At 44.9% G+C, this 72,089-nt stretch overlaps 1 long non-coding RNA gene and 1 other non-coding gene across 2 annotated transcripts; one reads left to right on the top strand and one right to left on the bottom strand.

Annotated features, from left to right (window-relative positions):
* Positions 1–5,911: 5,911 nt before the first annotated feature.
* LOC116285636 (small nucleolar RNA SNORA70) lies at positions 5,912–6,044 on the top strand. The gene has a single exon (XR_004195328.2). It is a non-coding gene; the product is annotated as a small nucleolar RNA SNORA70 (small nucleolar RNA).
* Positions 6,045–32,573: 26,529 nt separating this feature from the next.
* On the bottom strand, positions 32,574–63,636 carry LOC140689100 (uncharacterized). Its single transcript, XR_012063975.1, has 3 exons — positions 63,450–63,636; positions 34,870–34,974; positions 32,574–32,928 (listed from the first exon to the last, which is right to left on the bottom strand). It is a non-coding gene; the product is annotated as an uncharacterized lncRNA (long non-coding RNA).
* Positions 63,637–72,089: the final 8,453 nt, after the last annotated feature.

Genomic DNA, 72,089 nt, shown 5'->3' with positions numbered 1-72,089 from the left:
GTATGGTCATTTCTGCACCATGCACTTCAGCAGAGTGGGCAGAGATTACCAAAACATCCCATGAAGCCGTTCAGATCCCTTTCACAAAAGTCACGGATGGAGGGAGGGAAACGCCAGGTCTCGGTGTGAGCCTGTCAGGATGCTGCTGGCCAGGGTCCCCCGGGAAGGTAGCGGGTTCATGAACACCTGAGAGCAGGCATTTGAGTTGGTGTTTAAGCAGTTCCAACATAGCATCAAGGACTTCAGCCAAGTTAATGAGAACCAGAGCTCTAGACTAAAATGCTTATTTTGAAAATACCTATTTTTCAAAAAGATTTTGCATTTCAAATTAAACCATATGAGTAATAGTATCCTAGCTTCATGGTCCGTTCTGGAAAAGAAAATTCTTATTCTCTAACTTGGGAAAGAACATCATGATTCTGCGCAAGGAAAGTAGGCTAGTGGGGAGCAGGTTAGAGAGTAGAGCCCTGGGGTATCCACGGCCAAGCACAAGCTACAGCCGCTGTCGGGTGACCTTGACCAACAGCGGGCAAAGGCCTCTGGGAAGAGTTTCCAGATCCCTACCTTTCCCTCCCCCAGAAACCCAAATTCACCTTGCAGGCTGATTCTGCCTCTACCTCGCTTCTATGGAAGGTGAGAACTGGTCATAAACCACTAGTGAATTCAAGGCATTTGAAATTCATGGAGTGAAAAGAATTGTGTAAACACCAGGCATTGTTTGATGGCCTTTAAGTGGGATGAGTTTGCTCGGTTGGAGATATTTGTTCTTTCTATTTTTTCCCTTTTTTAATTTTGTTCTCTTTATTTGTGTTGTTTTGTCCTAGAAGTTGTCTGACCTTCCTGGGTTTGGTTTTGTTTTGTTTTGTTAACTTCCAGGAGTTGTGTGTTGCTCTAAGCAGCTATTTTCGGAAAAACTGGAGAGGTTTAACTGATGATAGACCTTCAGACTACAAGTTCCTAATTAGGTCCTAACAGACCTAATTCTATTGTTCCTTCTTCTTGGACTTGGTGACGTTGTACCCAAAACTATTTCGTTCTGGAATAAATGATTTGTCTTCAGAATCAATTAAAGAGCCATCAAAAAAACTTGCTATTTCTGCAAGAGTCATTCATCCCCCCATTTAACCGGCAAGTAAGGTGATGATGGGAGGACAAAGAGTCCTGAGGAAATGGATGAAAAGAGGGGTCTAATGGCGTCAAGCAGAGACTTGCAAGTTCCTATCCTCCTTCTGCCTGTGTATAGCCATCTGTCAGCCTTGTGAGTAGAAATTAATCTGTACAGAGCTTCATTGTGTACCTCTTCCTATGCAAATCTCATTTAATCTTGATACATTAAGGAGCCAATCCATTTTCATGATAAGGAAACCAAGACACAAAGAGGCTTAATTTGACTTGACCAATGCCTCAGAACTAGGAAGTGGCAGAACCAGGACTCAAACCGAGTTCTGTCAAACTCCAAAGCCCCTTCTTTTAGGACTCAGATTTGCAAAGTGAGAATTGTGACAAACGAGGCCCCAGGAACTTAGTATTCATTCACTGATTTGCACCCAGTTGTGACAGGATAGAAAGAGCAGGGCATCTGCTTCTAAACTCATACTCTTCCCCTACTAGTGCTATGACCTTGAACTCGCCATTTGACCTGAGTTTCAGTTCTCTTAATTGAAAAATGAAACTAATAATTACACTGATCTCTTAGTCTTGTTGTCAAAGTGATGCGAGAAAATGAATGCGGAAGCATCTTTCATAGTAGATGCTCAGTAGATGTTGATTGGTTAAGTAAGTTTCTCAAAAAGAAATACAGCATCGTGTCTAAGTGCTTGGCCTCGGGGCTCATCCTGAGATTCAAATCCCAGCTCCACCACTTTGGGCAAATTACTCTAGTTCTTAGAAGAGTGGGGAAAATAATGGAGCTGTTATGGTAACCCGTGCAAGGTCTTAGAACAGTACCCGGCATAAACACATGAATGCTTGTTACTAGAATTATTATGAATATGAGTGAAAGTGGTTGATTTCTTGAGCATGCTAAGTAGATTTACTACCATGTTTGGAGGAAATGGAAGAACAGGGTTGCTACAGAAAAAAAAAACATATATACATACATATATTATTAATGGTGGGCATTATTATTTTTAAGGAGCGCCTTTCATGTTTCTCCTTTAATTTTATTTGGTTTTGATTAACTGCTCTTTATCACATCATACCATTTTTTCCCCACGTACTGAGTCATCTCATCTCTCTCTGCCAATTTAACTCCTACCCAATCTACAAAGATCATCTGAAACCCCATTACTCTCATGGCATGTGTGTATACAAAAGTACATGCAAATAAACACCCAGCTAATCTTGATGGACTTCCACATACAAAACAGATTCTCATTTGATGCTCTTGACAGACAGTGGGATAGACAGTGTTAGGACTTTCGTTTTACATATAAGAAAATTCTGTCTTTGTCCAGCTGAGCAACTAGCCCACGGACATACAGTTAAATCAACTAGTTTTACATTTTAAGGAAAAGGTGTTTTTTTTTCCTTTCACTTTTTGACCTTCTTCACCCATTTCTCCCACCCTATTCCCTCCCTCCGCCACCACCCTCTGGCAGCCAACAATCTGTTCTCTGTGTCTATGAGCTTGGTTTTTATTTTTCAGTTAGTTTGTTTGTTTAGATTCTACATATAAGAGAGAACGTATGGTATTTGTCTTTGTCTGGCTTATTTCTCTTAGCATAATACCCTCTAGGTCCATCCATATAGTCGCAAATACCAAGATTCCACTTTTTCATGGCCAGTAATATTCCACTGTGTAAGTGTATGTGTATGTGTGTGTGTTATCCATTCGTCCACTGATGGACACTTAGGTTGCTTCCATATACACTTTTTTAATATTAGTCCCTTATCAGATACGATTTGCAAGTCTTTTCTCCCATTCAGTAGACTGCCTTTTCATCTTGTTGATGGCTTCTGCTACTGTGCAAAAGCTTTGTAGTTTGATGTAGACCCGCTTATTTTACTTTTGCACTTGTTCCTTTCATTTTTGGTGTCAAATTCAAAAAATTCATTGCCAAGACCTATGCAGAGGAAACATTTAAATTAAAAAAAATTAAAATTAAAAAAATTAAACAAAAAATAAACAATTAAAGTTAATAGTTAAAATTAATTAAATTAAAATTTTTTAAAGACCTTTGCAAAGGAGATTCTTGCCTGTATTTTCTTCTAGGGGTTTTCTGGTTTCCAGTCTTATGCTCAAGTCTTTAATCCATTTTGAATTAATTTTTGTGTACGGTGTAAGACAGGAGTCCAATTTCAATCTTTTGCATGTGGTTGCCCAGTTTTCCCAGCATCATTTATTAAAGAGACTGCCCTTTCCCTATTGTATATTCTTGGTTCCTCTGTTGTAAATTAATTGATCACATATGCATGTGTTTACTTCTGAGCTTTCTATTCTGTTCCGTCGATCTATGTGTCTGTTTTTATGCCAATATATACTATTTTAATTATTATAGTTTTATAATATAGTTTGAAATCAGGGAGTGTGATACTTCCAGTTTTGTTCTTCTTTCTCAAGATTGTTTCGGCTTTTTCGGGTCTTTTGTGGTTCCATACAAATTTTAGGATTATTTGTTCTATTTCTGTGAATAATGCCATTGGAATTTTGAAAGGGATTTCATAGAATCTGTAGATTGGTTTGTGTAGTATTGACATTTTAATAATATTGATTCTTCCAATCCATGAGTACAGAGTATCTTTACATTTATATGTACCATATTCACTTTCTTTCATTAATATCTTGTAGTGTTCAATATACAGATCTTTCACCTCCTTGGTTAAATTTATTCCTAGTTTTTTTATTTTTCTTGATTCAATTGTAAGTGGGATTGTTTTCTTAATTTCTCTTTCTGATAGTTCATTAGTAGTGTCTAGAAACATTATTAAATTTTTGTGTATTGATTTTGTATCCTGTAACTTCACTGAATTTGTCTATTAGTTCTAACAGTTTTTGATGGAATCTTTTGGTTTTTCTAAATATATAATATCATATCTGAGGATAGCGACAGTTTTACTTCCTCCTTTCCAACTTGGACGGCTTTTATTTCTTTTTCTTGCCTAATTTCCCTGGCTACAATTGCCAATAATATGTTGAGTATAAGAGGTAAGAATGGGCTTCTTTGTCTTTTTCCTGGTCTTAAAGGAAAGCGTTCAGCTTTTCGCCACAGAGTGTGATGTCAGTTGCGGGGTTGTCATATGTGGCCTCTATTATGTGAGACATGTATCCTCTGTATCCACATTTGTTGAGAGTTTTTTATCATAAATGGATGTTGACTTGTCAAGTGCTTTCTCTGCATCTATCAATATGATCATATGATTTTTATCCTTCATTTTGCTAATGTGGTGTGTCATAGTAACTGATTTGCAGATGTCGAACTATCCTTGCATCCCTGAAATAAATTCCACTTGATCGTGGTGTATGATCTTTTCAATGTACTGTTAAATTCAGTTTGCAAATATTTTGTTGTGGATTTTTGCATCTATGTCCATCAGGGATATTAGCCTGTAATTTTCTTTTCTTGTGGGGTCGTTGTTTGGTTTTGGTATCAAGATAATGCTGGCCTCATAAAATGAGTTTGGAAGCATCCTTCCTCTTCAATTTTTTGAAAGAGTTTGAGAAGGATTAATTCTTTGAATATTTAGTAGAATTCACCAGTGAGGACATCTGGTATTGGACTTTTGCTTTTTATGTGGTGGGGGAGGGGGGTTGATTATGCTTCAATATCCTTCTGACAATTGGTCTGTTCAGATTTTCTATTTCATTATGATTCAGTCTTGATAGGTTGTACGATTCTAGGAATGTATCCATTTCTTCTAGGTTGTCCAACTTATCAGCATATATTGTTCATTTTAACCTATAGTTTGTACTAAATGGTGCAAGTCAAAAACTTAATGCATGGTAAAGGAGACATAATCTGTACAGTTATGATTCAGTGAGTAATAACAGTGGATCATTTATGAAGCAAATCAAAGACATCAATCTGATTTTTTTTTCTGCACCATTTATTGGACACATATTTTGTTCCTAGCACCATACTTGGACTTAAAGTGCAAAGATGAATGAGGAAGGGTTCCTAATTGTGAGAAACTTATCATCTATGGGAGAAACAGACATGAAAACAAATAAATCTAACATGGGTACTAAAACCTACATGGAAGTTGAGAATAAAATGCTAAGGAGACATAACATTAAATGGTTTTATATCACTTAGTGATATAATCATCCATGCAAATTATCACTTTCTTGCTATAAGACACAAAGCAAGACTATCCTAGATTATTACCAGTGAGTGAGACACAAACTTCTGTGTAACTTATTTCCCAAATATCAAATATCCAAACAAATTACATTCCAATTGGTTGGGGGGGTGTTAACTAATTTAAAGCCCACACTAAATACACAAAGTTCCCCTAAATACCCATATGAAGGTTTGATTGGCCAGGCGTCCAGGAGTTTCAAGCTGTGATGACAAAGGCATAGACTCAGGGAAGGTAAGGAAAGAACCCCAATTAAGGAAAGAGAGTTTCTTGCATGGCTAATGAAAGAGATGATTACAGCAGCCAGATTGTAGGGATTTGCCAGGTTGGTAAAATTATGGTGGTAGTGTGGTGGTGACCAATGTTTAAGAAATTAAAGACGCTTCTAATTTCAAATATTTTAAATCATTTCCCCCAGAAGTATACGAATATGTGCCAAACCTACATATTCTGATTTGGAGTTCGCAAAATATAGAAAAAAGATGGCATTTCAATGTAGAATATGATGCTCAAGGGGAGGTAATGGTCAAGGCTCAACTGGGCTTGTGGCTGGGAGAAAGTAGCCACGGAATGCCAGGTTCAGGCCGAGATTAGAAAAGGCAGCACCTATTTGCAGCCAATTAAGCTGACCATGCTCTTTTCCCCACAGGGCCTGATGTGTAATGGCGGCAAACAGCAGCCTCCTCAGGAGTGTATGAAATCTGTTGCCTCTATGGTTGCCCTAGGGGACCTTGGAGACAACCCTTTCCAAAGGACATTCGTGGGGGGCATGCTGTCCCCACTCTAGGCTCCAGGCAGGTATGCGTGGTGTCTTTGGAGAGTCCCAGTACACAGTGGCCAGGGTCCACAATGGCCGAGTCATAATGTCCGTCCACACCAAGCTGCAGAACAAGGAGCATGTAATTGATGCCCTATGCAGGGCAAAGTTCAAGTTCCCTGGCCACCAGTAGATCCACATCTCCAAGAAGTGAGGATTTACTAAGTTCAATGCAGGTGAATTTGAAAACATGGTGGCAGAAAAGCAGTATCAGCCTGCATGTCTGTGGTGTCAGATATATCCCTAATTATGGCCCCCTGGACAAATGGTGGGCCCTGCGCTCGGAGCCTTGGCACTGTCCCCTCCTTACTTATGTCTACCAATAATCCAACTTTTCTATCCAAAAAAAGAAAGCAAAGGTGATACCTAGTTGAGGCAGCAACAGATGATCCTCCCAAGTTTCCAACAAACCAGCCAAGGAAAGCCAGAGCCCAAAGGGTGTCTGTCTTCAGGCACCTGGTACGGGACAGTCTAGGATACTTCTTTTGAGAAGTGTGCTTGCCAGTGACCTCTATGTTAATTGGTCATGCTGCATATGGTGGGAATTTTCTAAGAGAAATTTCCCAGGGGCACAGTCCCCAAACCCCTAAATACAAGATCAAAATGAATAATCCAAGACGACTGCAAGGGCTACTCAATTTAAGAGAGAATTTAGGACTGGGGGGCCAGCATGGGCAAGATCAGCAGGGAAGGAGCTGTGGATAGCACAGCGTATAAGTCTCCTGGGCCATTCTTCGTGGTCCCTGAGAGCTCCCCTTGACCTTTGCTTAGCACGTATGGCTTCCCACCCTTGAAAGTCATCTCGTGTACACCTTACTCCCCCAACCAGACTGTAAGCAGGAACGATGTCATTTTCCTTCTCGGATTGCTTAGCATAGAAAGGTACCATGGTAGAGATGAAAGAAGGGTGTGGAATTCAGCTCTGGAAATACCACTTTTTAGGTATGCAGAATGGCACAGTGGTTGAGACTACAGTTTATGAAGCCAGCCCGCCTGGGTTCAAATCCTGCATCCTCTTAGCTCTCTGAGCTTGGGCAAGGTGTTAGTCATCTTGCACCTAAATTCTCACATTGTCAACTGAGTGTAACGATCATGCCTCCTCCCAAAGCTCTGGGAATTAAAGGAACATAAATACTTGCACGTACATGCTTTGGTAGGTCGTACTATTATTTTCCAAAGCCTAATGGACAGTGCATGTTCATCTGCTTTGCTCAGCTTCAGTTTTCTCATCTGAAAAATGAAGGCATAACATCCAGTCTCACGGGATTGGAGATGAATCAGCTAATGGAAGTCAAAAAGCATGTTGAATGGAAAATGCGATCCAAATGCTCGTGTTTGCTGTTATCATCGTGCTCAGTGGGCACTGGAATCAATGACTGCCAAACAAAGCAGCACAGGGAGGGCAGGCCAGACCCCCTCAAGACTCACCATCCCAAGCTCTTACACAGGAAAGTTATTTGTAAACATGAACGCCAGACAAGTGTTCCTTGTTAGCTATACGTAGGGCCTGGAGACCAGCACTGCCACGTGGTGAGATGAAGTGAAGTGACGGGCTCTGCCAAGTGAGGCTCTGAGGCCATCCCTCACATGTGCCTGAGGAATTACTCCCCCAGAGTAATTTCTGTGCTGTGCTGTGCACGGGCCCCATCTTGGCCACCTCCCCAAAGACCCCCAGCCCCATTTCAACAGTCCTCCGGGCTGTGCCCGGTCCCCGTTGGTGTGGAAGTGCAGAGCTCAGCACATCATGCATTTCATCCCCCTGGTTTCACCCCAATGCACTGGTTCTGCCTGACTGTCCCACACAGCATCTCTCGGAGAGTCAGAGAGGAATGTACTGAACTCACCAGCGCCCGGGGCAGGACCAAAGCCAGCATGGCCTGTCATCCAAAGGAATTTAGTGCTCCCGTCGTCACCATGATACAGACACAGAGCAGGCCCCGGGAAGAGCCCGCATTTCCCCGGAGCCAGGGAGCTGACCAGAAAACCACGTGGGCAAATGGCTTCTCCTGCAAAAGCAGGGCCACAAAACCTGAGCCCTGGGAAACTCCTTCCAAACGGACACCTGACAGGTGAGAGGGAAGAGGGTGAGTATCTGCCCCTGAAGCTCTTGGCTCTATCTGGGTTTTGTATAAATAGTGCAGAAAAGGAGCCTGGCATGTGGAAAGCTTGGTTATTAATAAGCCCACAAGTTTCACCCAGTTCACAGTAAAACTTGATTCCTTTTCCTAAGATGTGAGGCTACGTCATCCAATTATCCCCCAGACTCTAGGCAGACTGAGGCCGTGAGTCTACCAGTGTGCTCACTGCACACCCCGGGGCCAGCATTCCCAAAGCCCTCCTGCTGGTGCCTGGATCACCGTAGCCAAATGCTACAGGTGCCCTCAGACACTAAGTCTGTTGAGATGAACAGCGTTCACAGCGCTGCAGTCTCACAATCATTTAAAAACACTGATTCACTCACTTCCAACATGGCGTGTTGTAATCGTTTTTATTTTATTTTAATAATTGTTTGTTTGTTTTCGTTTTCTTGGGGGAGGGTAACTAGGTTTATTTATTCATTTATTTTTAATGGCAGCACTGGGGATTGAACCCAGGACCTCATGCGTACTAAGCATGCACTCTACCACTGAGCTACAGCCTCCCCCTAGCCTTTCTTAACTTTTCATAAGCAAGCTGTGGTCCTTAATTCACATCATTCATAGTCATTCATCCACTCACTCAGTCAACAAGCATGTACGGAGTGCCTACTGTGTGCCAGGCATTATGCTTGGAACAGGAGCTAGAGTAGTGATCAAAACCAGAGATGACTCCTGTCCTTGTGGTCCAGTACATTCATTCTCAACAGAGGTGATATTGCCCCCAGGGAGGGAAACTGGTTCCTGAGTAGTGAAGAAAACCTTAATCATTTCATGTATAAATCATAGACATGCATATAGTGCATGAAATATACACAGTTGTATGTATGCATGCGTGTATATATATACATACATACACATACAGTTGTATTAGCTTCCTATTGCTGCTGTAACAAATTTCCATATTACCGTTTTACCAAATTACCAAAAAGCTTAAGATAACACAGTCTGTTATCTTCCACTCCTGGGAGTCAGAAGTCTTAAATGGGTCTCACTGGGCTGAGATCAAGGTGTCGGCAGGGCTGCATTCATTCCGCAGGATCCAGAGGAGAATCTGTTTTCTTGCATTTTCCAGTTTCAAGAGCCACATTCCTTGGCTCGTTGCCCCTTCCATCTTCAAAGCCAGCAGTGGCGCTCAGGTCTTCCTTAACCACATCTCCCTCACGCTGACTGTCTGCCTCACTCTTTCACTTAGAAAAATCCTTGTGATTACATTGGGCCCACCAGGATAACCCAGAATAATCTACCCAACTCAAGGTCATCTGATCATTAACCTTAATTTCTTCAGCAGCTGCAATTCCCCCTTCCCACGCGATATGATTTATTCACCAGTTCCAGGTTATAGGATGTGGATGTCTTGGGGGAGAGGCACTCTTCTGCCCACCACAACAGTACATCTGTAGCATTAAAATTTCATGGGGGTAGGGTAAGCAGATCACAGCCAAAGGGCTCTTTAAAAGGGCAATAATGAAACTAAGGTTGAGAAATCTTTGTCTAGTAAGAAGGAATGTAGTGTCTTGATTAAATCTTGATATCTTGGGGCAAGAATGCATGGGTTTAAATTCCATCTCTGTGCTAACTAGCTGTGTGGCTGTAAGCAAGTTACTTAAGCCCTCAGGAAAGGACACAATTCTTCGGTTTCTGTGAGGATTAAATATGTTAATGCATGGACAGGACTTAGAAATTGCCAATTATACAGTAAGTGCTTGACAAGTGTTTCTGTTAGTGTTAGGAGAGATACCAAGATTATTGAAATAATCACAGAAATCAGTGTATAAGTTCAAATGATGATAAACGCTGAAAAGGAAAAGAATGTTCTTGCCATGTTTTAAGAGGATAAACAAGGGGTTCTCACTGTGGGTAGAAGGGTAGGGAAGTTTCCTGAGGAAGTGACCTCTGAACAGAAATTGGAACAATGGGTAGGCATTAAATAGGCAAAGATCATGGGGTGGGGGGAGGGCGGACATTGGGAAGATGTTTCCAAGCAGAGAGAACAGCCTAAGGATGTCCTTGGGGCAGGAGGGACATGGTACAAGCTCATGAGACTGACAGCTCAGTATGGCCGCCCCACAGAAAGCGAGGCTACGCGGACGGATGCCAGACCAGGCTGGAGAGCCAGATGGCACCAGATTTAAGGGCTTGGACCGCATTAAGGATTTTTACCATTATCCTAAGAGCAATAAGAGGTCACAGATGTTTATGAAGGAGAGAGGGCAGTGCAAGTGAAACTTTCAGGAGTGATTGGGTAGGGGCAAGAGTGGATGCAAAGCGACTAAACAGGAGATGCAGAAATGGGACCAGGACAGGGGAGGAGATGGAGAAAAAGGAGATACTTCAAAGGTAAAGTCAACAGGACTCATGGAGCGCAGCAGGAAGGAGTGAGCTATAGATGCGTATACCTCGTGTCCAGTACCCATGTGCATCCATCAAGCCTGTGGGCATTCTGTCCAGAGAAAAAGCCTGCCGAAACGTCTGATCGGTTCTGCCCAGATGTGCGGTGACTTCTGTAGCACTCTGCACACCATTCCGTACGCTGGGTATAAAATAAACTTTAAATTGGATGCAGCTTTAACAAAAAGTGGTGCTGGCAACAGCTCTTCTTTTAAGACCTCTGTTTATGTAGACTGTTTTAAGCATGACGTTTTAATTTCAAATTTTTTTAAATATGTATTTTGTGAGAAATAAACAGAGATGACTAAACTGGAAATTGAACCAGGGTCTCCTGGCCCTTGGCCCACATTTCTACCCAGGGACCAACTGTCTGATGAAGGATAAATCCATCTCCCCAAGCTGCTATATGACCAGCGTGAGCTGTGTTTATGTTCCTCTTAAAATGCATGCACTTCTTGGCCAGAGAGCCCACGGGCCAAAGCACTGATCTTTTAGAACTTCTGCTCCAAGGAAGCCTAATTCAATTCAAGGTATAGATAGTCAAGGCCAAATTGTGGCTGCACAGATTTTCCCCAGAGTTCTCTGTATTTGCCTTCTCCATATCCAGGACAGGGCCACAGTTTACAAATCAACAGATCTTAAACTATTTGCCATGACAATGGCTGGGAAAGGAATCCACTGGGAATGATGAAGACTGGCAGAATCTACACCACGGGGAAAAATCAAGAAGGATTAGAGTGGAGGGGGTGCGGTGGACGGATCGGATGCACCTACTTCTGTTATTTTGGAAACACTGAAGTCAAGAGCCTTGAGTTTTACTCCCACCTCTGCTGCTAATTACTTATGTAATCTTGGGCATTTCTGTTTCATTCAGATCAACAAACAGTGAGCAAATGAACGAGTGGCTTCATCAGGCATGTCCATGAGCCAAATACTGTGGTTGGCACTGGGTATCCAAAGATACCTAAGGCACAGTACCTACCTTCGGGGAGAGGTGGACACAAATACCTACATAGGAACATAATAAAATGTCACAAGTAATAAGGCATAAATAGACCCAAAAGGCTGAGTGAGAAACAAATGCCAACCGGGGTGCAAGGAAGACTTCCTTAAGCAAAGACACCTGTGCTTATGGTAAAACAGGAGCAAGAATTAGCTAGATGAATAAAGGTGGGACAGTTTGTGAAAGTAAACCAGCCACAGACACTAGGCAGCTCAGAGAGGCTGAAGAATCAATCACACTGGACAGCTGTCCCTCCCTGGGCTGTGCAGCACCTGAACTTCCTTTGGAGAATTTCCCTGCTTTTGAAGCTTTGTGGGCTTCCCAGCAGAGACAGGGAACATTTCTGATACTTTCTTTCCACTTTGCTGTGCATTTAGGGACAGGCATGTGACTTGGGCTTGTACGAGCAGATACACGTGACAGAAGCATTAAATTGGGAGCTGGTGACACAAGAAACACAGACCACAAAAAAGTCACTTCTGGCACTATATGCAGTCATACCAAGGTCTGGCTCACACAGACAGTGGTGCCAAAGGAGCCAGGGCTGCCCCCGGGGCAGGGTGCAGGAGGGCGGGCTGCAACGTGGGGCCATGGCAGTGCAACCTCAGGAGACCTGGGGTGTGATCTGAGCTATGGGTTCAGCTGGGCAGCCTCTGACCTAGTTCTTCAGCCTTTGTGGTAGGCCTGTGAGCCACCCAATGTCCTTTTAACAAATTTCTTTTCTGCCTAAATTAACCAGTATTGGTTTCATTTACTTGCAACCAAAACTTCAGACTGATAAAAGAATAACACAGGTGCCGCCTCACAGGCGAGGGACAGTTTGGTGATGCAGACGCAGGCTCGGGGCACAGCGGGCAGCTCAACATTAAGACAGTGTGCAGGGTAAGGCAAAAAGAATGGGAGCAAGGCCGAGAGGCAGGCAGGGGTCGCACCACAGAGAGCCTGGTGCTCCGGGCTCAGAGACTTAGAATTCATCCTAAAGATAACGGGTACCCCAGCACAGTCAGGGCGTTAGCCACATTCATATTTGAGACTGATTCACCTAACTCTGGTAGGAAAAGCCAGTGTAACGTGGGCAGGGGAAGACCGGGAAAGGCCAGACAGGAGGCTGCTGCAACAGAGCCCAAAGAAAAGGTGAGGGAGGCTGAACCGAGCAGTGGCTGTGAGGAGAAAGGGGTGGTAACAGCCTTGAAAAATATTTAGGCAACAAAGTAGGTGATGCTTATTTTCACATTGAGATGAGAGAAGTCCCTTTATCATTCTAGGCTCAATTTCTTCGACGATAAATTAAGAATGACATCTAGGCTTCCTCCAAGACATGCAACATCCATGGTTCTAATTACTGGAGATGCACATACACTGGCCTTGAAGACAATGGAAACTGTCACTGAGAAGGGAGAGAAAGTCCCTTACGGGACCAGTGAAAACAGGTGAGAAAGATGGATGCGGAGCAGAGGGAAGGTCGAATTCTGTAAAGTCGTGAAAGGCACAGTGTGTGGTAAAGGTGAGCTTCTTTACTAGACTCACAATTCTATGACAGAAAGCTCGAAGGGGGACGGTGTTATTCTATACAAGGAAGCATTGCTTTATGCAACAGGTGCACCGCCAGGGTGCAGTCACATTTGAGATTCTGATGTCCTGTTAAACACAATCTCTTTTAGAAACTGGGTTTTTTTTGAGCCCTTTACCCAGATGTTTTCCCATTACATAGACAAGAATTCACCAGTGGATTTTGAGTTCTTGAACATTTACAGCGAAATGTTTCTTTCACGAGACTAAAACTATGTAGTGTCATTGAAGCAAAACAAATATCTGAAGGTTTGAGCATCAAAACACACAGACTAGGATCCCCCTTTTACGTAGATGTGTAGCTAAAACTGAGTAAGAAAGGCAACCAACCCTAGAAGCATGAAAAATGGACATTTTCACAGAATCTCAGAGTTTCAGCATGCCAGGGTGAACACACCCTTCTGGCCCAAGCTGAGTTTTCCTTTGCAATGCAGAAGTTCTTTCTCAGCTACAAATGATGAAAGAAACGAAGAAAGAAAAGAAAGGAAGAAAGGAAGGAGGAAAGAAAGAAAGAAAGAAAGAAAGAAAGAAAGAAAGAAAGAAAGAAAGAAAGAAAGAAAGAAAGAAAGAAAGAAAGAAAGAAAGAAAAGGAAAGAAAGAAAGAAAGAAAAGGAAAGAAAGAAAGAGGGAGGGAGGAAGGAAGGAAAGAAAAAAGAAAAAAATTGAATGGTGATTATAGTTTTGTTTAAAGCTTTTAAGTGATAAGGAGTTCCTGTTAAAACGCCTTCTTTGAAGACTAGAGAATAAAAATCTGCCTTGTATTCTTTTCCAGTTCTGGATTTTCTACATTCCCCCCAGTGTATTCAAAGCAAATAAATGACACATCTTTGTCTCTTATGCAATCAAATTCTTAACCACCTCGCCAAGCAGGGCTACTAAGTTTCTGAAGAAAGACCGGGGATGCAATTTCAGTTTCTCTGAACAAGCATCTCTATGTGAAGAGCCTGACTTAGCTCACGCGCTGCTGTGGGAAAGAACAACCCCTCATCCCAGCCCCTCCTGAACCCAGGTTCCCTCCCCACAAGCACAGGCAGAGGGAGATGACTTTGGGGGGACTTGCTCCTAAAAGTTCCTTCATTGTCATGATTATTTGGCCCACAACAAAGTATAAATTAAAATAATTCTTATAATTATTGTCGATTCCGGTTTTTTTTTTTTCCTGTCTTTCAAACTGAGGTGTATTGGGCAAATTTCTGACAGGTAATGAATGTACCTGATAAAACCCCCTCTGTTCTCTGAACACACACGAATACACACCACCACCACCACCCCATACACAAGCATCCAAATTAGCGCACAGGAGAAAAATCAAGTAACATCCTGAAACGGCAAGGAAGAGCACTGGCCTCTTTTATTGCACTTTTAGGTACCCTTTCTCATTTTGCTTTTTGATCCCTTTTTGAGAATCAGCTTGATTTCGTGAAGAACAGATTCATTTCTAAAAATCTGTTTTAAAACAGCTAAGCACTCTTTCCCAAGCACAGCTGAGTTTTTCAGAGCTAAAACATGACCATCACCCCACCCTCCACAACAACAACAAAAAGTGTGCTTGTTTTTAAATCTGTGTTCCTGAAATCTCTAGGCTGGTTCCCCCAAGGCCCCGCAACTTTTAAGGGGCCCAACAGCAGAAGGGGTGCCGTCCACCCTGGCTGGGGTGGTTCTTTTCCTCTCACATTTTTAACAGCTTCCCCGAAACCCTGACCTTCAGTAAAGTCTGCTAGGTGGACAAATGCGAATACCTCGGACCATTTTGCCCAAGGAGGAAAAGCTGGTGACAGCCGCGGGTGGACAAGGTGAGTGGCCCACAGGTGTGCTGCTGGCGGGAGCAGCTGCCGCTGAGGAGCAACTCCTAAGAGGGCTCTCCAGCTAAAAATACAGGAAGATGGTTTCACGCTGTTAACCAGCTCACCTTTGCCATGAATAATCAATTATTCCCAGGAAGAGAAAGTTACTTTAAAACACTTTTTTTTTAACATCAGTTTACTTAGTATAATTTTCTTGCACTTTCTCTCTCTCTTTTTTTTTTCTTTTAAGAAACATACCCTCATTGGCTGACGGACAAATTTCCCCCTTCCCATCATAAATCCACCTCACCACCCACTGTCGCATCCCTCTGCAGCTCCCAAATTGGATTCCATGATAAATAAATATTGCTGCTGCCTCTGTTGACTTTATCTCAAACCAGAAAATGAACACGCTTTCCAAAACCTGTTTTCTAAACTCCCAGTGACTGAGACAGGAAGGGGTGGGGGGGAGGACGGCGGCCTGTTTGTACGCCCACTGGCACTGCCTCTTCCTCACCAGCGACGCTTTCCATGGAAATTCTGGCCACATTAGCCTTGGCTAAGTTTGGGACTATTTTTGGAAGCCTAAAAACCTCAGGGGAGTGACTTTTACTTTTATTCATGTACAGGGTCCTTACTTTTATTTATTAAAGAAACAAAAACATGTCTCCTGCTTAACTTCAACCAGCTTTCATGTCAAGTAAAACAAAACTTGTTGGCTGGTCCAATCGGCCATCGGCCAGCGTGGAGGGGGAGCCCCTTCCAGAACGTGTCTGAAGCATATGTGACCGGGGTATTAATCACCCCTCAGAAAGGGAGGAGCCGTGGACTTTTGAGACTCTGGCCCCAAAGGAACAAGTTTAGGAGAGAGTTTGAGTCCAGCTGGGAGAGAAAAGGTATCTGGGCAAAATTCCAACCAATTTGAACCGTCACTTTTAAAAGCATTTCAGGTGGGGACGAAATGAGAGGGAAGGCTCGGCACTGCCCCCGTCCCAGCACTGTGACACTGACATCCCAGAACCTAAAAGAGTCCACAGAAAGGATCACGGGGTGAGAATCACCCCACAGATTTAGCTGCACACCCCCCCCCAGAGTTTAAGTGTTCATTTTAACAAGTTGTGAAGGGCAGGCAGCCAACCCCTTGGCCTCCAGGAGACAAATTGATTCAAGGTTTTCTCCCTGAGTCTGCAGCCAGGATGCCTGTAACAATAGCAGCTGGAGAGGTGCTATTGTATCTCAGCAGCCATCTGGGACTCCCTCACCCAGGACTAGCAGCCCGCCAGGCATCTACAAATGGGAACAAGAAACAGCAAGAAAACTGGAGCAGACTGGAAGTTCAAGTTCGTGTTGGCGCTACACAAAGCTGCTGTGAGAGTCCCGGGGGAACTTGCTAATTGTCACCCCTGTGCCCGTGTCAGGGCCAGCCCTGTATTTCCTCAGCTCTCCCTTCTTTTCCTTCCATGCCCTCTTCACTGCCCCCAGTTATGATTCCAGCCGGGATTCATGTTATATCCCAACATGCTGGACAATGGCTACAAATATCTGAGCCACTTTGGGCAAATCACTTCAGCTTCCCTGGACCTCAGTTTCATCCTGTGAAATGGGTATGTGGCAGAGACTACCAGCTGTTCACCATAAATCTGTCTCATCTTCTTCCTAGGCACACAGCTGGAGCGTACATCCTCGTTTTCCCTTGTGGTTGGACGTGACCATGTGACTGTCATTCCTGGCCAACAGTGAGCAGAAGTGGCGTGTGCCATTTTCAGGCCAAGAAGTTGACATGCTCCCTTTTTCTCTTCCCACCAATTGCATCTGGTTAATGGTGGAGGCCCAGATAGCCACATATGGAAGATGGCAAAGCCAGACAATAACATCCCAGAATGAGTGTGAAAGAAAGCTGCCCTGTAACCAAAATAGCTTCCATGGGCTGTTTCACGAGCAAGGAATAAGTACTTATCAGGTTAAGCCACTATGGTTTTAGGGGACCTATCTGTCACTGCAGTCTACCTTACCCTAACTAATACAGGGTGTTAATAACACCCGACCGGCCTACATCAAAGTACAGTGGGAAGAATTAAATGAGATATTTTGTGTGAAAACATTTTGAAATTATGTCACATCCTCAAGTATAGAGCAGAAATAACAGCACCTGTAGATGGGGACATGCTCATAAATTAAGTTTATTGAGTCTAGGAATCCTGCTATTTAAATGTTTTATAAGGATTGTTTGATTTGACATACAAGACAACGTTATGAAACAAATGCTATTGCCATTAACCAGATAAGGAAACCAGGGTTTGCAACAGCCAACAACTCACCCCATGCTCAACCTGAGTTAATAAACCTGAGCTTAAGACAGGAAGTTTGATACCAGAACCAAGGGTCTTAACCATGAACCTAGAAAGAAAAGGCAGCTTCAAATAAATGAATAATTGGGACTTTAAATTAAAGAAGAGAAATTTTAAAGCACTTTGCTTCAATTCCCCTTTTCAAAAGAAAGCCATCTTCGGCCTACTATTTGTCATCATGTTGACCCAGGTTTTCCGCTTCATTTTCCACATACACACACAGCTCTCATCCACGGCAGCTGGTGTTCTTCCAAACTCAGGAGGATGCAGACCACCACCTAGATTCCTGCCACAGGCGGGGGTGCAGGATTTGGCATTTATTAGGTACACTTTTAAATCTCTGTCCGGTACATTTTTATTCCCTCTAGAACTTCTTTTGTCCTCTTAAATGCATTTCATACAAGCTAAGAGACAAAGAAGTGCTGTTTCATGGGTGAAAAGGGGCAAGGGCCTGTCCCAGGTATTAATTCATTTAAGAAATCTTAAAGTCGTGTTATCTCGGGCTTCCACCATTAGACAGAGTCCCCGCGTACAGGCACTGAAGCCCAGTAAAAAGCCCACCAAAGCTAAGCCCGGCCATTAAACAAATTGAAGAGCTGTTGCATGCTGTGAGCTTTCTCAGTCGGTCAGCTCAGTCATTCAGCACATGTTTTCTCCATCCTTGCAAATGCAGAGGGAAAATTCACAGCATTCGACGTCTCTCAAAACCACATTTCCACCTGTGTGGGGCAGTGGACTTAATAAGCGTATAGATCACAAATTTGGATCCCACTCATCTGGAATTCATATTTCAGCTACGCATATGTGGGCCTGTCCAGACAGAAAGGTTGGCAGGGGCGGAGGTCACTGCACAAAGCTAGAGTGAGATGAGGGCCGGCAGGGCCAAGGGAAGGGAGAAGCTGGGCTGTGGAGCTCAGAGACTATCAATGAGAATTGTATATATAAAGTCACTAATTGTGTCCTGAGAGTGGGCTTACCCTTTGGCGTTCACGAGGGTTTGGGAAATAAATTTAAAACGCTTAAATGAAGTTGCAGGAAGAATATTTAATCTGCTTGCTGATGGAGGCAAATAAAATATTTTCTTGCACTTTTTGGAAATACATTCACAAAAGCTAGTGGCGCAGTTGTCTATTCAGTAAAGGATGCAAGCATCGCAAGCTTTAGAGTCTTCCTGACATAAAAATAATAAAATACTGGCGCATTATATACAGTTCAAATCTGAGACTTCCCGCAGCTCTAATAAGCCTCCTACAGTCCCTGACCATTCCCGCACACACGCCACCTGTTGCTGAGCCTGTGAGGTGTGGTTCCTCTGCAGACAGAAAGGAGACAGATTCCAGCTCAAACTTGACTCTGGACCCACCAAGCTAAGGCCATGCTTTCTGTGCTTGCGTCTGTTGTTTAAACAATAGATAATATCAAACTAGACTTCTAAACACACTAGGTTAACCATCCTGGGAGTCAGTCTCCTGTATTTTAGCCTCAGTGCCTCTTCAGATCATCTCTAAAAATATGACCATAAGGCAATCTTGTTACCGCTGGGGTCAGTTTCCATTTTGATGATGTTAGAAAAGATAAAAAGTGCAAACAGCCCTGCAGAGACCAAAAAAGCCTGCTCTACCACCTCCGTGAGGACCTCAAAATACATCATTCTCTCCTAAGGAAAATAAAGCATCAGATAGCAAATATTTTATAATAACTATAAATGGAGCATAACCTTTAAAAATTGTAAACCACTATATTGTACACCTGTAATTTATATAACTTTGTATATCAACCATACTTCAATTTAAAAAAATTAATTTAAAAAAAGACAGAGCTGAACATGGAAGACTAAATCAACATATATTTAATGAGGACCGATTATCTGCCAGGCAATTGTGAGCAATCAGCACTAGATAAGTTTAATTAGTTGGTTATCAGTGGATGAGTATCTCAGCTGTATTTGAAATTAATCTCTAAGTGTTTAAACGCTGTAACAGCCTGAAGAGAATAAAATGCCTTGAAAGTGAAAAGTTATGATCCATATTTTATGGTTCCACTTGTACATATTTTTTAAAATATTATAGTTAATAAAGTTACTACATTAAAAGCCAGCAATATGGCCTTTCCTGGTCATCGCAAACTGAAATGAACTACTCTCTTTTCTGAACACCCCAATCCTTCTTACAGAATTTTTGTCACATTATACCCAGCATGGTAGTTGTTTATTTACTATTTTTCCCTCTTACAAGATAAATATTCTTTGAGGATGAGGACCATGGTCAAATGGAAGAAGAGATAAAAACTGCAGACCTTCAAAATCACTAGAAATTCAGTTTATATTCCTTCTAGATGTCTTGTTTTCTTCCACATGAATTGGAGAAAAAAAAAACCAGTGGAGCATAGATTTGAGCGATCTTTACAAGTTCTTGTCATATTTCAAATAAATGTTTTCGCCCCACTGGAAAGAAAAATCACCCTTGTGGAGCTGGAAGACTAATCTTGGCTTAATGAGTTTATAATCCATTTCAAACTGTTCTAGCTAAACAGAAATTTTGTAAATGCAAGTTAGATTGGAAAATGATTGGGCAAAGTTGTGAAATACTGAGCATATCAGAAATTTCACAGATGCAATTTGATGCTTCAATAAAAATGTATATACTATCCAAAAAAAAATCAGTATGGTATGACAAATACCTTCTTATAGCAGGGCTATACACCAGGCAGAACAAAAATGAAAAGGAACTCAAACTCTATTTAACTGTTTATTGAATCCTCTTCTTTTTCATTCATACCAGAAAGGAGGTCATCATCTTAGGTGTCCAGGGCTGTCTCGGGACCTTTGCATATTTCTCTGTCTCCCCTCTTCCAGTCATTTTGCAGCTATTGATCGGAGGGAAAACAGATAACCTAAACTGTACGCCTAAGAAGAAATGCTGTCTTTTATTTCGATTACTCCCTTTATTAAGCATTCAGAAAATAGACAAATATAAGGAAGAAAATAAAAATCACCAATAATCCTGCAGTCCAGAGATTGCATTTTAGTATATATCCTTTTATTTTTTCTATACCTAGACACACATACATAATCTAAAAATCTTTACTGAAACAGTGTGACTTCATCCATACTGCTTTATAGTCTGTCTTATTTTTTCCTACTTAAAGAACATATGGTGGCCACATATCCTGATCAATAAAGATCAACATTATCGTGGTGAATGTACACCATAATTTATTTAACCAATCCTTGATTGATCTACGTTTAGATATTTTTCAATTTTTCTCCATTACAAATAATGCTGTGATAATAGCCAAGACACAGAAGCAACCTAAATGTCTATCAGCAGATGACTGGATACAGAAGATGTGAGAAATATACACACAAACACACACACACACACACACATATACATATACACATACACACACACACAGTGGAATACTACTCAGCCATAAAAAAGAATGAAATAATGCTTTTTGCAGCAACATGGTTGGACCTAGAGATTATTATACTAAGTGAAGTAAGTCAGAGAAGAGCAAATATCATATGATGTCAGTTATATGTGGAATCTAAAAAAATGATACAAATGAACTTATTTACAAAACAGAAGGAAACTCACAGACATAGAAAACAAACTTACAGTTACCAAAAAGGAAAGGAGGGGGAGGGATAAATTAGGAGTTTGGAATTAGTACATACAAACTGATGTATATAAAATAGATGAATAACAAGGTCTTTCTGTAGAACACAGAAACTACGTTCAACACCTTGTAAAAACCTATAATGAAAAACAATATGAAAAAGAATATATATACATGTGTAAAACTAAACCACTCTGCTGTACACCAGAAAATACCACAACATTGTAAATCAACTATATTTCAATTTAAAAAAAATTTAATAATTCTGTGATAAACATTCTTTGTGTATACCAGACTGAAAAAGCAGTGGGTGTATATTTCCTAAAGATTTCAATATTCATTGTCAAATTATACTCCAGAATGCTCTGGACACCCAAGGTCACTATCCTAACAGCAAAGCAGACAAATGCTCACCCCTCCCACCCTCCTGGACAACTCTAAGTATTAACAGATTTTTCACTTTTTCCCATTCTGATTGCTGTTCAGTTTCTGGTAAAGCAAGACAAGGGTTCTTGGCCATTTACATTTCTTCCTTTATGATTTATCTATCCACTTCACACATATTTTCTAATGATATGCTCTTCTTTTTTAAAAATTTTTTGGGGGTAGTAGGGAGTTTAGGTTTATTTATTTTTAGAGGAGGTACTGGGGATTGAACCCAGGGCCTCGTGCATGCTAAGCATACACTCTACCCCTTGAGCTATACCCTCCCCTGATATGCTCCTCTTTTTCTGAATAATTTTCTTAACTCTGACCAAAGAGCCTGGTACCCTCAAGTACTCTGAATTTGCTCCAAAGCTGTACTTTTCTTCTGCTACAGATCTGTTAGTCTCAAACCACTTCTGTCATCTCTTTTGTAAATCAATGCCCCTCTCTCCTAGCAGTTTTCTGCTTTAGCTTTGGACTCTCTGTGTTTCTAACTTTATTAAAAGTGAGGTGGGAGGAGTCAGCAAATTAGAACTAGAGGTGATGCGGTGAGGACCTCTGCTAGAGCCTAAGCTTTTATTTTGTCTGCTGAGCCCCAGACATGGGCACTGGGATGGAGTCTGAAATCTTTACACAAAGATTTTCTTTGGAGCTGCCAGGACATATTCACTGCCCCAGGCACAATTAGAGCAGAGATGCAAAGAGAAGAACTTTTTAATGTTAGGCTCCTGAACGTCTACATAGATGGTTATAATTCATAACAGAAGCAAGAATGCAGAAAGCCATACATTTTTGTGTTGTAGCAATCAGCCTTTTTGAGAGAAAAAAAGATTTTTGAAAATCAAAAGCCAAACTCTGAAGGAGGTAAAGCTTAGACTTTACACCTATAAACCAGGAGCCGGGATCTGTGAGAAGGGAGCACGTCCCTCTCAGGCTAGGTGGAGGTGGGAAGGGGGGCAAGCTGGAAGTGTTGGTGGGGTTATTATTTAATTATCACAAGGCCAATAGTATTCTCATTGAGGAACTGCACAAATCAATGGACTGAGGGAAAAATACAATGAAGAGCCAGAGTGTGTATAGAGACCAGAGGAGAGCTGCCCAGACTAGGAGGGGGGAAGTTCGAGCTGGACAGAGCCCTGCAAATCTCTGTTGCAGAGGCCAGACCTGGAGGGACCACCCAAAGGGAGCTGGGTCAGCTTTGAGAGGTGGTCCAGGCTCTTGCCCAACTGAGGCCAGTCACCGGCGCCGAGGATCCACGTGGTTTTTTCTGAACCCAGGGCGGCGGACTCTCAGTCACCATTCCTGTGAACTCCTTTATCACCTGTGCAGAGCATTATCTCAGGGGTCCCTGTTTCCATCTGTGAGCACCTCCTCCAACAGCTGCATGTCACCCAAGAATCTGCCTTGCCCATCCCAACTGACCCATGTGAACAAAACCTATTCAATAGCTCATTAGTTTTATAAATCTCCTGGAACCAAGTGTGGGAGTCCTGACATTGAGCAAGGCAGAGGTTAGAGTGGAAAGGCAAGCCCCAAGCATGTGATCTTTGAAGGGAGTGAAAAAAGGCTCGGAGACTCCCTCCTCCCTCTCTGCCTGCCACCTCCTCCCTTCGGGACAGCTGTGAAATGCAGCCCCACTACACCTGCCTGACCTCACCTGGCAGAAGAGTGGGACAGACCTGCCAAGAGCCCACTTGTTGAGAGTCTGCAGAGTCTTATGCGGAAAACACCTAAAGATGAAAGAAGCAGACACACGAAGCCTGTTCAGTACGTACCTCTACATTTCTGAGAGTGCCAGCTGTATCTGCACGTCAGTATTTATCCCAAGTATCTGGCCCAATGGTTGACCTGTAGGAGGCTCAGTGAACAGTTTCGGGGATGAATAAATGGATGAATGGAGCACAGCAAGAGGTCTCTAACTTGGATTTATCTGAATTACAGGGAGATTGGGAGATGTTAGTCAAGACCATACAGCTGTGTTTACTCTGAACTCTCAGGGAGAAATTAAGAGACAACGCAGAACTATTTTAGTGCCCTTAACGCACAGAGGTGCAGAAAAGAGGACACAGCCATGCTTTTGCTCCTGCCCTGAACACAGTGTGACTGGCACATGGAGGGTTCCAGGGAGCACAGAGCAGCTTGGGGACTTCAGGTCAGCAGCCCCCAGATAATGGTGACCACAAGATGGTGACTGTGCCCATATTCACCGTAGGAAGCCACCAAGCGGCTGCATCACTGGGAGGTGACCTGGAGATGCTTCGTGAAAGGCGGGGTCTCGAGGTGACCCTTTAATTTTATAACTTAGGTGTTTACTGAATATCTAGTTAGCTCCACACGGCTATGTGCCAACCTCAGAAAACTGAGAAGGTTCTGGATGAACACAGAGAAGTGGAGGGGGCTCCAAATGGAGAGAATGGGGTAAATAAAGATATGAAAGTAAGAAAAGGAATAACTTAGTTGGAAACAGGCCAACAATTGACAAAGTAATTTACATGTTAGCATCTCATTTAGAAGGAGACAATAGCGAGCAGGGCTAGAGTCAATACTGTGGAAATAATGAGCCCCAGTTGGGAGGTAACTGCTAAAGGCAGTGAGTGGAAAACAGGGAAGTGATACATTCACTTTCCCAACAGCTTTCTGGATGGAAGAAGACAGCTAGACATGACTTAAAATTTCCATACAATTGTACTTCCCTTAGACCAGCGCAGCAGAGGCTAGAACTCACCTGCCTCGGACAAGTTTCCAGGACTGTTTCCTTAAGGCACATGTACTCCACGCCACAGCACATTTTTAAATAACAAACTCAGGCGAGGCTTTCAAACATAAAATGTTTAAGTGGTTTCATGACAGTTTCAAAAACTGGACTGACTCAATGAATTTATTCTTCAGAGGATGCGGGCAGTTAGAATTCCAGGTTGCTATTTACAAGATCAAGAGTTAATTCCCGGCTTGTGTCTTACGGAGTTGCCACTGCCATATGCCCATGGAGAAAACACTGAATGCTGCTTTCATGGGGGAACGGACCAAACATTTTGAAATCAATGGTAATCTGTGTTTTAATCCCCACCTCAAACTTCAGAAGGTGGCAAGGGCTGACACCTTTCCACATCCAGAGGCAGATAACATGGAAAATAATGCCTCGTTTCCCTTTCCTCTTAGTCCATCCCCAAACTTATGCCCCAAACTCTTTAGCTAACACACTTCTTGAATTAGCGCGTAGAGAGTTTCCCAAGATCAACACTGACATCTTTCATCAAAGCCTTAATTCAAGGCTAACTGGCATTTTAAGGTAACAGAACCAGCTGTGCACACAACATGTTTGCCTGAGACACCTCAGCAAGATCCAGGCTCCTTAATGTAATCATTCAAGCATGAATAAGCCCCGCAGCTCCTTGGAATCTCTGACCAGATAAAGGTGGGCAGGCGGCACTGCCCCTGTGAGCTTTGCATTCCACGTTGAGTCCAGCTGCCTTGACCCCCTGGGAATTTCTTTCTCTGTAATTCCAAGTATTTGGACCGAGCAGCTCAGTCTCCAGCAATCTGACAGTTCAATTAATATTGTCATACCTAGATAAATGGGACTATAAACCATCCGTGTGTCATCACAATATGGTCTATTTTTAGGAGCCACCCAAACTAGGACAGGGTCTTGCAGGTCACTGAGCCCTTTGGATTTACGAATTCCTGGTCAGAGGAAGAGGCCCTCCTGCTCTCAGATGCCCTCCCTTCTCAGTTCGTTCCAGCAGATGATCAATTGCCAGTGTCACGGGTCAAAAAGGCTGTTTATCTACTGCACATCCCCCAGAACGTGGTACCTGACACTACAGCTCCCCAAATGCTTCAGAGCAACAAACTAATGCCTCTAACAAAACTTCTTTCCTCTGGGGACTGGGAAGTGAGGGTGGACAGATGGCCCTTGGCTTCTACCACGGTTGCCCCTCTTGTCTAAAAAGAGGCTCTTCTACAGAGCAAAGGGAATAAAACCAGAATACCGGGAGAGAATTCTGACATAAGACTGCCTGATTCCAGGGACTGTACATCTTGAGGAAACTGACTCTTCTGAGAGGCAGAAAACCTGCACTGGGTAAGAAACGCAAAAGAAGAGTTTCTAGCCTCTGGAGGCACCAAGCAGGTTTTGTTTGAGAGAAGCGAAAAGTCTGACATGAATTAGTTTTCAAATAAAGTAAAATAACCTCATGTATCTACCACATTATTAGGCTCTGAAATAACTGGAGAAATGAAATTGACTCCCATGAAACCAGAAGTCTGCTGTCTCAGGATGAGCAGGTGATCCTACTGCTGTCATAATCCTTTTATGTTTAAAATATGGTTTTAATTGGATGCTGCCTATTTGTTTCTGCTAGTTTACTCCTCAGAAATGTTAAAGTTGCTTGTTTTGATCCAATTTCATAGGGTGGATTTGGAGTTTCAAGATTAAGCTTAGATTAAGTTTGTTGGGTCTAAAAACTTAGAATGGGCAAAATAAATTCTCCAAAAGGTATATATTTTGTGACATTCCGTGGGGTTCAACTTAACTCTGCAAAAACATAGCAGGAAGGATTTATTTTCCCACACCCCCTTTCTGGGATTGGGAGCAAAATCATCTCCTTTCAGGGAATCTGGCCACAGAGGTAGAAGAGGGTCTTTGAAACGCAGGGAAAAGAGGCTGAGATACTTAACAAAATAACATACCAGACTTATGCTCTCAGAATATCTGAAAACAGCCAGTTCTTCATGCCCTCCCCTCCCTCTGCAGGACCCGAGGCACTCAGAGCATCACCACCTCCACTAGCACCCAGCTCCACTGAGCGGAACAAACAGAAGCTGGGCGGAGGCAGAGGGGACGTTGGAGCATGGAGAGAGGACCCTGAGGGACAGGAAGAAGGGAGGAGATGAGCAGGGAAGAGAGACTTCCTGGGCCCACCTCAGGGCACTCAGTATGGACTGGAAGCATCCAGAACAGAAGAGAACTGATTTGCACCACCTTCTGAACTCCCAATGTGGTTGATCCCCCAATGGGAAAACTTTGACCCTCCAGGAGTAACACTTTGATCCTCCAATGATAAGACCTCCAAAAACTGAGAATAGTAAGTGAAGGAGTGCACATTCCTGCCTTCCAGAAGTCAAGGGCATGACTAAGAGGTTCCATGCAGCCAAAAGTTGTAGGGAAGTCCCATTACACTAAGTACAGTCCACGGTTCACAGAATCATACATTTAAAAAATAAGAATAAGATTCCAGGCAAGTTCGCTCCGTAACTTGCTGATTTGGCTCCCTTCTCTTCCAAACAATAGATGAAATCATAAGACACAACTAGGCTCAAAATGTCTTTAAAAATACAAAGTCAGAGCTGAGACTATGGGTCTGCTGGGTTCTAGAGTCAGAAGCAGTGGCAGCCAGGAGCCGCCAGAAGTAAGGCAGGGTCGTAAGAACTAAAGGAACCCCATTTGCAACCAGGTGTGGAGCCAGGTTCTCTGTGTGGGTCTGGGGTTCTTGACTGTGGAAGGAGCAGGAATACAAAAGGGTATCAATCTAGCACGAGGGCTATAGCTTCATATTAAAGCGTGAGCCGAGGAAGACGGGAGCAGAAAGACAAATCTTTAAGACAAGGAATTAAGTTTATCATCAAAGCGGAACGTTAAGGCCTGGCAGCCTAGAGATAAAGGCAAAAATGAAACAATAACAACAAAAAAGAATTGAGGAAGAGAAAAAACAAAGCAACAACAAAATCTCCCACTTAAAATAAATCTTCAAACCAAAATTCTAAAATGCAAGAAATCTAATTCCAAGAAAGTTAGCCAAGAAACTTGAATATAAACTCACTCCAAATGAAATAAACTGTATGAAAGAATTTCACACACACACAAAAAATAAAGTAAACATGCTTAGGATGCCCAGAGAAATAAGTGAAAGATGACATTTAACATGAACAAAAATTTATAAAACTAAACACAAAAAGGAAAAAAGGAAAAAAAATAACTGATATACATGATTTTTGCAACTTATTTAAAACCTTGAAAATGAAAAATACGGTCACTGAAATATTTTTAAAGACTCAAAAGATGTGATGAACTCCAGACTAGAAACAAAGAGAGAGTGAAATGAAAAATAAGGCAGATAAAAACTAACACAACATTGTAATCAACTGTACTTCAATAAAATAAAAATTTTTTAGAAAGAAGATCAAGCACGATAAGAAGAGTGTCCAGGCAGGCAGGGGGGCAACCTGGCCTAAGGAGTCAGAAACCAAGCAGGCTGCATGGCGCAGCCTGTATGTACACACACACTTACACACGCACACACACCTACATCTGTTATTTACGCATAGGTGTAAACACACGTACATCTCTCCGTTCTGCACACTGAGAAGGCCTGGAGGCAGGGACACCACAAGAACAAACAGCACACACCTAATGCCTGGATCTTGGCTTCTACACACCCTTTTCCACTGCAACATCAGAGTTCCCAGAAAAACAGATGATTCCAGGACTCGGGTGGGGCAAGTAGAGATGAGCCTAGAACATCCTGTCAGGCTGGGAAGCAAGAAAATGCTCAAAGAACGGTAAGAACATGTCAAAGGTTCACAGAAGCCAGCACGGATGGGCTCCGGCTCACCCTGGTGGTGTTAAGCTGAATCTCACGAGACAGCAGCAGCACAGTCTCCTGGCTACGACACGGCTCCAGCCCCACGTGGCAGAACAGGATGTCGGATGGCCCTCAAGGATCGGTCCTAACTGGTTTTGTTGTTCTCTTACACCTCCTGAAGGCTCAGTGCTGGGAAGCAACCGTGTGAAAATCAGTTGGTTGCAGAACATCCCTCCTACTGTCTTCCTGCTGAATGCCAGAGTCTGAAAATTTAAAATCCCAGGTGTGAACATGAACTTGAATTCTGATCTTTGTGACCAGGCCAGCACTGAAATGTCCTCCTTTTTAGGGTGTCTATAACTAACGTTTTCATTTCACAGAATCATAGAAATTAGCAATGGAAAACATTTATTAAATCATCCTGAACTTGCCCCCTGCAGGTCAGACATTGTTCCCCCAGGTCTGTGGGCTCCGACCGCATCCAGGCGTATCGGCGAAACTTCCAGCAGTGAAGCTGCCACCCTGGGCAACGACTTCACATCCTCACAGTTCTTTCACTCAGAAAGACTTTCCCCTGGGATTCAGTCTCACCAACCCTTCTATAATTTTTTCTTTTTTAACCTCATGTTGCAGTTACAGCTTTTTTTACCACTCCCCCATAGAATGGGAAAATTGCCTTCGGGTTCTATAACCCTTAAAGGGGCCCAAACCTAAAACACTTAGTGAGAATGAAGTTTTCATTTAACTCCAGAAGCATTTCCAATGATTGCCCAGTGGCCCTGGTGAAAATAAACAGGAGTGGGAGGAACACGCAGTGAGTTACAGGAACCCCAGAATACACAGAACTTTGTGTCATTCAGAAGATACGCACTGTGTGATACACATTTCTTCCATCAGATTATCAAAGAGTGGCCTCAAAATATTTAAGAACTGCTGCCTGGGAATAAGGTCACAGAGGAGAAACAGAATGAGCCCTTGAGATGGGAGCAACCAGGTATATGTTCTTAAATCTGCGGCCACCTAACTCTGTGATTTGAACAAGTCTCTAACCTCTGAAAAAAGAAGGCAGAGGGGAAAAGACGACAAGGGAGATGGCGAGGACGAGTTAGATTAGTCTGAGGTCCCTTGCAACTCACTGAGTCCTACTTCATGATGAGCATCACCAATCCTTAAATTCTAGCTCTGAAAGCTTCACCCATGGGCTGACAGCCTCTAGTTCATTCCGACTGGTCACTCTCTTCCAGCTGAGGACCTTTGACGCGGACAGTCTAGGTACAAGCAGCATCCGCAGACTCCAGCACAGAAAAGCATGGGCCCCTTCGCCGGCCACACCCAACACCGCAGCCTCCCAGCTTCTGAGTAAAACTTCCTCAGTCGCACTCTCCTCGGTCTCCTAAATTGTTCCAGAATGGAGGCCCAGTGCTTTCCACGGATACTGCTTTGAAAAAAGTCTTTTCAACTTTTTGTCTGTTTCTTCATTTATTTGACCAGTATTTATTACCAGGCACTAAATGTCAGGCGTTAAGCTAGATCCTGGGACACTGCTGTAAACGAGACCAGTCCCCATCTTCAAGAGGCTGAGAATCCCAACAGCACACACAAGTCCTCTCCGTGGAGCTGTGCACAAGGTAGCTTCTGGCTTAGTTCAACTGAGAGGAGAGAGACGGGTCGGGGCTGGCACTGAAATAAGGAGAGACAGAGCCTCTGGGAGTATCACACACGCACCTACCCCGGCAAGGCACCCTCCCAGAGGTGAGAATGCAAACCCAGTCCAAGTCGTACCATGTCCCTGAGCTTGGTCAGGAAAGATGCTAAGGTTTTGCATTTTTATTTGACTTTTTCTTCCACTAAAAAGAAACTGACTACCATACTAGATCCCTCTCCCAAGGAGCAGGACTCCATCCAGCTTTGAGCTCGCTGACTTCATTGGACCACACCTAGCCACGCTGATCCTGGTGTGATGTTTCCCACGAGGGGAGAGCAGACAGCATCTGCCTCTTTCCTCAAATGGCTTTTACTTCCAGCCGGTGTTCTTTTCCCTTCAAGTTCACATCTTGTGCTGGTAGAGAAGCATTTCTCTTATTTGAAACAAAAGCCTGCCAAATATAAAGCATTCTCTCATGATGATACCAAAATGCACAGAATTCTATACTTAAATTATTTACCATTTCTTCCTGGTGGTGATACTTGCCTGGATCAAAACCATAAGGAAGACAGAATAAAAGTAGGCAGTGAATGAAGGGGTCACTACACAGAGAGTGCACAGAGAGTACCAGCAATCTGGAACTGAACTCGGCACCACCACCTGCCCCAGAACTCCAGGAAGACACTCCCCTGTCACCAAGGACTTGGGGAAGACGTCCATCTCACTTAGGGAGGACACACTGCCACAGCCACCCACCTCCTTCCCACCCTCATGGCTGAACGGTAGTGGGGATGTTCCTTGCGAAAGCCAGGCTGGAAACAGTGTCATGAGAAAGTAACAAGGACAGAGCACATGGTACCCATTCACGGCAAACGCATTAAATAACATCAATTCATCACTTGAGGTGAAGAGGGAGACCCGAAGGAGCACCCTCAAATCACCGAGATGGTCACTAAATCACCTTATAAAAGAGAGTTCTCACTGGCTGAAGGGCCCTTTGTTTTTCTGTTGCATTTGGAGTTAGATGCTGTGGCAGGGCTGAACTGCATGATACAAAAAAGAGGTCAGGAGTCTGGAGTTCCTGAAATAAAGGGGAGGTGGAATGTGGAGGAGACGAAGGTAACTGGGGGTAGGGAAGGAAAGGAGCAGAGAAAAGTGGTGACACAGGGGACCAGGTGACACAGGGGACCAGGGATAAAACAAATGTCTAGTGAGAGATGTGAAGTTCTTTTGAGATGAGGAAGGTATGCCCTGGTTTTCCTCTATGAAATCTACAAAAAGTCAACAGAGTTCACTCGTGTTTTTGTGCAAGTGGATGATTTGGGGTGCAAAGTGAAGACAGAGTGGGGAGACCACACTTGGGACTGGAGGAGGAACGCCCACACGGCTCTCCCGTCTCCATCATGCTCCCACTACCCCTCTGTCCCCTGTGAGGATGGGAAGGTCCTGGGTGGGGGCTCACCTGTGCTGAGCAGGGTCTACTCTCTGGAATGCAGTTCTTCAGTGTGTCTGTAGTCACCAGGCCCTTCCTGCTGGAGGTCACTGATCAAGCCCCACCCGGGAATAGCTGTACTCAAACCCCAGGTGCCACAGCTCATGGAGTCTTCAGGAGGTAAAATGACCTTCACCTCCTGAAGGGCAGAATGTGCTCCTATGCTTAGCAGGGCCAGCTTCCCGGGTGTACCATCTGTGTAACTGGGCAGTCCCCATGCCTAGAAGGGCCAGCCTTGGTTTAATGCTCTGCTAGACTTCCGTCTTGAAAGTCCTAATAATTTTTGAGCAAGATCTCCTGCATTTTCGTTTTGCACTGGGTCCTGCAAACTGTGTGTCCAGTCCTGGTAACATCCGCCCCTCTGCCATCAAAGCGCTGACCAAGAAACCAGTTTAGACCATGTGAACAAGAAGGTCGGGGTGAAGTTGCGAGTTGGGGGAAGGGCCTCTGATGTTTTGGAAGGAACCCTGAACTTGGAATTGAGATCTGGGTTCAAGGCCTGGCTCTACCCTTCTCAGCTGGGTTTTCTGGGACAAATGTCATAATGTCCCTGAGCCTTAGTTACTTATTCACTGGTTCCCTCAAGTAGGAAAAACCAATCACAAGAAAAATGATACCAGAGCAATGTTTATGTTGACAGGGGAAATAAACAATGCTAAAAGAGCACAGAGAAGGGGCACCTGGCCCTCCCTAGGGAGGGAGAGGAGGAGGTGGAGGGGCAGGTGAGGGAGGGGAGTGGGCTTGGAGGAAGGCGCCCACAATGTGGGGATGCTGCCAGTTGCTGAGTATGTCAACTTCAATGATTCATTCCAGAACTGGGGAAATAAGCACAAGATGGGTTTGGAGACCCTCTGGGCCCACTGTGAGACAGAACTGAGTTAAAATTCCATCGATCATCTGCCCTTCACGCCCTGCATTTGGGATCTCCTGGAATTAGTGTCAGTTCAGAGCCAGGGTCTAGGAATCTCTGAGAAGTCTGCTTACTTCCTTCTCCCCGGCACACATGTACGCAGTAAAAGATGGTAAGTCTTTCAGGAAAGAGCCTGCATGGTTGCACATGGTTCCATCCCTACCTGGCCCACCGGCCCTTCAGAGCTGTCATGAGGGCCAAACAAGGGAGCCTCTGGTGTTACTAACACTGAGTAATCAGTCACTCGAAAACAAAGACATTCATGATAAGAAAGGATATTGGTTACAACGTGGTGCTTTAATGGACGGGAAACCATGGTCATCTTTCCTGCTTTGCTTTTCTGTCCCCAACTATGATCATAATACGAATTTTTCTTAATAATTCTCCCGCCCTAGATGTAAGGTCATCTCCAGGCTCAAATGTCTAAGATCTCAGATAAGATCTAACCAATATATTCCTCCATACACAGGACTTACTTTCTTTTAACTTATGACCTTATTTTGGAAGCAATGACGGCAAACATGCAAACGTTCAGGTTCACATGTGGCATTATGTTTAATTTAATCAAATGTTGAATTTAATTAATTTAGCTCAACCAAACTGTGTGGGACAGACTGACAGCAATGTCAGGATGGATCTGGTGCCTGAGTGGAAAGAGGCAGCCTCGCACGGGAAGGGCTGTTCAGCGGGTCTCATACCACTTCTCCCGTCGGCAAGACCGACGGCACAGGCGGCTGCCTCGCCGGCACCGCAGAGGGCGCACTTCGTCACCAGGCTCTTGATGTGTTTCCCAGGTCCTCGGCCGACGCTTCACACTGCTCCTCAGAGCTGACACTCGCTGCTGTGCTGGTGTCATTACACCTCTTTTGATTCATCATCACAGTATTCCCGGTCAGCAACTGTTGGAGTTTGAGAGGTTGGTTTTTATAATTTGGATACAGTTCAGTAATTTTCCAGAACAACTGTGTCTCTAAAGCAGAGACACAGTTTCTCTGACGTGCCAGCTTCCGATATCTTTGGCAAAAGAATACATGGTTACAATCAGGGGGTTGTGGTGCCGGGAACCCGGGTCAGACTGCTGAGACACAAAAGCAACAGGCAGATTGCCGGCCCTGGGGGACTGCACCTGGAACGGTCAAGAAGCTCCAGCCAAGAACCTTTTCACACCCGGAGCCATTCCCAGCTCGTACTAGGAGAGAAATAAGGAACATGTGGTGCCTCCGAGGGGCCTCTTCAGCCCCACGGCAGGTCTCTGGCTGGTCTGAACTGTTTGAGGACAATTCTCGAGAGAAAGGCACCTTCCTAGTGAAAGCAGCACATATATTTTTTCCTACTTTCATGTGATGTCTTCAGAAGATTTCACTTGGATCTCTCAACAACTGACCACTTCGCCCTAACTTCACCCTGTCACCGCTGTTGTTGGAACCACAAGTCTGAGAAGGTGGGGTACCTTTTCAGGCACCACATGTATGGCAGACACATTCACTGCTCACTGAATATTCATGAGCTCAGCCTCATTTCCCAGCCACTCCCCCCACCCCCAATGGTTGGGGGCTGACCATGCATCTGGTTCTGGCCAATGAGCCGTGAGTGAAAGTGATCCCGTCACCTCTGGACTGAAATATTGAAGAGCCAGTGCGCAAGCTTCCAACTCTGTCTTCTGCTTCTAAAAGCATTAATAGGATGTCAAGCAGCCTCCATCTCTGACTCAACGCCAGGGAGGAATTAAACGCCCTAGGGAACTGCCAGACTTTTCTTGAACAAGAAATAAACCTTCACATGCTAAGCCACTGAGATTTTGGAGTGCGTTCATCACCCCGGCAGAGCACAGCCTGACTAACGTGACCAGGCAGCCAGAAACACCTACTGCCCATGGGACTCAGAGCTGGGAACTGAACATAACAGACCTGCTCTCAGATAAGGGCACTCATAACCTTTCCTCAAGATTATCTGGGTCAGAAGCTACCAAAAATAGTGGCCATAAAACCAGAAATAAAAGTAGAGAAGCAAAGTGCCAAATAAAATAAGGACAGGAAGTGTTGGTGAGTGATGGAAGAGTGCCCTCTCTTGTGGATGTACTGGTCATCCCAAAGATGCGAAGCTGGGAAAGATGCTGTCGCGAAGGGCTCTGGAGAGGATGGGGATGGAGGCCACAAGGTACAGCGTGGAGCCTTTGATTCTCAGCCAGACCCCAGGCTTTTATGTCAGGCCAACAGCAGGGTAAACTAGAAAGCTGAAGGCCTGGGCAGCCCCAGACAAAACTGTAAAGTTTCTTTTCAGAGCTTGGTATCTGTCACACAGCTGATGCAATCAATATTTCTCAAATTATTTGATCATTCGTCTGACCCCCATCCCCTTTCAGTAGCCTGAGCCCCATCCCTCAGCCACCCAGAATCCAGTTCTTCTGAAGTCCCCAAACTCTGAAGCCACCCAGCCCCTCCAGCACCCTCCATCTCCTCCGCCCTGTCTTCTTATCAGTCCGAAGTCTAATCCTCTTTGGGCTTGGACAAGCCGATGCATCCACTTAGATGGCCAGGGTGGTACTGGCTACTTTGCGGTTCGTGCCTAATGCACCTAGATAATCACATTACAAGAGGCATCATTGCTGATGCGATGGAAGATGTGGCTGTCTGAATTTCAACCCTTGATGTAAATGCAGGGGGGAAAAAGCCTGAGGAAAAGAGGCCTTCCCAGGCTTCTCATACCACTCTGGGGACATAAATGACCGCTTCCTCCACTCACCCATACAGGAGGGTCAGGCATGGTGGCCACAGAGCCATCCTCCCCTCTCCTTTCGGAGCCACAATCCCCCTCCAACCTGTCCTATCACTGACACTTACCCTGAACCTCCTCCCACACCCGCCAGCGGGTGGCACGTCTCCATCACTCTCACCGTGACTTCAGAGGCAGAGAAAGCAGCAGAGAGACACCTGGGTTTCCTGCCACTGAAATTGGAAAACAGTTCTTGAGAAAGAGATGTCAAGGTCCGGCAGGACACATTTTTCCATCAAAACATTGTAAAATGAGTAGAGGTTTCACATGACGCGCACGTCTTGGTATGTGTTTGTTGTTTTTAGAACGGCAGTCTGCATATCTGAAGCGATACATGCATATATGATGTGGGCGTTACCATGGCAAAAGCCATGCATTTTTTGGGTTGAACAGAAGGGTAAATAAGGGTATAAACATTGTGTTTTCTGTTACTATGGAGATGCAACAATTTGGGCCTCGTCATTTTGGCAAGTGTTTTGATTTTATTACTTGGGCTCACTCCCTGCTGTGACTGTTCCTATCAGAAGGTCCCCAGGCCCTGCTGCTGCTCAGATCGTGCCGACCCAAGTGGCATTCTTAATTTGTCCTCTCAGATGGGATAGCACTGATCCCTACGAGAGAAGAGTCACTGTTTTTCCCTTATTCCCAGGTGTGAAATCTTTTTTTCAATCTTAAAAGTATTCATATTAAAAGCATATTTTAAAGTCAGGATTCTGTAGTCCACCTGGCTATTTTTAAAAAAGGGGTAGGTCCAAAAGATAGATAGATAGATAGATAGATAGATAGATAGATAGATAAATAAATAAATAAATAAATAAATAAATAAATAAATAAGGGTAGGTCGCCTCAAAGTCTTGAAGAGTTTTTTTTTTTTAAATCTGTTTCTTGATCTAGACAAGATTTAGGTCTACCACCATTTGAACTTTCTCTGAACAAAGTGTTTTCATTTCTAACCCTGATATGTCAGCATAGAAAATAAGAATGTTAACCTCTGCGTAGTCTGAACATCCCCATTTCAGTCATTGATTTAGCTGTTTCTCTCACCTACCCCAGAATCTGTGGTTTAGCCCTGATAAACTTCTGTCTACAATGAACAAAAATCTAGACTTGGAAACTTCCTTTGACCACATATTTTTAAATATGTTGCTTTGCTTCTGACCAACTAATCAGTATATGAACAGCCACTAAGACGTTTAAGCAGCACTTACCATGCAAGGCATTGAGAATTCAAAAATAAATCAGACACAGTCCGTGCCCACAAGGCGCTCACCTTACTGATAAAACATCACAGTGTTACTGCTGGGGATTTTTGTATTGGGTCAAGTTGAATTAAATTACCCCTAAGATTTCTTCAAACCCTAAGATGAGCTTAATCAATTCTACAGTGAAGTTTAAGACCAAATTAACACTGACATCAAAGATTTATAGTTTATTTTCTCAAATTATCTCACACATATATAATCAACTCTCACTTACACCAGCAGCATTTCAAAGCTAACTGGGAAAGTTTCTAAGATCCTTTGCAGCCGTAGGGTCAGAAGTCACCACTTGTAATAAGACAAACTATTTGACTTCACTTTTGCCCATTAGAGGAGGTGGTTAGACCATAGAGGTGCAGTCTGGTTACACGTCTCTTCTCCCTCGTTCCCAATATCCAGACACGAAACATCGTATGTGATTGTACAGCCTTCACTCATAAGGTCTTTTCTCTCCAATTTCTGCACAGCAGCCTGATATACAGTGTGTGCTGGGTGGGGTGGGGGATGTAAATATATACTCTTTTCTTCCCCTCAAGTCCTGTTGATCTGACGGCAGAAAAAGCAAAAACATTTAAAGTAACCCATCAAAAACACTCAGAACTTAAGCTCCATGTTAGGACTGTTTCTCTCATCTCAAGAGGTCTGCCTTCCCCTCCTCATTCTCCAGAAGGTCCCTGAGTGCAGGCATTTCTCCTGGAGATGGAGGGGAGCCCCCAGGATGGAGGTATAGACAATGGAGTATTATTCAGCCATGAGAAAGAAGGAAATCCTGCCATTATGCTTAGTGAAGTAAGTCAGACAGAGAAAGACAAATACTGTACAATGATACTTATATGTAGAATCTAAAAAAGCCAAACTCATAGAAACGTAAAGTAGGTCATTACCAGTGACTGGGGGGCTGAGGGAAACAAGGAGGTGTTGGTCAAAAACTTGCAGTTACAAGACAAACAAGTTCTGGGGATTTAATGTACAGGATGGTGATTATAGTCAATAATTCTGTATTATATACTTGAAAGTTGCTAAGACAGTGAATCTTCAATGTTCTCACCACAAAAAAGAAATGGTAATTACGTGAGGTGATAACAGATATTAACTACTGCTATGGTGGTGATCAGTTTGCAATACAGTAAGTATATCAAAGTATCACATTGTACACCTCAAACTTACACAATGTTATATATCAATCCTATCTCAATAAAGCTGCAAAAACCATCTAAGCCATGGAGCCAGTCTCAGAGAGGAGGAGGTAGTGGCTGAGTCACCAAGACAAGGTGTCTGAACTAGGAAAGCAAGACATTAGCCCTCGGGTGGAAAGTAAGACTCAAGAACAAGACAGAAACCCAGAGATGCCCTTGACCCAGGGACAAGGTCAGGCCCAAAATAACAGTCACGTAACCAGAAGGCCACCCATCTGCTCAGGGCGAGAAGGCAGAGGCTTCTGGGGAGTCCTGACACTGCAGGGGGTGGAGCTGTAGAGGGAGAGAGAGGAAGGACGTCTTGGTTTTATTCCTGCAGGTGCCACCTTAGTTCTTTTCTAGAACAGCCCTTATCACAGAGCATGGCACATACTCGGTGCTCAGTGTGCACTGCATGGACCAGGAACTGGCGCGCCAGCCCTCTAGCTGGGCTTCTTGCCTGCAGACGATTCCTCTGTCGAGATATACAGTGTATCACCCGCACAGTTATTGTCCAACAGTGCCACTTTCAATCTGTGACTTCCCGGCTCAAGCACCTTTAACGCCTCTAGCAGAGGCTGAAAACTGGAAGCCTCTGAGCTGAATCCAGCCCCAGATGGCTTTTGTTTGGCTCACACTGTGTTTTTCAAAAACTTTATTCAGATACAGCATTTTGAAATAGAGATTTCGTGTGTGTGTGTGCGCGCATGAATGCACACACACACACACACACACACACACACACACACAAACACACACATATTTCTGGCTTCTCTTAAAAACTCAGAAAGTCTGGCAACCCTGGGCCCATGTTCCCACCTGGCAGCAATCAGCCGGCGCTGAGAGCAGCTGCCCCGGCCCTGGCATCTGCTCTGCACTATTCACCACGTCCCCACCAGGACCTTTGCACCCTGCCCGGCCCTTCACCCACCGTGGTTCCTGCTGGCCCCAGCAGTTTTTAGAATTTGTTACCCCTTGACCTACAGGATGAATTGTAAACTCCTAGCGTTCAAGGCTCCCCTCTATTTGGTCATAACGCTGCATCTCAGTATCTGAACTCTCCTTTCAAAAACGTCTCTGATATCCCTGAAAAATATCTCCTTTCCCATCTCTCTGCATTTAACAAACATTACTGACTGCTGCCATGTGCTAACGAATGAGCAAGACCCACACCGTGTCTGCCTGCAGGAGGCTGGTATTCCACTGGAGAGTCTGGTGTTTAAGCCAGAAGATGCAATAAACTGTGACAGTTGCTGTGCGGCTGGCAAGAGAGGGAATAGCAGGAGCCGAGAACGAGGGCACCCACCCAGTCTGGACGTTTCCTGGAGGAAGTCACACCTAACACGAGGCAGGGGATGCTGCGGTGGGAGGGGGCAGGCGCCCAGGGAAGGGCCACGGCTACAGCAGCCTAGACGTGAGCCAAGAACGGAAAGGACTTGGGTTTGGACACAATGAGCAGTGAGAGCAGCGCATGGGGACCAGAGTCTGAAAGCTGAAGTCGGGGAATGAGGCAGACACGATCACACGGAGATTATCTCAAGGACACTTGGAAGCATTTGAAGAATTTTCATAAAGGGAGTGGCAGGTTCAGCTTTGTGGTTTAGAAAGAGCACCATGACGACTTATGGAGAATAGACTGGAAAAGACAATGAGGGAAGATGGGGACCCAGGTTAAAACAGACTTAGGGGAGGCCAAACACGAAAGGTCACGAATCATACGATTCCATGTATATGAAATATCCATCTAGAGCAGGCGAATTCATAGAGGTAGAAAGCAGACTGGTAGTTGCCAAGGGCTGGGAGAAGGAGGCTGGGGAGTGCCTAACGAATGGGGACTGAGTTTTCTTCTGGGGTGACGAAGATGTTTTGAAGTCAGATAGAGGTGATGATTGCACAATTTGTGAATGCACTAAATGCCACTAAATGTCACTTTTAAATGAACAATTTTATGTTTCATGAACATTTTATGTGATGTGACGTTTATCTCAATTCTAAAAGGTCTACTGTGGAGTCCAGGCAAGAAGCATTTGGAAGAAATGTCACAACATGAGGCCCAGCTTCCGTGCCTTGCCCACGCCATCCCCTTCTCCCTCGGGGTGCCCTCTCCCCTCCTTCCTGCCTTCCTGACTTACTCGTCCTCTCATCCTCCAGCCCCTATTCACTGGCTACCACCTCTAAGACCAATCCAGCTATAGCTCATTACCCTGCTTGAATTACGGCCATGCCTCCCATCACACATTCCTTGCCCCCTCTTCATCATTTCTTCGTATCTGTATTTCTAATTTTCTCAGAATTAGGAATTAGTGGCATGATTGCGTGAATACAGGATGAGAAACGTAGACACTAAGATCACTCTGTGGCTTTTCAACAGGTAAGTAAGGAAAAGATGTAGGCTTTCTTCCCCTAGACTATGAGGTTGTATCATTCATGTAGATATGAAGGCAATTCTCCATCACCATCTAAGAATTTTGTGGACCTAGTAGAAAATAGCATAGAAATACCTGAAAGGGATACACGAATTTCACATCCTGTCAAGGGGCATCCACGAAGCAGACACTGTTGTGGTGTCTTTTTCCACCTGATCTGTACATCTAAATATCCCTGCTTCCCACTGATGGAGGTTTACCCCATCAGGAGTTGACCCCCCGTATTTCCCAGCTGTATCACCTAGACTCTCCATGGCTGCTCAGAAAACTGGAATCCACCCTCATGGTGTGGCACTATCCAAGTCCTGAAGTGGAGGGACACTCAGTGCAGGGAAGGTTGGGGTGCGGGGTCTGAGGGAGAACCCGCCAGCCTGGGCTCTGAGCTTAGACTCCCGCCACTCAGGATGCTGGGCAAGGGCTCCAGAGACAGCCGCACAGCCCATAGGTAGGCAGCACCTCCAGAAAAAAGGTGACAATGAGGAGGTGTCAAAGTTTGTGGCCAATACAGTGACTCAGATCAAACAATTCACTGTAAACAACTTTACGATGTAACTGGCATTGATCGACTCATTCAGTATTCAGTTATTGAAAATGCACCGCCAGCCAGGGGCTGTGCTGGGAAAACAGTGAGTATCAACAAAGACAGTCACTCCTGCTGCTTCAAGTCTAGGGAGGGAAACAGACCAGCTCACGAGAAACTACAGAAGTGTGTGGAACTAAAGGATACAGGCAGCAGGTGCTTAGGACGGCCCCCAAGGACAGCACAGAGGTTTTAAACTCGAGTTTAAAACCTCAAGTCTCACTGCACGAGTTCACATCCTAGCCCTGAGCAAGTGTCTGAGTTACTTAGTCTAGAGGATTGAGTGGTGACCCCCCACCCCATAAAGACATGTCCATGTTCTAAACCCAGAACCTGTGAATGTGATCTTGTTTGGCTAAAGGGGGTCTTTGCAGATGTAATTAAGGATCTCGAGATGGGGTAATCCTGGATTATCCAAGTGGGCTCTACATCCAGTGACAAGTGTCCTTAGAAGAGACAAAAGGGGACAAGACACAGACACCAAAAGGAGAAGACCGGGACAGAGATGGAAATGGTGCAGCCAAAGCAGAAGTCTAAAGGGGTGAGAAAGTACTCTCCCCTTCAGAGCCTGCTCACATCGTGGTTTTGGACTTCTGGCCTCCAGAACCATAAGAGAATACATTTCTGTTGTTTTAAGTCACCAAGCCTGTGGTTATTTGTTACATCAGCCTAAAATATGGAGAATAACAGAACACACCTTATTGGGCTGTTAAAATGAGACGAGGCATAGAAAGCACTTAGCACAGGATCTGACAGATGCCAAGTGCTCATGGTAACTAATCATCTGATTTCATTCCTGGTAGCAGTAGTGTAGCAGCGCCACCTGCATAGGAGACAGGTCTGACCCAGCTTTGGGGCGAGCCTCATGAGAAAGTGGCACTCACCTGAGACATCACGGATGAGAAAGGGTTAGCTGAACAAAAGAAAGTGATAGGGGGTTCAGAGGACTGGGATGGGAATAGAGATACGGGGCTGGAGTGTCAGAAGGAATAGCACAGCCAGAGGCCAGGAGGTAAGAGGGACCGGGTAACAGCTGGGAAGTTGAAAGCCATTCTAGCAAATGTTGGATGGAGTGTAGGAAGATCTTTATTTCCAAGATGTGCCAGTATCATTTCAAGTTTGTGTGAGACCACTAGAGAAATTTGATTCGGTGTTAGTTTATATTTACTCCCAATCTGATGTTCTAGCAAATATTCACGAACAGGTCTCCATCTCTACCCTGGGCAAGAAGGACCGGGGATTTCAGAAAACACAGTTAGCAAATTATCTTCCTTTCGACGTTGTACTAGAAAACTCAGACTCAGAACTATCCTAATCCTCTTTGTCCTTAAGCCCTTTAACTCCAGCCCGTCTCTCTCTGGCACGTATCTGTCAAATGAGTGTTTTCATTTTGTTGGGACAGAGGGATTCTTCCCACACCAAGTCCACGGTGCCTTCCAGATGATGCGCCTGTCCTCGCCCTGTTTGCTCTTAAATTCATCCCCAACCTTTCCCTCCCCTCTATAGTCCTTAGGCCTCCTTGCCCTCTGGCTTCGTGGTAAGTTTGACCAAACTTCCTTCTGAAAGTAACAAAAGGGTTTCTGCCTTCTGGATGCAGCCCAGAACTTGCCTTTGAAGCAGTCTCTCCCTTTGTTCTCAGAGCAGTAACTCGGTTGAGCCCTTTGAATTATGCAGTAAGGAAGTTATCTTAGAATTAGCTGGGGAACTTTTGGGAGAAACAAATTTCCTGCAATTAGGCCAATGAGTACTTGAAAAAATTAATTGGGAGGTTAAAAGAAAATGCACTCTTATATGCAGGACACAAACTAATAAGGCGGGAGATTTATTGGTTACACTAGTTACTTCTAAACTTTCATCTTGGCCAGCCCTGGACAGAATGCATCAGCAAACGTCTTAAGCAGTCGTTGAATGAAATGCCTCTAAGAAGTTTCATTTAATGGCTCTTTTATAAAAAATCCAAATCTCTTGCACAAGGTTCCCTGTCTTCTCCGATTAGCCTCTCAGTCGTCTCTTCTCTCCCTGCCCCTCCATGGTATCACTTTTATGCCAAAAGGCATCTTGTCATTCTTCCCTCTCTTTGCCAAGCACCTCACAAAATACCCCTGGCAAGCTCGACTGTGTGTACATCACCTCCTTTTCCTTTTTCCAATAATCCGTATTTCCCCACACTCTCCAACTCCCTCTCCTTTTTTACTTTACATCCTAAGCTCTTTCTTGGCTGATCTCTTCACACACACTCCCCTCTCTCCAACTGCTGTCAATAGTAGTCACCGTAGCTCACAATTTACAATCTGTCTTTCACTAGTATTGACCCAGCACAGTCATTAAACAGTTGATAAGAGTTTAAAATACTAAACTTAAGTGGAAATCTGTTTAGTTTTTTATTCTCAAAGAAACTGGCCCTTACTGAGGATCTCCTCCAGGGCGGGACTGTGCTAACAGAGCACAGGAAAGGGCTGCCAGTTGGGGGCTGGTGTTTTCTTCCGGATTTTCTATCGAAATTGCTAGAAGCAGCAATACAAGGAGTCACCGTGTGTATTCAAAATCTCCATTTGCTGGACGAGTTTGGGAAGATCAGGGTTTTTTTCCTTTTTTTTTTTTTATTGACGTATAGTCAGTTTACAATGTTGTGTCAATTTCTGGTGTACAGCATGATGTTTCAGTCATACATATGCATACATATATTCCTCTTCATATTCTTTTTCATTACAGGTTACTACAAGATACTGAATATAGCTCCCTGTGCTCTACAGAAGAAACTTGCTGTTTATCTATTTTTTTATGTAGTAGTTAGTATCCTCAAATCTCAGACTTCCAATTTATCCCTTCCCACACCCTTCCCCGTGGTAACCACAAGTTTGTCTTCTATGTCTGTGAGTCTGTTTCTGTTTTGTAAATAAGTTCATTTGTGTCCTTTTTTTTTTAATACTCCACATATAAGTGATACCATATGGTATTTTTCTTTCTCTTTATTGGCTTTCTTCACTTAGAATGACGATCTCCAGGTCCATCCATGTTGCTCCAAATGGCATTATTTTATTCTTTTTTATGACTGAGTAGTATTCCCTTGTATAAATATACTACAACTTTTTATCCAGTCATCTGTCGACGGACATTAAGGTTGTTTCCAGGTCTTGACTATTGTAAATAGTGCTGCTGTGAACACTGGCGTGCATGTGTCTTTTCGAGTTAGAATTCCCTCCAGATATATGCCCAGGAGTGAGATTGTTGGATCATATGAAAGATCAGTTTTCACCTTTCTCCATTCCCCTGCCTTCACTTCCTTTTCATCTTCCTCTTCCCGACGGCCACCACCACCACCTACATCTTCACCATTGTTTTCAGAGAATTACACCCAGCTCTGGAGCCCCCGCTCTGCACCTCTGAGTTCTCCCACTGCCATCAAGCGCTCTGCCCCTGAGCTGTGCCCTGAGCTTCCTGCTGGCACCAGCCCAGCAGGCTCTCAGGGCGGTAGTTTGTGGGATTGGGGGGGTGGAAGCTCACTGCTGCAGGACTCAAAGAGGCTCTGAAACCCACTGTGCATCAGCCCCTCCACTCTGACCACAGGAGCGCCTCTCCCCTCCTTAGGCCGGGAGGCTGGCCTTCGGTGGCTCCATCTCCCTTGCGGTACTTTCTCTGCCTGTGTTTAACCTAATTTTCTATTTGTAAAAGCTGCATGCTTTTACAGAAGGAAAATAGGCTGCACACAGGGCACTATTCTGGCCTGGAATACAACCCCTGGAATGAATCCCTGCAGAGAACAGGTGTGGGGAATAGGAAGGCCACAGGATCTCTCGGCATTACAGCTGTGTACCTGGGTGGAAGACGAAATTCACAATTTTACCCCCAACCCCTGAGGATGCAAAGGTTTCCTCCCACCCCAGGCATTAAAAGAGGGTTATTTCCAGCAGGTTTCAAGGTTTTTGACTGATGCTGTCTTAACGAAGAGGATTTAAGACCTCCACTGCCACCTGTCCCTCCCTGACCCACAGACAAGACCCCCAGGAGGCTGACAGCTCCGCAGGGTTCCAGGACTTTGCTCCAAGCCCTGGTACTTTCAAGAACACCTTCCACTCTCGTTTATTTGTATTTGGAAAATGTGGCAGCATCAACCTATCACCCCCGCAAAAGAAAACACTTATAAAAGGAGAAGCTGGCCCCGAGGAGGACAGTGGAGGTGAGATTCAACTTGCACAGGGCGTGAACGGAAGAGTCACAATCGGCAGGAAGCAGACCGAAATAAAAAGGGATTCACACCTCCCACTCACCCAAGTTCAACTTGAAAGGAGATGGAAGTGGCCACAGCTGGGCTGGCACAGCTCTGCCCTGGCGCTGCCCTTGGCCCTGGCACCTACCCGGTTTGCTCTGAGTCTTGTTCAGGGTTTGGCTGGGCAGAGGGTGCCCCTGCACCACTGTCAACAAGGCACAAAACTGTTTTGTTCCCACCATGTATACTTTGAACCTGACTCCTCTGCTTGGAAAGAAAGAGAAAATGAGAGTACTGAAAGGGATCAGAGATGATCAAACTGAAAAACACACCCTGGCCAAGAGGCCATCCTAGACCACAGCCCCAGGCAAGCTGCCTGCCGACCTGTAGCTGCATGAGTGAGCCCCAGCAAGAGCAGACTGCCCAGCTGATGGCCACCCCACAGCATCATGGCTAATTAAAATGTTACTGTCATAAGTCTTTACATTTGGGAGTGATTTGTTGAACAGCACAAGGTAACTGACAGACTCTAGTATGTCAGGAGAGTCTAAAATGTCACTTTCCACCTGAAATGTACACACACACTCACACACAAAATTACGCTTTGAAAAGCTCGTCTGGAATTCTCGCTGCTATAAAAGCCCCTTACAACATGTTAGGTTGAAATTGTTCACTGAACCCTTAGACAAGTGTTAGATTATCTTGGTTCATTATGTAAGATAGGCTAAACGCTAAAATCAATACCCCCAATGCAAAGGTTCAACCCTACTGCTAATTTTTCATTCACATAATAATCCTGGGTGGTTCAAGATTTGGAAGAGGAAGGTCGGCTCCATGCAGTTACTCAGGGAACCAAGCTGATGGCAGCTCTGTCGTCTCTGACATGACGCCTCCAAGGTCATCGTGGGTTTGCTGTTCCAGCTGGGCAGAAGGGGGAAAGCATGAAGGAGCAGACACGAAAGGTTACGGCTGGCTGGAAGTGGCTGACAGATTCACTCACATTCCATTGGCTGGAAGCCAGTCGCTTGGACACACATCACCATGAGAGAGTCTGAGAAGGAAGCGAGAAGGACTCTCGGTGGCCAGCAGCAGTCTCTGCCATGCTTGCGTGGCAGGCAGTATTTAGAAATTATGACCTTAGAGTTCGGGCTCTCAGACTGAACCAGGGATTCTGGGTTGATGGCGTTCACAAGGGAGGGGAGAAAAGTTAGAAAACTAGGCAGGTTCGCCATGGGCCCAGGGATCACAGTACCTCACACCTCATCTTTTCCGGGGGAGGTGGGGCCAGGGAGGGGTGGTCAGACTTAGTTCCATATATGGGGTGACTCGAGAAGGAAGCTGAGGAGCAGCCTCCGAGAATCTGCTGTCTGATCTGCAGGAAAGAAAGGCCACTGAGGCCAGGGCTGACTGTCATTGGGCTTCCATTCCGGCTGGGATCCTGGCCTGAACAGAGGGAAGGAAGTCCTCCAAGCACTTGTGAACAGACCATTTTGGTTCTCTTTCCCAGTGACTCAAGTTCAAGATGACTGGAAAGAGGAAACATGCCCTTAAGAGCAGCATATCAGGATCTCGCCCAGTGGAGAGGACATTTTTAATATTAAGGGCCACTACCCTCAGGAACGTAATCAGTTACGTTAAGAGACTTCCTCATAATTTGGGGTGTTTTTAAAAAGATAATATATAATGTTGTATTTATTCAATTTTTAGATTAAGAACAAAAATACAAGTGGTTTGTAATAAATATGGTTAGTAAAATATGTACTACAGCTTGACTTTAACACTAGATGAGATAAAGATACAGAGTAAATGTTTAGAAAGACATAAAATCAAAAGACAGAGACAGAAACAGGGACAAGGAGAAATAGAGGGAGGGAAACCAAATAAGAGAAACTTACAAATGTACTCAGAAAGCCGCCACGGACACACAAACACACTCACGTGGGCATACCCACTCTCAAGAATGGTGTAACAGATTCATTTTGTGACCTTGTAAGATAATGCCACCAAAGATGTTTAAAGTTCTTTTGTATCTTCCCAACTATAGGCATAAATGAAATTCTCGCTTTGTATCAGCCGAATAAGACTGATAGAATTGAATCATGGGAGGAAAAAAAAATGTAACACTGAAGTTAAACACCCTTTTTCTAGGTAGCATAGTAATTACTGCAAAGTGAAGGATTAATGTAGGAAGCACCAAGTATCCTGGAAAGGACATAGAAAAGAAAGATAAACACAGTGCAACTCGAAGAAAAAAAGAAACCATGAATTCAAAAGAAACAATTGTTCCTTCCTCTAGAATCCTCTTTGCTGGTTTGTTCAAAAGTGCACTCTTTCTTCCCTATTCCTTAATAAGACAGGCCAGCACTTCATTTAGGGTGGAGGTTTTTTTTTTCTTTTTGGTGCTGTTTTTTTAAATAAACGTATCTTGATTAACCTCTAAGTAGTAAACACTGTGTTAGGCACTGGAGCCATAGAATGACTGAAATATGGCTCCTTCTGTAAGGAACTTGTATTCCAGTGGGAGAGACAGGCATAGAAACAAGTCACATTGTAATGATTAGTGCAAAATAGAAGCATCCACAAGACACAGTGCTGCAATCCTGCAAGAGAATGGAAGCAGCCACAGCCCCATTAGAGTGTCGCCAGCTCCAAGGGTTCCCATAATACTTTCCTTCATCTTACCTGCCTAAGTGTCGTGTGACTCACAGGACACATTGCCCACCATGTTTGTTAAAGTCATCTAGTGCTGTGTAACAAATCATCCCAAACTTAGTGACAAAACCGCCACCACTGACTGGCTTACAATTCTGTAATCTGGGCTGGGCTCAGACATGTCGCATGTCTCTGCTCCATGAGTTCTTCAGGCTTAGTCATGCCTTTTCAGTCAGTCGGCAGATGGACTGAGGCTGGAGACCCCAAGATGGCTCCACTTACAGGCCTGGCGGCTCAGCTGAGACAGCTCGTGGTCCACCACGGCTCCTCTCTCCACGTGGCTTCTCAGCCTCAAGGAGGCTCGCCTGAGCTTCTTTACACGACAGCAAAAGGAAAGTGAAAGCAGACACTGTCCCAGAGCTTGTGTGGTGTTACTTCCACTGAATTGTTTTGACCCAAGCAAGTCCGTAGGCTCAGATTTAACCATTTAAGGCAATGTTTTTGTGACTAGAAGTTTTCATTATACTACAGCATACAAAATATTCTAACCCCCACTTCTAACATGTCAAAGTATTCTCTTAAACAGGCAAATATCCACCCCCTTAGATTTCTCACCCTTGGGTTAGGAAACATCTCTGATGATGCAATATTTTGAAAAATGTTCAAAAACCCTACTAAACAGCCTTTCTGCATAAAAGCATCACTGGCAGAAATTTAAAATAGAAAATGGCTAATCAAGATTTTGAAGATTCCTGTTCTAAGACTCTATCAGATACCACCTAGAAAGTACCTCCGGCCTCTCTAGCTCCACTTTCTGAGAAGCCATTTTGGGGACAGAAGAAGGTGGAATGTTTCCTCTTGCTCACAAATCACCTGTCTTCCTGCAGGGGCAGGAAGCATCAAGATTTATTAAATAACAGGAAATGCCTATTAGGAAATCAGATTCCTGCCCCAATCCCATTCAGATTCACAGTGTTTATGGTGAGGCCCAGGTATTTGAATATTTAACAAGGACACACACACACAAACACACACACACACACACCAGGCAATTTGGTACAAATGGTTTGCAGGCCACCCTCTGAAAACCTTGCATTACAGCCACAGGGGTGCTACTGGCGTTTAGGACGCAATTCTCCTGTTGACTGTCCTATAAAGCTGTCAGTTTCAGGGCTGAACAGAACACATTCTCTAGCTTCTTTTTTTGCAATAAGTAGAGAACATGGGATGCACCACCGGAAAGATTTATGAAGCCAGTTTGTGTGAATTACCAGTTCTTTCCAACTTTAATTCTCAACCACTCACAGTAGTATCTCTCTGCCTCCTTGAGGCAGATGTTGAAACTGAAGACATAATTCAATAGACTGAAATCACTAAATCACCTCTTAAGCACAGACTTCATGGGTCATAACTTCCCCCCCAAAGAAAAATGCCCTCCAGATATAAATTCATCTGAATCCAGGGAGCTCTACCGTGAGCACTGTATGTCTAAGCACTTAACGGTGATGCCCAGGCAGGTAGCAAATTCAACCCAAACATCTGTTTCTGTGGTGCCTGATGAGCCCAGCTACGCAGGGAATGTCCTCGTCATAGAGAGCCGGCATCTGCTGGCCACTGAGGTGCACCGCCACACTACACATGGTGCGAGCTCTGCTCCGCAGACCGTCGTAAATACGTCCGTGGAAGAAATGGGAATTCTGTCAGCTGTTGGGAAATCATTCCAAAATGCAGTGGACTTCGTTACATAAAATGTGGAAATAAGTACATTTAGAAAAAAATAGACAAAAATTCCTTTTTATGCTCCATTGAGGGGAAAATGTTCCTTTTCTCCATTTTCTTGACTAATATCAATGACTCACTTGTCACAAAGCTGAAGCTGATGCCTTCCTTCTCTTGAGATTTTCAAGAGAAAAGTTAAAGAGGCAATAAAACCAACTTGGAAAGCGTATGAATGAAGTGCCAGGTAACCCCGGGGCACAGTGACAAATCATACATGTTCCCTTTCAAACCTTTGATTCTAGGATTTTTCTGGATGTTCCAAAAAGACAGGCCCAAAGCTTGAAATAATATTCCTAAAAAAGAACAGCCTGGAAGTTTCTTCTTACTCCCTGACTATTGTGAAGGCAGCAGGAGAGAAATGACCATTCGTTCAAGAAGCATTTTTGAGCACCTTAATGGGGATGGGGTGATTAATAAGAATCGAACTAAAGGCTATCCATTTCTAAAGCATCCAGCTAGAACTATTGCAGTCTTGGGTCTGTCTTGGTTTCTCTTGTAAGTGTCCTAGTAATATGCTGCTTAATAAAAACCACCCAAAACTGCAGTGGCTTAAAACAAAAACAATCACTTATTTTGCTTATGAACCTGCTGTAATTGGGGGTCCAGCCTAGTGGAGAGGGCTCATCTCTGCTCCATGAGGCTTCAGCTGGGGAGGGTCACCAAGATCTACTTCCAAGAAGGTGCACCCACATGCCTGGCAAGTTGACGACGGCTGTCAGCTGGGAGCTCAGCCCAGGCTGTCCTCTGGAGACCTCAGTTCTCCTCCACAGGGCGCTCTCCATGGGCGACTCGGAGGTCTTCACAACATGGCGGCTCTATTTCAAGAGTAAACGAATATTCCAAGAGGTCTGGGAGAAAGCTGCAGGATTTCTTGTGATCTAGCCTCAGAAGCTCAGAACTTCATCGTTACTGTATTCTGTCAGTCAGGTAAACCTGTGAAGACTACCCCAACTCAGCGAGTGGCCGTTAGACTCCATCTCTCCAAGAGAGCAGTGTCGAAGAATCCGGACTTCTCTGTGTTCTACCACAGAAAGATTAGGTCCCACAAATTTTTGCTGTATTTTTTTCTCATGGTTTTAATGAGAGCATCTTTTTTGTTGTTGTTGTAGTCAGTTTACAACGTTTTGTCAATTTCTGGTGTACAGCATGATGTTTCAGTCATACATATACATACATATATTCCTTTTCATATTCTTTTTCATTATAGGTGACTACAAGGTACTGAATATAGTTCCCAGTGCTGTACAGTAGAAACTTGTTGTTTATCTATTTATATATAGTAGACTCTTTAGGGTCCTTATCCTAAGGTGGCCCACACTTGGCCAGGAGAAGGCCCTGTGTTTCTGGTTGAAGTTTCCTTCTCCAAAAAGCCAGACTTCTCAAATGATTTGTTCCCACTTAATGTCTCCCTCTTCCTCACTTTTTCAGCTGGGTTCAACCTCCACTAAGCCACCTAAAACCTACAAAAGCTTTCAATGGCTTGCTCCATCAGCTGGACACTTTTCTGTCTTAGCGTTCATACACTCTTAGCAGCCCTTGACACTGCAGAAGCCTTCCACCTCCTCCTCACAGCACCCTCTTCTCTCTGCTTCTGAACTTCTCTCTCTCTCCGTCCCACCTGGTCTCGGGCACCTGGGCTTGCTCAGTCTTCAGTCCACTCTTGGACTCCCGAGACCTGGAGGTCGGCCCTCTTCCTTCCTCACTTGGTGTGCCCTCCCCAAACAGCCCTACCCTAACAGGTAGCATTCATGAAGAAATCCCAGATTTATAGAAGCAGCCCAGACCTCTCTGAGCTGTGGACCTATATGTAAATTATAGCAGTGACTAACACTTCCATGGTACTCACGCTGCGCCAGCCACCACTCTGAGTGTTTTACATATGCTACACTTATTTGGGCCTCACAGGAACCTCATAAGGTGGGTACCATTGTTTTTATGCCCATTTTACAGATGAAGAAACTTGGGTCGGGGGGACACAGGAATGTTAAAAACCTTTCCCAATGTCACATGGCTGCTAAGACACAGTCTGAGACCATGCTTTGACTCACCACACAACACTGCATTTCAACTGATTTGCTTACTTGAAAAAAATCCCTATTTGAATGTCTTATAAAAATCTGGTCTTTCTCCAGTATTCTCTATTTTGGAGTATGTCACCACCACCCCAGCAGCAACTCTGCTGCTTCCTTACTGAGTGTCAGACAACCTCCAAATCCTCTCCTGTCCACCTCAAGGATGTCTCTGAAATCTGACTTCTCCTCTGCGCTGCTGCCACCTCAGACCAGGAGACAGTCATGTCTTGCCTGGGCTTTTGCAAGAGCTTTTGGGAAGTCCACCTGTGTGTACTGAGGCCTGTCTCCAGACTCTCCCACTGTGGACAGTGACTTTTTAGCACTCGATCTGGTCCTGTCACATCCTACTCACAGCTGCGCACTGTTCAAAACCTTTCCCAGGCCTACTGCCCAGGTCCACTCCAGCTCTCTCCTGCCCCGCACCTCCTCACTTGCTGCAGGGCGTGCTCCTAATCCTGCACAGGTCAACCTTCTTCCTCCCCTCAAGGCTGTTCCCTCCACCTGATTCTCACCTTCACTTACTCGCTCCCACTCCCTCCAACCTCACTCCATCTGATTCATTTTTGTTCACACTTGGGAACATCTTCCAGAGATCAGCTGAGCCTTCCTCTTCCTGTAACACACTTCCCAGGCACACAGCGCTTCTCCTTTGGAGCTCTTTGCAGAACTGTCAGTAAATAGTTGATTTTGTTATGAACTCTCTAACATCTGTCTCCCTCACTAGACTATAAGCTCTGTGATGACAGAGGCATTTTCTGTCCTGATGGTCACTGTGGCCCCGGAACCCATCAGTGCAGGAGGAAGGCTCCAGTGTGTTTTTCCAATGGATGGGGGAGCAGCTTAAATGCTTAAGAAGTTGGCACCTGTTCAGTAGGTAATAAGGAACCATGACAGTACTTTAAGCAGAGACATGGTGAGAGAAAAGTGCCACATTAGGAAATTAATCTGACAGCACTGTGGACAGTGAACTGCATTATACAGATGTGAAGTTAGTCCAGTCATGTGTGGACTGGGGCCTGGACTGGCAGGGCCATGTTGGAAACCAGTCAGAATCAAGAAGTGCTGCCAGGTAAACATCTGCTGGATGTGGTAACTCAAGTTACTGACCAGTTGGAAACAGGTCACTTTGATCCTGATCGTCAGCAGAGGGTGGCTCTCAGTCGGATGCCCAAGATGTCATCAGTGCCAATGGAAGAGTGGAATTTAGGGCCTAGAGGGAAGGAAAGGATTGTAGGAAAGGTGCTCAAATTCCTCTTTGCACCCTGAGAAAATGCAAGTAATAACAGTTACATTCTCTGTAAGTATGTAGGTAAATTGGGACAAGGGCAGACAAGTAAAATAATTATGTTTCCATCATTTATATGAAGAATCTAAAAAATAGTAACAATAATAATAAGGACATAAATGAACTAATTATTATTTTGATTTCTTGAATATGTGTAAGCACATCTGACTGTCCTTTATGATTGGATTACCGCATTCTGTTGTTTCTTATTTTACAGTTGGCTTTATTCCTTTGATAACCATGTAAGTTTAAAAAGCTAAAGATCTAATCTGTTCTTAGAACCAATAATTAGTATATATAGGAAAACTAAAAAAAAGTGCAGTATACTGTGTATATTTACATGCCATATGATGTGTATGTGCAGTTGAACTGTAATAATTCCACATAATAAAACTGGGAAAAGAAAGAAAAAATAATAATTACGTTTCAACAGAGGACACGTGCTCTCCCTACCTGGTGGCAACAGGACTCACCTGCTGCTGCTTAAAGCCGGTCGACCTAGAAAACCTTTCTGCTTTGGGCACGCTCTGTTCTCACCAACAGACAACCATTCCTTACATCTGACACTGAAGTTTTATAAACTTACATCTACCTCCTCTTATGACACAAAACTTCATAAAACAGGAGAAAAGCATTCCAAGTGTTCCCTGATAATAGACAAAGACAGGCATTATCAAATCATCTGGCTGTAGCTACAAATACATAATAATGTGTAAACTCACTAATTTCAGTGCTTATACCCTAAAGGCCCCTGATTTACTTTGAACACTATAAAGATTTCCATTATGCACACATAATAAGTGAATGGAAAGTCTGAACAGCCCCACAAATGCGATGCCTCCACACCTCCTAGGCATTGAGGCAAGTACATTTGGAAGATTTGTACTTCAATTTTCAGGAGTGGCTCAGCCCTAAGTGAGATAGACCTAAGGATCTAAAACGTCAGACTACATTTCTCAGTCCTGGCCTCTTGTATGGAACTTATCGACCATGGGAATAAAATGGCACTCAGCACCACACTCTGCAAAAGTATTCTGGGCGCATCATATAATTTCTCAGCCAACAAAGTTTGCCTCAATCAAAATGCATTGAAAACCTCTTAAAAATGTGCAAATCTGCAAGTAAACTGTCGGCCCCTCCCCACTTCCCAGTGAGGCTGCAAATGAATGGAGAAGGCAAATCAGAACAGCAGGTTAAAATGTGCCCCTATTGCCCAATTGTAGAGCATTTACTTATCCAAGCCTCCATGTGGCGACCATCTTTCTATGTTTGTGTTAGTGTCCCTCTTATCTTAAAAATCATGATTTATCTGGACAAACTTTCAATAAGGTCACTGGTTATATCAACAAAAGAACAGTATCTGGTCTTGAAATAGAAGGGGAAAAACTCTGAGCAAAGTGCAATTAATGACACAGCAATGATCCACTCAACCCAGGAGGAAATGGCTTGAATGAAAACAAATGACTTGAATTTATAAAAAATAAACCATTTTTAAATTACACAAATGCAATTTCCCACTTTTATTTACTTTGGTCGTATTAGTTTTCTACTTACATATAAGCCAACCAGAGCCTGATGGCTGCTTTCATCATGGAAAGAGCAGCAGAAGAGGGCCAAGTTTCTTGGTACCTGTCACAACAGACAGCCATGTTTCTTGGGTTCAGCCTGAGCAACCACTGGAGATGGCCATTTTACGTGACTTCTTACCTTGAAATGGCACTAATTTCACCTTGGCAACAAGCCTGTGAAAGCAGCACTACTGTGCCCACTTTACAGATAAGGAAACTGAGACTGGGAACTATCAAGTGGTCAGAAGGACTAAGTAATCAACTAGCACAGGGGTGAGTCATCACATAAACTCAGGTCATTTGACTTTAGGTCCATTCCCCATATGCTGCTATCTAATAAGCATAGATCAAAGTGTCTGAAATTCCTGATACATGTCCAGGGATAAACCAAGACTCCTCAGATCCCATTTTAGTCTGACAACGGGACCTCTTCCAACCCAATGAGTAAAATCAAGCCTGAAATAGACAGCTCCACCCATACACCTTTAAAGAAGACACAAAAATTTCCTTCCATCAACCACTGAACACAGGCACCAAGTATTTTAATACTTGTAATTTTTTTTGAAAAAGTGTCATTTCCTCTCTTGACTTGCCTGCCATGGGTGACCACCTGCACAACTAGCTGTGTCCAGAACTAAGGGAATCAGTGGGTCCAGGGTCAGGTTGATACACCTGAGCTGCCTCACCTTGGTGACCATTCCCAGCACCCCACTGTTTGGCAGCACCACAATGGGCTCATAAAAATCCTACATCCAAACTTGTCCTGCCACACCCTAGAGCCTCGTCCCTCAGTCATCACAGGTCTGGAACAAATGCTATCTACTGTTGATTTATTTACTTCTTTCATTCAACAAATATTGAGCAGGGGAGAGCCAACTATGGTCAGGCACTGCAACAGGTTTGGGGAATAAGAGTTTACTTAGAGTGTGGAATTTCGAAAACAAATGCTTTGAAATGTGTTAAGGGGCATGGTGGGGAAGAATGGTGTCTATGGAAGGGATGCCTAACACAGATTTAGGAGGTCAGAGAAGGTTTCCTGAAAGAAGGAAGGATGTTTAAACAAAAAGATTAAGGACAAGCGAGGGTTAGTCAAAGAAAGAGCTCACCATGTGCTGAGCACTTTCTATATTATTAAACCTTCTAAGGTTGTTATCTCTCTCTGATACATGGTGAAACTGAGGCTCCGAGGGATATCAGGAGACACAAGAACCAGCTAGTCTCAGAATTCAAATCCAGCTCTGAGAACCCTGAAGCCCATGTTTCATTACTCATTCACTTCTCTGCAAGCGAAACATCTTCCCTCAGGAGTACTATAGGAGCCCAGGAATATGCATCAGTACCAACCCAAAACGCCCCCCAGCATGCTGGCCTTCTTAGAGATGCGCAGCAAAGGTCTCGGTGCCAGCTGCCATTTGGGCTGCTATCTAAGGCACCACAACGGTGGTGCTGGAGCAGAGCTGGGGCAGGATCTGGGGAGGCTCTGTTCAGAATGTGCCCTTCCTGAACCATGGAGGAGCCCTGGGTTTTGTAGCACACTGTACCATCATCCACTCGTGAGCATCTCCATGACTTTGTCTTTCAAAGCCATATATCCTTCTGTATCAAAATTGACGTCAGCTGTCTTCTTCCCTAAACTTGATACCTGGAGACACTGGGATGTTTTCACAAATCCCAACCCCTCAACAGACAAGGATTTGAATCTAGTAGAGATATCCAGAAGAAAGTACCACAAGCACTGATGGGTCATGGTAAGACCATGAAGAGTACGTGGATAAAACTGTAGTTCAGATTCCTACATTGGCTATACTGACTTAGTGAACACAGCCATCTGTGTGTGCAAATTCGGATGCATTTGTTCAAAGGACAGTCTTATCACCTACCCTTACACTTTCACCAGGGAATCTACCTTTGATGAAGGAAAATCTGGCAAGACTCCAGAGTTCTCATTCTGAAAATCAGTTTTCACTAGTAAGATGTAGACATTGCAGGCAATTTGCTAGACCTAAACGCTGATCCCTGTATCAGTCCCTATAAATCCTCAATGCCATCTTGCTCTCTCTTGCTGCTTTCTCTTTAATTGCAGATTATCCCAATGTATCAGTGATTTGGGATTTCTGGTGAGTTACGTTCCAGGTAGTTGAGGAGCCTTTGACTATAGGTTATTTTATGTTCACTGTGATTTCCTAGGTGCTGGGTGCCACTTATGTCCTGCAGAAAACCTCCTCCCCAAAGCAACTGGACACAGTCACAAAAACTGTCATTTCTCTGACAAGCCTTGCTCTGACCCAGGCATCAGCCATGGGACGGGAATCTTCCCCTGCAAGGTTGTCCTCACCATCAGAGTGATGACACAGTTCTCCGGCTTCCTCTCTCCTCTTTCCTTTCTCTTCTTTCACTCCACAGCTCCCCATAACCTTGTCCTGTTTCTGGCTGCCCATAACCTCTGTGTCGATGTGTTCATCACGGAGAGAAGAGGTCTCCCTACAGTGGTGCCTTCTCTATAGGACTTCTCCGCCCTCCAAGTCAGTCCCCGTCCCATCCCTGTTCTGTTTTCCTCTAAGAGATCACCTCAGGTCTGCTGAAAGCAACTAAAAATGGTTGAAATAGCAATAACTAATATGAGTAAAATGAATGTCAGTGAAGCATCAGTATATTTAACCCCTCTAGAAGGTGCTTCCATTTTAAGAAAGACTTTATCACCCTAAAGGAATTGCTACCTGGGGAGACACGGTTGCACAGAGAGAGTCTGTCAGCACTCCTCGCTGTGCCAAAACTGCAGAAGAATCTTGATCAGCAATGTGCCCTGACACTTCCGGCCCACCCTTGGCTTTTGTCTTAACGATAACATTCACAGGACTGAATTTTCTCCCAGGCTTAGGCAAGAATTAGCTGTGTGCTCTCCCAAAACACAGAAGGAGTGACTAGAATTTTGTCCTCTCATCATTCATTTGTTCAACCTTTATTGAAAATTTCTCATGCCAGGCAAAGAGGCCTTAGGCCTCCATAAAATGCAAGACTTTATATTCCATATAAAGAGGAAGGCATCTGTATAAATAAGGACAGTGCAGCAGGAAAGATGCTCTCCTTACCAGACAGACACACACGGGGGGCCCATGGGAGCAGATCTGCACGAGACTACTGCTCTCCCCATGCTGGCGGCAGGGAAGGAATTTCAGGCCGAGTGGACAGTGTGTGCAGACACCTGGAGTGGGGAAGGGAAGGGCCAGGAGTTCTGTCTGAGTGGAGGGCACCCAACCCTTACCAACAAGCGTGCTCCTGATTCTCCTGCGGTTGGAAAAGGGGTCCTGGAAGCATGGCCAGATGGTCTGCCTGGCAGAGGCCAGTGAAGAATGAAACCAATTGCCTAGACAACTGACAGAGCTGATGGACTGAATGTGGTATCAAAGTCAGGAGCAAAAGATGGCCTGGCTATGCATGTTGGCTCTGACACTATTAGCTGTGGTTACTACAGACAATTTATTTAAATTCTCAGAATTTCAATTGCCTTAAATGGTGAGAAAATACACATCTCATAAAGTTGCCTTAAATATGCAATTATAGTGGTTGTGTACGTGAAGCCCCCAGCACCCCAGGCAATCATCTCACAGCACCCCCGAGTTCCCGGTTTCCTCTCCAGTCCCATCTCTCTCTCTCTCTCTCTCTCTCTCTCTCTCTCTCTCTCTCTCTCTCTCTCTCTCTCTCTGGAGAATCTAAGTAGAAATGGCTGTTCCCAATCGCAGCGGAAGGAAGCAACTCCCAGCATTCAGGTCAGAGGACTCAGAGAAGCAGTGGAGAAGTGGACACAGGGTGCATCTTATTTGAGAGACTAGGTCCATGTGTGCCCTAAATATATCCCAAGGCCACAGGCACATTTTTGGACTAATTTGCAATGATCTTGAACCTGGACTTTAGCCCCCATATCCACCCTTTTGCTGTTCTTCCAACTTTTTTTCTGTTAGCAATTTCTCGAGCCTTTATTAGTTAACATTCCGTTCTCCAGTGACACCTTGAGGGACAGCCAGCCAGCTAAAGGCAAAACCCAAGGATATAGCATAGACACGGCTGGGGGCTGCAGTCAGGAAGTGAAGTGAGTCAGAAAGAGGAGGCTGCCGGGTGGGAGGACGCGGGTGGGCACAAGACAAGCTTCGCCCACACCTCATCCTTGCTGGGGATCGGCTCGGACCATTGTGCCAAGGTCCTCCAGACATGGAGGTGTTGCTTTAGTGAAGTCCCAGAACTGGAAAAGGACTTTCAAAATCCTCGGGTTCATCTTCTGCCCCCAGACCCAAGACTCCCTAAAAACTAGAGTAAAGATGGAAATACGTCTGGTGTTTGAAAAGACCTTCATTTCTTATGAGCCACCAAATGGATTTCTTTTTTTCATACTCTTTACTGCCTCCCTAAACTCAGGAAACACATGCATATTGACCTCAACCTGCTCTGAGTGACAAGCAGAGAAAACAAAGCAGAAAAGAGAAGGGGGAGAAGTGGGTCCAATTAAATCAGTCAGATTTAATTGCCCACATGGAGTGAAGCCGGACAAGGGCAATAGCAGAGGACAGCTGGAGCTGGGAAGATCTGCAGGCAGCAAGGGCTGAGTCTGGGGCCTGGGAAGGCCCTGAGGATATTTAACCCATTTGTTTAATCCTCGGGCTTTGCTAACGTTAACACCAGTTTAACTCCCATGTTGAATACCAGCTGGACTGCTCTCACGGGAGACTAGAAACAAAGCAGGAGCCTCCATTCAGCCATTCATCCATCGAGCACCGATCGTGAGCCCCAGGTGTGTCCAGACCTTTGCCATGTTGACCTCCTCAGGAAATCAGCTGGACGCATGGGGTTCATCGCCCTTGATAAGAGCAACCCTCCTACTCTGAGACGCCCCGTCCAGCCTGAGTGGGCGCGCTATGGACTCGAGAAGTCACAACATTTTCCTCGACCTCTCCTTTCACTACTGCCATCAACACGGGGCTGGGCACCTGGGGGGTGCTTGATCAACTCTCTCCATTCGATCCATAATCTAGAAGAAGTTCCCTGACTTCAGGATTGCATTCAACCCACTAAAAGGAAACTTATTCAGAAAGGCCTATTTTATAGAGTAAATTTCAAAAGAACTGCCCACGTTCTCAGGGTAAGTAATCTGACATGACAAAGGTCACATTCGGAGTGTCCTAAAACGCGGGCACATGTGGTACAGGACGTGAACAGGCTCCAAGCTCGCAATTGTTTTGTTTTAACCTTGGCAGCCCTGGAGCTTGGCTCCCACATTCAAAGGGATGATGTATTTTCCCATATTTATTATTTGCACTGGACTACTGAGGAAAAAAGCGGGGCAGCAGGCCGGTGCGTCTCAGTGCTCCTGCCAGGAATAACACAGAGGCCTTGCACCAGCGCCTCATTAGCTTATGGAAAACAGTTCCCTAAGGAAACTGCAGGGTGTAAATAAATTTAAAACATTTCAGCCTTTTGAGGCCTGCAGATGCCAAATTTGTAAAACAGTGGTGGCTCAAGAACGCTGTAACATTCTGTTGCACGTCTCATAAATTCAGCAGAAGTTCTATAGTCCGTTAATAAGCAAAATAACATGATATCACAGACATACTTTTTTTTCCTGAAATATGCATTACTTTGTTATTTATAAGAAGCAAAAATTTAGTTGGTAGGTTAGATTCAGTCTAAAAGAACAGGAGAGTTCTAGAGATACTCACGCACATACCTTCCAAACCCAGGGCCCTGTTTAAGGAAATGTCCTCTGCTGATGCTACACGTACCCAAGTACACGGCCGAAGCTTGCTGAGCTTCACATATTATCCACGCTCCAAACACGGTGTTAGAGAGCAATATAAACGAGGGAAATAGATGAAGTTTAAACCTAAACCTCTGACCAAGTATTTCTCTGTTAACTGTTAACAACACACTCAAAGAAAGTGGTAGCTTGGAAGTCAAAGACAACCTTTAGTCTAATCCCCAGGCTTCGTAAACAAGAACCCTGAGACCCAGAGAAACAAAGCGACTTGCCAGAGTCACACTCCAGGAAAGCGGCGGAGCTGGGAGCACATGGGATCCTCTCTGTCCACTGCCCACAAGACCAACAGGATCAGGGCTGCACCGCACTTAGCATCCCGCTTGGTACACCGGGAACACTCGACACACAGGGGCTCTGACGGGCACTGCTACCATTGCCATCACCTCTGCTACCCCAGTGTGCTAAGTTGTACAGCTTGTTTTCAGCTCTTTGTCAACAACGATGACTTGAGAAGCTCAAACTAGGGTTAATTTCATCTCTCCTATCAGAATATTTTATTTTTTAATTAAAGTCTAGTTGATTTACACTGTTGTGTTAATTTCTGGCGTACAGCACAGTGATTCGGTTATACATATACATATTCTTCTTCATATTCTAGAATGTTTTAAAGTATTAACTCAATGTCATTCATTAGGTGATCCTCCCCAATATTAATTCCTAGGTCCAAGAAACCCCATACACTCTTAGTTTCCCTTAATAATATATAACATAGTGTTTCCCACTGAATCATGATTTATTTATTCACAGAGTAGCAACAGACTAAATTTTATGAAGGCAGGAACCACATCTATTTTCCCATCACTGTAACCTCAAATCCTGTGTACAGCAGGTGCTCAATAAACATTTGATAGGCATGATGTTGGATGATGGGGACACAAAAGCAAATAAGGTCCCGGCTCCCTCTCCTTTCGAGGTTCACAGTCTGCTGAGGCTAATTCTTCTTGAAGCTGTTTCACTTTTCAGCCCACACCATCCCTGTGTGTTACTGAGCCCATACATTTACCTCTTCACAATATAATCCAAATTCCTAACAATCCACAAATAGTCCTCAAGCAAGATTTCATCCAAGATTTGTCATAAACAATAATGCACCACAAATACATCAGAGAAAGGTGATCCTTACAAGACAAGAAGACAACTGAGCCATAGAATAAAAGGAAGCTATGTAGCCAGGCTAACTCATAAAAAGGCTATATGATTTTTTAAAGAAGCAAGAGGAAATTAACCTAAATTTAATTCAAGTCAGGTAAAATGAGCCTCTCTAAAGAACTGAGTTCTGAGAAGCTACCTGATCTGCACCAGAGTCGGATGGCCCATGACTTAGAAGATCAAGGGGCTCAGCACAGGGTTATGAACCAGAATATGCAAACTAATGCCAACAAATGACACTTCACAGGCCAGGGCCAGCCCCAAGGAGGGAGCAGCGGGCCAGCCTGAGGTCCACAATCAAGGTCCCAATTCTCGAGGGACTCTCGTGGGGTTTTAACAGTGCTTGTCAAATGTTAATGTAGATCAGAGTCCTCTGGAGGGCCTGTAAAACACAGGTACCTGGCCCCCCTCAGAGATTCTGGGGGAGAGCCCGAGAGCCTGCATATCTAACAAGTTTCCAGGGGATGCTGAGGCTGCTGGTCCAGGAACCCCGAGTTCAGAGAACGCACCACACACATGTCCCCAGACACACGGACAGCAAGGAGTCAGTGTCAGTGACCTGCAGGGTGTGTACTACGTTTGTCTTTTTTTAATTCCCTGAGCCAGTCACAACCATGTGTGCTTTACATCCGAGTGACTCGAGCCAAAAGAGAAGATGAAAGAGTTCAGAAGCCATTCTGGTTAATGGGACATGAAAAAAAAAAAGCTCCTGAAATAAAGAAGAATCAGAACCAGAGTCTCATGGGTGGTGAGTAGAAGAACTTGACAAGAAAGGGGAAAGTCAAGAGGAGAAACTGCAGCACTGGAGCAGTGCCAGGAACTGGCGCTCCCACAGACTGTGACTCCAGACCCTGTAACAGCCCCATTTATTGAGCACTTACTGTGGTTCACGTCCCTGACCTAGGGGCTACGCGTGTCCCGCTGTACCCTCACAACATCCTCTGAGCTAGTCACTGTCTCTCTTTTACAAACATGAAAACAAAGACTCAGCAAGATGAAGTGCTATCACCCCGGCAGCGCTGGGGTCAGGACTCAAACTCAAGTCTGTCTGGCTCCCAGACTCAACTCTTCTCACCCTCCCAGTCTGCTTTCCTATTCTCCTTCTCTAAAGATGAAACCTAAAGGAAGACGTATTGAGAGAAACCACAAGTAGCAGCATATGCTAGAAAGAAGGAAGAATGAGAATGAGAGGGAGTATGTACAGCCGCTCCGGCTTCAGCTCTGAGACTGGACAGACCTGCATTCGGCTGTGTGCTTCTCCACTAAGGAAGGAGCCATGTGGTCTCGGGCAAATCACATAACCTGATCTCAGCTTACTTATCTGAAGAATGGGGATATTAATATTTACCTTCCGCAGTTATTAGAAATAGTATAGATGCTTTTACATTAGAACTTCTAATTTTTATATCAGAACTTTAGATATTTTTCCATTAGAACTAGTGTATTTTTAGGACATTTCCTAGCAAATCGTAGTTGTTCAAAAATGAAGGTGGCAGCAGTGATGACGGTAGAGAAAAGACGAGACCCTAGTAGCCGAGGAGCTAGAAAGAGACATTTAACAGCTTTAAATAAGTTTCAAGTCCCCAGGTTTGAATCAAGCCTACACCCAATACAAAGAGAGTCTGCCACTATCACTAACCACCATAGGTTGTGGAAAATGGAGAGGTATTTGAAGATTGGAAGTGAACCATTTCTGACCGTTAATTTTCAAAACTAGTATAAAATACACATTCCAGAAATTCTAGACTTTCAAGCTTAGGGTTGAACTTGTACTTACCCAGTACTGGGGCACCCCAATGGAGCGTTCCTCCACTAATTTAGAGATAAAATAAACAAGGCTGCCCTCTGAGAGTTATCCAATAAAATCAAAATAAAATGCTGGAGCTGAGACCAGAATTAGTCAAAGTCACCTGGAAGAGACAGAGTGGCTCAAGGGCTCCCACAGATTTCACTGGAAACTAATGGACAATATTTACAGGACTAAAGGAAGAACATAAAGGGAAGGTTGAATGAAATAAGACAGAGGAAAAAGGAACAGTGGGCAGTAGCTCTTCCTTACTGAGAAGAATTTGCTGTGGTCCAAGTATCTGAACCAAAAACTCCTTAGAGACGGGAACTGTTCTTATTCACCTTTGCATCTCCGGGAACCAGTACAGTGCCTGGCACAACCTCGCAAGTCCGTATGTGAAAGCCCCACTGTATGTGTTCTGGGAAGCCAGCGCCATGATGACCGCCTTCACAAAGGATGTGCTGTTCCCTGAACTCTGCTTTGACACGTCATGCAAAAATGTTCCCCTGGTTCTCCGTGACCCATACCCTGAAGTCCCGAGTCCTTCTTAACCTGATACTCCAGCCCAATTCTATTTTCCTTTCCAGTTTGGTTCTATCCCTTTTCCTAAATCAGCTCTCTCCTCCTGCCAAACTGATCTACTCATGCCCCCCAACCAAACAGCCTTTTCTTCTCTGGACTCTGTATTTCCCTACATTATTTGCCCCCACCATAAATGCTCCCTCTGCTTTTCTGCACCTTCTGAGGCCCTGTCCCTAGAAACCTCCCCGAGCATCTCAGAAGAACTTCCCATCTCCTCCTTGCAAACTCTTTGAGCTCTTGTTTCTCCACCATTCACTCAGCATTCACCAAATACCTCCCTGTGTTGCTGTCTGTGTTTTTTCAAATGACCGTGTCTTACCTACAGACCTCACGTCTTGTTCATCGCTGCATCCTGCCTTGGGCCTTGCACAGAGTTAGCACTTCATAAACATTTGCTGCTGCTGTTAATGATGAAAAACAAATGCTTTGGGAATTCCGAGGCATCTGGCATGGCCACACCACCCTCACTCCGTGTCGTTTCTTCCGCTGTCGGTAAACAATGTCCCTTCCGCCAGCAGTCTCCACCGGTCCCTCCCTGTGCCCTGAGTAAGCTGGGACAAAGCGAAGCACTTGTTATTTGTCTCAAACTGGTTGGGCATCTCCAGACTGTCAGAGGTTCACAGGCTTTTTCATCCCAGTGGCTGTCTCTCTCAACCTGCTTCTGGTTGTCAACCAGCTATAAGATCTTAGTTCTAAAAAGCATTTAACATCCCTGGGCTTCTGGCTCTAAACGTCTCTGCCCTTTCAACATAGAACTGCCATTAAGAAAAATGAGATAACAGATCTCAAAATGCTCTGAAAAGTCTAAAGGTCTGTGCAACAAGGAAGTGTTCTGAGAAACCAACTTAGTCCTTTTAGACGTTCAGGCTCTCACTTACCTTGGAAGCTTGGTAACATAACCCCTTAAAGAACTGTCCCCTTTTCTTAGAACGTAGGTTTTTGGGGGTTTTTTTGTTTGTTTGTTTCATTTTAATCAGAGAAAGACTAAAGTGTCAGAGAGAAACTGGCTCAGAGGAACAGCTGGGCCTGAAGGTATTTTAAGAGTTCACTGGATGGTGTTCATTTTCTTCCGTGGCCTAATTCTGAGTTTAGACATGCTGAAAGGTGTTTCTTTTCTTCCAAATGCTTCAGAGAACAGCCCTGAGAAGACAACAGGGGTTGCTTAAACATGCAAGACATCTGAGAACAAAAAGCCAGGCAGACTTGGGAAACCTCAGTGCCTCCAGGTCCCTCCAGCTCCGCAGGCCAGGGTCAGGTGGTTGATTACACAGCACCCATCAACTGGCTCAGAGGAGGCAAGAGAAAGGCCACCTCCTTAGAATCCCTGGCTGTTGCTTCTTCTACTAAGAGGTCACTTCCACTCGGAGATGAGAACACCCCAAAGACATATTCCCTCTCCTCTGCAGGATCCTCCAGTCGAGGCACTGATGAACAGGCACAGACACGCTCAGCTGAGTCACCCTCAGATACCTCTTGAGTGCTTGCTGTGTGCCCAGCAGGGCCACACGTCTGGGCAAGGTCTGGGATTCCTATATACATCTGGGAGGGCCTGATGCTTGGCATACCACAGGTGACAATACTTTGGCCAAAATCTTAGAGCCTGATCTAGAGCAAGTCCCCTTGACAGAGGTTCTTCTTTAATATCTGTCTGTCCGTTCCTACTGTCACACGCTGTTGACTGAATCAGGCCTTTCTTGAGAACAGAGATTGACAGGTGAACAGAAGACCATAAAAGCACATGAGAAGTGGACAAGAAGGTACAGGAAACATAATAAGGCCTTTCCCTGAACCATCATTGCAGGAAGCCTAAACAGCTGAATTTTATTTTCTCATAGTTCTGGAGGCTGGAAGTCCAAGACCAAGGTGGCAGCATAGCTATTTTCTAGTGAGAGCTCTTTCCTGGGATTGAGGAGAACGGGAGAGAAAGCAAACCCTCTGGTGTCTCTTCTTACAAGGACACTAATCTCGCCGGGAGAGCCCCACCTTCGTGACCTCATCTAAACCTCCCAAAGGCCATCTCCAAACTGAAGATGCAGGGGAATGGGTAGGGCTTCAACATATGAATTTGGAGGAAATGCAAGCAATCTATAACAGAGCCCCAGAGAATGTCCAGCATAACCCTCCACACCACTAGAATAACCAGCAAGCCTGACTCTGTTACTTCCTCAAAAATAAAAGCCTTGGGTCTGCAAGCAACCTGCGATGCCGTTGGCTTCCAAACCTTTAAGTGGCTCAAGAGTCATAGACCCCAAATACGGGTCCTGAGTCCCTGCCCTCAGCCTATTCCTTCATTTGTTTTATAGTCTTAGAGACTGAGAGATTATAAGTATTATATGCAAACATAAGGAAAACCATAAACTTTATTTATACACAAACACCCAGAAATTACATTAGATGAAAAATAAAAGACTAAGGGGACAAACAGCCTGACGGGCTTCCCCCACACCCCGTTTCTGCCCCAGGGACTCAATCTGAATCTCTCCCCAGAGTGTGCTCTGATGCACAATCGTGATATTCAAAATCCTTACCAACCAACCAACCAGATGGCACTCAGCAAAGGACTGGGGAGGGTCCTTGAGACCCCCTACTGTGCCCAGACCATTTATCAACCAGGACAGAAGTCTTCCCACATTTAGCAGCTAACACAGCCACACACCTGTGTACTGAGAACTTGCCCTGCTGCTACAAAGTCTTAGCACTGAAAAGCTCTCCCCCAGGACTCATGCTTGGGTTCAGAGGCTCCCACTCAGCACTTAACCCCTCAGCATCAGTCCACCCTATTTGCCCCCTTGTCTTTTTTGAATGTTATGTGCTTACCACATTAAATGGGAAACTGCTTTGAGAACTCCACCCCACTGTTTCATCCACAACCCAGAGGGCACAATCTCGTGCTTTTGCACACAGTGGGTCACCAAGCAACATGAAATAAAACCTATCCCAAGTTTTTGAAACCACCCGGATGATCTGGATATCTCTGCCTGACAGACATGTTATGGACTAAATGTTTGTGTCCCCCAAAATTCATACGCTGAAGACCTAACCCTCAGGGTCGCTATATTTGGAGATGGGGCCTCTAAGGAAGTAATTAAATGTAAATGAGGTTGTTAGGGCGGGGCCTAATCAGACAAGATTAGTATCCCCGTAGGAAGAGAAGCTTGATCCCTCAGTCTCTCTCCCCTCTTCTCTCTGCTACACACACAGAGGCCACATGAGCACACAGCAAGATGCAGCCACCTGCAAGACCAAAGAAGAGGCCTCAGAATGAAACCTACTTGCCAACACCTTGACCTTGGACGTCCAGCCTCCAGAACTGTGAGAAATGAATTTCCGTTGTTCAAGCCACCAAGTCTCTGGCACTTTGCTACGGCAGCTCAAGATGGCGATACAGCATGACATGCCCGTTGCTTCCATTAAGACAACCCTCTGAGGTTGGCATTATTATCTCCATGTGAAAGGTCTGAACATCGAGGCTTAGAGAGACCACTAATGTGTCTGTGATCACAGAGGCAGCAAGTCCAGCATCAGGCTCAGGTCTCCATTCAACAGACGGCAAAGCCCACGTTCTGAACCACCAGGCGAGATTGCCAGGTAGAAGCGCCTCACCACAGAAATCCTCATCATCGTTGCCACAGTAACAGTAGCTAACGTACACGGAGAGCTTACGTGCTGAGGTATCACAGTAAGCACTTCTCGTTTAAACTCAGTTCATTCTCGCAGCAGCCCTTTGAGGCAGATGCAAAACCTTCCCTGGTTAAATAGCACCTGATAAAGAAGCCAAGGACATCCTGACTCCCTTCACGTCAGACTCCTATCAGAGTTCTGCTCCCCTCATTTCTCCCTGCAGCCGCCTTCACCAAACATTCATGGTGAGTCATGTGCCATTTTGTTGGTCGGGTGTGACTTTCCAAATGGCCTTAAATTCCTTCTGGAACAGGGCAGAGTGCGCCCTGACTTTTCTTCTTATAATCCACGAAACAGCAGGATGTCAGAGCCCCACTGGGCTCACAAGGACGATGTCTGGAAAAGAGCCAGACAAGATGCCTTCTGCTGGTGGTTTCTTATTTTCTGTCTATTCACACGCAGCCCACAGTCTGGTACTGAGGGAAGCAAATCACATCCAGGCACATGCCGAGGAACAGGTCCAACCCCGCGTCGCTGGCAGAGCTGCAGCCCCCACCCTGCCCTCCTCACAGCTCTCAGCAGCCTGAGCCAGCACCCCGCTTCTCGGGCTCTGCTGAGTGGTGGACCAGTGCACTACCATCCATCGTCCCTGGCCTCCTCCAGGATGTTAACAGAAGGTGCTGGATTCTCTTCCACGAGGGGTCAGAAATGCAAGCCCTGCCTTCAAGGCTGACTCTCCCCTAAAGCTCCTCGGGCGGACCGCGTCTCCCCTGGACTCCCAGGCTTCCCGGGGAGGCTGCCTGCATCCCTCTGTGAGGCTCCAGGGGAAGAGTCTGACATCACAGCATGCCCTGAGTGTGAAGTAATGAGTGGGCCACGATCCAAGAAAATGTCCTTCTTCCCCACTGGACCCCCCAGAGCAGCTATGTACCCTCTGAGAGAGGGTTTGTGAAGCTGAGAGCAGCGTATCCAGCCTCCTCACTGATCCCCATTCGGGCATCCAGCAGGGTAAGATGGCCGCTCAGAACAGCAGCTCCACACCCGGGCGCTGTGGCTGCCGGGAGTGGGGGCGACGGGTCGGGGAAGTGCATGGATTATTTTTTTAGAAAAGAGGATACTCTGGTTTCAGTGCTTGTTGTACCAACATAACCCATGGTGGTTTTCTTCACATGTGCAAAACTGAAATAATGGTATTTCTTCCCTTCTGACTAGTTACTTGTAAGCACCTGTGTGACTCCTCCGCAGTCCCCAAAGCACCTTCCGGTAATGGATGGTCAGCCCCGTCCATGCCCAGGGGAGTCAGGACTCACCTGGTTTCAGAGGGGTCTGGAAAGACGCAGATGACCCAGCTCTCCTCCCGCAGGAGATGCCCACCATTCAGTCAGTCCTTTAGGTGGGAAGCCAACCAGAACAAATTTAGGAGCCAGAATTGGTCACCGTTATCAAAAAAAGGCCTCAATAATTTTTTCTAACTGGTAACAACACCTGTTTCAAGAATCTGAAGTTCACAGCCTGCCATTCTAATGTGCAGAACTGTTGCTTGTCTTATTTTTCTGTGTCTGAACTAAGTCTGCTCAGAAGCTCCCACTCCTGGGCCGAGTAGGAAAGAAATCCAGCTGCTAGTTCCGGTTACCCAGTCTCTTCTCATTTAAACCAGTTTCACTGGGGTAGTCTCTCAAGTGCGAAGTACTTTCGGGGCTGTTTCCTCCCTCCAGGGGTCTCCCCTGCGACGCCTCCATTCTAGCGCAGCGAGTGAGGGTGAGGTGATGTGTTGCACCCTCGAAGCACAGAGAGAAGGCACCCCGTTACCCTCTGTTGAGCACTGTGATGTCTCCCGGTTCCTGGGCGATGGCCTCTGTCAACGGCAAGCTCCTCTGAAGTTCAGCAACTGGGGACATAGGTGCTCTTTTCCCGGGGCCAAAACAGGGCCCAAGGACCCCCCACTGGCTGAATCAGCCCCACCTTGGCTCTTGGGTGACTCAGAATGTCATCCACACCCTTCCTCTGATTTAGGGACTGTCCACCTCAAAGCCCCTGAGCACGTTCACCTTGTCCCTTACCGTGATGACCCCAGGGGGACAGACTCACTGGTTCTCAATTGTCAGTTGTTTTTGGAGTGCCCATTAAAGGCACAGAATCCAACCACTTCTCACGGGTCCAGCCACATGGTCTACTGCCTGGATAACCGCTGTGGCTACTGAACAAGTCTCCTCCTGGCCTCCACTCTTGCCACCCACAGTCGTCTCAACACAGTAGCAGACTGACCCTTTCAAAACCAAATGCAGGTCCTATCACTCCTTTGCTCAAAACCCTCCAGTGGCTCTCATTTCAATCAGAATAAAAGCCAAAATGTGAGGCTGCACTCAGCTGACAGCCGCTCCCTTTCTGACGTCACCCCTCCCGCTCTGGCCCTCGACATCCCTTCTCCTCCACTCACCACGCTGGCCGCCTGGCTGAGTGCAGCTTAGGGCCGGAGGGAGAACGATGGAGACGGAAGCAGCAGGTGGAATCAGAAGGGAAACGGGTGTGGCCGGAAGGGTCACAAGCTGGGGGAAGGCAAGCTTTGTACACAGCGGCGAGAGACAACACCTCTGAGCTGGTCCCTCTGCCTCTGCCCCGCTTCCCCACATCCCCCTGGCCGAATTCCTGTTCCCTCCATGCCTTGGTTCACCTCCCTTTCTCCATGGGGCCTCTTCTGCGCATTTGATACCACAAGCTGCTTCCTGCCACCTCAGCAGCATTTCCAGCCTTCCACAGCAGCTCTTACCTAACATGGTCTATGAGCTACTTATTTATCATGTCTGTGCATCTCCTTACCTGAGATCCCGAAGACCTAGATTCTATGCCTACCCCCAGACCCAGTGAATCAGAATCTTGGCGGGGGCAGGGGATGCAAAACAGGCATATTTTAAAATCTCCCCAGGTGATTTTACTATGTAGCCAGGTTTAGAAAACATTGATAAATAAAGAGCACATTTCCAAATAGTTAATCTAAAAAAAAAAAAACTCAAAATGTCTCAACAAATAAGCCTTATTCTCTCACCACAATGAAATGAACCTAAAAAATATTTTTTAAATCAACAGTAATACCCAGAGGGGGAAAAAAAACCCTTTGAAAGGCCTGTAAGAGAAAATATATACAATATATTCATAGAATCATCTAAATTGTGATGAAAATCTAAAAGGTAAATTAATACCATAAACTCCGGGTTCTGGTCCCTCTAGGGAGAGGACAGGGCTGTGACTGGGAAGGAATCCCAGGTCTGAGGGTCCCAGAGTGTTCTTTTTCTTGACCTGAGTTACACATTGGGTTTTCTTTATAACTAATTGTTAAACTAGACATGTACGTTTTAGGTACAATAAAAATCTTTTAAGAACATAATTTCAGGAGAAAGCTGTCCTCAAAAGTAAATGCATATTCTTCAATACATTTATCACCATGCTAGGGCGTGGGTTTGGGAGTTACATGGATCTGGGTGTGAGCCCCAGCTCTGACACTCCCAGCTGCACTCCCTCGGGCAAGTTACACAACCTGTCTGTCAAGTGGAGCGAATGCACGTATCCATCTCAGGCGGTTGTTCAGAAGATGAAATGACAGTGACATCAGCAAAATGGCAGCATAGGGATTTCTAGCATTTGTCCCCCTGTCCCCAGAATTATCCATCTGAACAACTATCCACATACAAAAATATCAAAGATTCCAGGTGAGGATTATAGCACCTGGGTAGAGAACAGAAATGAAACAAAACACATTAAGGATGGTAGGGATGATAGATTCATGTTATCCCCATCCCCGTCCCCCAAGCCTGGGCTGCCTGGTGTGGAGAGAGACACCCTCTCCTCGGAGGAGAGTGAAGTGAGTGCCCAGCCCCAGGCCAATGCCTGCAGCCCCAGCTGGCTTCCTGCAGGCTCCTGCAGACCCAGGTCCCCCACTCACCCCAACTCCTGTGGCTCCAGCAGCCCCAGGCAACTCTAAGAAACTTCCTTGGCTCCAGGCTCCCAGCCCACCCAGAGGCAGCCAACTCCCATGGCACCAGACTCCCAGCAGGCTCCTGCAGAGCCAGGGTCCTGGTACATTCCAGCACCATATAGCTCCTGCAGCCCTGGGCAGCTCCTCTGTCCCCAGGCTCCCACTCAGCCCCCAACCAACCAAACAAGATAAAGAAGAGGGGCTTTGAGGAACTGAAAGATCTGGGAGGTCACAAGGGAGAGGAAAGGCAGTGAATGGGAGGCACCCAAGAAAAAGAGAAATAAGACCGACTATTCCCTTGGACACCTGTTGAATGACAGGCACTATGGTAAATGATTGTATGCAAACTTATTTCATTTAATCCTTTCCCTCTGAGACACATATCATTAACTCCATTTTCAAAAGAGAAATTGATTGGTTCCAATAGGGTTGAGAGAACTTTCAGAAGGTCCACTCAGTCAACAAAACTTTAAAGTACCCCAGGAAAAGGCACAATGGAAAATATTAAGGTGCAGCACCCATACTGAATAGACACAGCTAATAACATCTGAGTTAGCAGATGAAATAACCAACATCTAAATATCTGGTGCCAGGTATGCTCCTTCACACCAAGTTGCCTACCCCAGTTGCTGGTTTTCTTGGAACCAGCCCTAGCAAACATGACCCCATCATGTGCATCTGCGTGGTTCCTCTGAAGAACGGCATTTAGCTGGAAGACTGGCTGGTTTTCTCCCTTTGCACCATCCAGGTGGGAAACCAAAGGAGACACAGCATGAGCAATGCCTTCTCTTGCTCTCTATCATTCCATCATGCACACAGCAAGAAGAGTCCATCATTCCATCATGCATATAGCAAGATGAGACAAAGTAGGGGGTGGAGGAGGTTAGGGAGGATCACCTGGCAAAGGTGATGTTTCCTGCCTCCCTCCTCCAAATCCCTCTAAACCCAGATCTGCCCAAAAGCCTCTAAGAACCATTTATCAGAAAACCCCACAAATAATGACCAACGTGATTCAAGTAAATTATTGGCTCTTTGAACTGGCGCTTACCATACTAAAGAAAACATTCAAAGACAACAGTGGATGTGTGCTTCCATGTTGCCCACCCACATGGAGGCTGGGAACAGGCCAATAGATAGAGAGGTCATTGTCATCAAGATTTACACTTACCCAGCAGGAGTGGAAAGGCTGCAAGAGTTATGTGACTCGCTGAAGTTTGGGGTTAACTGATACATCATAAGAACATAAACCAGTGGTTTCTGCAGGTGACCGTTAAACACAGCATTCAATCTTCCTGGGTCTGGAAGCCATTCTTCAGATTGTCCATTAAATTCCTTTTTATTATCAGCAACTGGCCTTCTTTAAAAGAT

This window comes from Vicugna pacos, chromosome 25 (assembly GCF_048564905.1).
Source record: "Vicugna pacos chromosome 25, VicPac4, whole genome shotgun sequence".
Lineage (NCBI taxonomy): Eukaryota > Metazoa > Chordata > Mammalia > Artiodactyla > Camelidae > Vicugna > Vicugna pacos.
The sequence above is the reverse complement of the archived record's forward strand: the minus strand, read 5'-3'. Positions and strand labels throughout refer to the sequence as shown.